This window comes from Varroa jacobsoni, unplaced genomic scaffold (genome assembly GCF_002532875.2).
Source record: "Varroa jacobsoni isolate VJ856 unplaced genomic scaffold, vjacob_1.0 scaffold_391, whole genome shotgun sequence".
Lineage (NCBI taxonomy): Eukaryota > Metazoa > Arthropoda > Arachnida > Mesostigmata > Varroidae > Varroa > Varroa jacobsoni.
The window spans coordinates 125,919-196,466 of record NW_019213293.1 but is presented as its reverse complement, the minus strand read 5'-3'; the positions used below and the strand labels follow the sequence as shown (position 1 = coordinate 196,466).

At 39.2% G+C, this 70,548-nt stretch overlaps 5 protein-coding genes and 3 long non-coding RNA genes across 19 annotated transcripts in view; 4 read left to right on the top strand and 4 right to left on the bottom strand.

The window, feature by feature from the left end:
• The window catches only part of LOC111260013 (equilibrative nucleoside transporter 3), a 9,379-nt gene extending 155 nt beyond the window's left edge, over positions 1–9,224 (top strand). The window contains exons 1-13 of one of the 5 annotated variants that reach the window (XM_022832451.2): positions 1–84; positions 2,250–2,507; positions 3,285–3,366; positions 3,486–3,567; positions 3,743–3,957; positions 4,331–4,407; positions 4,696–4,746; positions 5,315–5,547; positions 5,871–5,966; positions 6,531–6,645; positions 6,940–7,025; positions 7,979–8,184; positions 8,633–9,224. The exon at positions 1–84 is cut by the window's left edge and continues 53 nt beyond it. In XM_022832451.2, the coding sequence (XP_022688186.1) occupies positions 3,335–3,366; positions 3,486–3,567; positions 3,743–3,957; positions 4,331–4,407; positions 4,696–4,746; positions 5,315–5,547; positions 5,871–5,966; positions 6,531–6,645; positions 6,940–7,025; positions 7,979–8,184; positions 8,633–8,744 (1,305 nt within the window). In that variant the 5' untranslated portion in view covers positions 1–84; positions 2,250–2,507; positions 3,285–3,334 and the 3' untranslated portion in view covers positions 8,745–9,224. Of the gene's footprint in view, positions 85–545; positions 724–1,831; positions 2,012–2,249; positions 2,508–3,284; positions 3,367–3,485; positions 3,568–3,742; positions 3,958–4,330; positions 4,408–4,695; positions 4,747–5,314; positions 5,548–5,870; positions 5,967–6,530; positions 6,646–6,939; positions 7,026–7,978; positions 8,185–8,632 lie in introns of those variants that run through there. The other 4 variants (XM_022832453.2, XM_022832452.2, XM_022832455.2 and 1 more) reach the window with 4 other exon arrangements.
• A 1,582-nt stretch (positions 9,225–10,806) lies between these two features.
• Positions 10,807–37,181, top strand: sowah (ankyrin repeat domain family member sosondowah). Of its 3 annotated transcripts, XM_086968112.1 has the most exons (11): positions 13,994–14,649; positions 15,106–15,238; positions 15,747–16,082; positions 16,796–17,215; positions 18,819–19,024; positions 30,661–30,873; positions 31,020–31,277; positions 31,541–31,613; positions 31,976–32,116; positions 35,596–35,800; positions 36,166–37,181. In XM_086968112.1, the coding sequence occupies exons 1-11, from the start codon at positions 14,608–14,610 to the stop codon at positions 36,251–36,253; spliced, it is 2,115 nt and encodes a 704-aa protein (XP_086824238.1). In that variant the 5' UTR covers positions 13,994–14,607; the 3' UTR covers positions 36,254–37,181. The 3 variants fall into 3 exon arrangements, with proteins under 3 accessions (XP_022688182.1, XP_086824237.1, XP_086824238.1); XM_022832447.2 differs by lacking the exons at positions 13,994–14,649; positions 35,596–35,800; positions 36,166–37,181 and adding an exon at positions 10,807–11,722 and having other exon boundaries at positions 31,976–34,578; XM_086968111.1 differs by lacking the exons at positions 35,596–35,800; positions 36,166–37,181 and having other exon boundaries at positions 13,977–14,649; positions 31,976–34,578.
• On the bottom strand, positions 12,029–13,710 carry LOC111260017 (uncharacterized). Its single transcript, XR_002679990.2, has 2 exons — positions 13,455–13,710; positions 12,029–12,507 (listed from the first exon to the last, which is right to left on the bottom strand). It is a non-coding gene; the product is annotated as an uncharacterized LOC111260017 (long non-coding RNA).
• On the bottom strand, positions 18,776–21,140 carry LOC147753554 (uncharacterized). Of its 3 annotated transcripts, none has more exons than XR_015310833.1 (3): positions 20,858–21,140; positions 20,551–20,739; positions 18,776–19,004 (listed from the first exon to the last, which is right to left on the bottom strand). It is a non-coding gene; the product is annotated as an uncharacterized LOC147753554 (long non-coding RNA). The 3 variants fall into 3 exon arrangements; XR_015310835.1 differs by having other exon boundaries at positions 20,551–20,732; XR_015310834.1 differs by lacking the exon at positions 20,551–20,739 and having other exon boundaries at positions 20,799–21,140.
• Positions 23,998–27,929, bottom strand: LOC111260016 (uncharacterized). The gene is made up of 2 exons (XR_002679989.2): positions 26,113–27,929; positions 23,998–25,629 (listed from the first exon to the last, which is right to left on the bottom strand). It is a non-coding gene; the product is annotated as an uncharacterized LOC111260016 (long non-coding RNA).
• cm (AP-3 complex subunit carmine) lies at positions 37,153–43,111 on the bottom strand. Of its 2 annotated transcripts, XM_022832449.2 has the most exons (9): positions 42,981–43,111; positions 41,929–42,113; positions 41,362–41,586; positions 40,890–41,059; positions 40,427–40,647; positions 40,023–40,233; positions 39,688–39,837; positions 39,000–39,068; positions 37,153–37,549 (listed from the first exon to the last, which is right to left on the bottom strand). In XM_022832449.2, exons 1-9 carry the CDS (start codon positions 43,013–43,015, stop codon positions 37,484–37,486), a joined length of 1,332 nt encoding a protein of 443 aa, XP_022688184.1. In that variant the 5' UTR covers positions 43,016–43,111; the 3' UTR covers positions 37,153–37,483. The 2 variants fall into 2 exon arrangements, with proteins under 2 accessions (XP_022688184.1, XP_022688185.1); XM_022832450.2 differs by lacking the exon at positions 39,000–39,068.
• A 562-nt stretch (positions 43,112–43,673) lies between these two features.
• On the top strand, positions 43,674–46,074 carry Pex12 (peroxisomal biogenesis factor 12). The gene is made up of 2 exons (XM_022832456.2): positions 43,674–43,966; positions 44,590–46,074. Exons 1-2 carry the CDS (start codon positions 43,674–43,676, stop codon positions 45,296–45,298), a joined length of 1,002 nt encoding a protein of 333 aa, XP_022688191.1. The 3' UTR covers positions 45,299–46,074.
• Positions 46,075–47,144: 1,070 nt separating this feature from the next.
• On the top strand, positions 47,145–58,116 carry Sec24CD (COPII coat complex component secretory 24CD). 3 transcript variants are annotated; one of them, XM_022832444.2, is made up of 8 exons: positions 47,145–47,564; positions 48,774–48,856; positions 49,146–49,359; positions 49,899–51,383; positions 52,243–53,585; positions 53,862–54,027; positions 54,334–54,591; positions 55,072–58,116. In XM_022832444.2, exons 3-8 carry the CDS (start codon positions 49,159–49,161, stop codon positions 55,363–55,365), a joined length of 3,747 nt encoding a protein of 1,248 aa, XP_022688179.1. In that variant the 5' UTR covers positions 47,145–47,564; positions 48,774–48,856; positions 49,146–49,158; the 3' UTR covers positions 55,366–58,116. The 3 variants fall into 3 exon arrangements, with proteins under 3 accessions (XP_022688179.1, XP_022688181.1, XP_022688180.1); XM_022832445.2 differs by lacking the exon at positions 47,145–47,564 and adding an exon at positions 47,812–47,947; XM_022832446.2 differs by lacking the exon at positions 48,774–48,856.
• Positions 58,117–70,548: the final 12,432 nt, after the last annotated feature.

Below are 70,548 nucleotides of genomic sequence, written 5' to 3'. Positions count from 1 at the left end.
ATACCAGTCTAGCTGCCCATTGTGCCTGGCCAATGACGGGAAGCAGAATTGTCTTAACTCTGCTGGAAAGCATCCTTTTTTACGGTAATCCTTTTACTGCATGACGTATCTGCGAACTTTGCGCGTGACTGTGACATCTATCCACAATATAGTGGCTAGATAGTCGGTGCTAGATAGATAAGGGAGATATGCTTCACTTCGACATAACTTTGCTGTGAACAATACGAAGTGTTTTTAGTGGTCTGCACAATGTTCATCGATAGAACGCTAGTTACAATCGAATGAGTGTTCGATGGCATGGACATCTAGATAACTTTCCTTTAATTCATTCATAATCCGTGGCTTTATTGCTATGTTCACGCCGCCCTGCTTTCTCAAATGATAACAGTAGATTGGAAGTTTGTCAAGCGCTAATCGACTGGGTGCGCATCCAAATGTTTTCTTGAGAGGAAGCATAAATAGAAGAAAATTAACTATATGGCGCGAAACAAGTCCAGTATGGCAATGCTCTGCTAGACAGGCAATCTCAATAATCTCTGTTAGAAGTTGAGAATAACTGCTATTAGATCCACGGTGTCTTAAGCGTGGCTTATCAGTAACAAAGAATCCGTATAACTTCAAGGATTTGATTTTTCAATTGTGAGCGGAACTTGTACTTAGTAAACTTGTCTTTTAATAATGTAAGCTTTAAAAAGATGGAAGGGCATCAATATATCGATGACTGTAAGTGTTGTTTCCTAGTATTTTCTCTTTGTGCGTAGATCTGGCAAGTTTACGGAGTAGGTAACAAGCTTTGTAGAAGATCGCCTGCGGATAAAATCTATATAGCGTAACGAATGTAGACGTGCTACGAGTGAATCACCAAAAAATATTAATTTTGTCATCGTGAGAACTAAATGCGAGAGTCTACTGTGGCGTGCGTTACAAATATCAGGGCACAAAGGACAGTCTATGTTACCGGCCACACTTTTATGATATCGTAATTGTCGGAATGATAAAACGAAGTAATTTCTATGCGTTACTTAACGATTACGTTTTGCATTGAGCTTGACAAGCATAGATACGAGAATGAAGTTCAACCCTGTAGTTTTTCATAATTATTATCTAATGTTGATTACTTAACTGCGACGAATGTCCTCTACTGATAAGACCAGTAGGAAGTATCCTATAGGCGCATACGAGATGCTTTAATTTTAATCAGTAACTGTGTTCTGGATGAGTCAAAAAAAAACTGACCAACTTTTAGACGTCCCCACCCGTTGCGTATTTCATCTACGCTTTTTCTTTGAACAGTTATGCGTTTCTGGCACAATTTATATTGTTTCTAGATTCGTTAGCAGCAGCAGCAGCAGCAGCTTGATTTGCGATCAAACTATCGAACAAAGGAACTGTAGGTTCGACATTATTTTATCGTTGCTTCCCTGCTGGAATGAATATAGCTGACAAATCCGAACGGCGTATCAGATGAAAAAGATGATCGTTCTGACTATAAAGCATTCTTTAGAAAACCGCATGAAGCGGATGACGATGAACTGCTGGCTCCATTGCATAAATATTCCACCCATCTTGATTTGGTAAACTTGAGATTTTCTAAATAGCGCGGTCAACCGCTGTAGTGCTCTGAATCGTCTACATGCGCAGGGAAGATATGCCCGGTAATATCGGTCTCACTTGACCCACTAAAGGTGGCAAAACAAATCGTGTCAACTCATGCATGACATTATTCGTACAATGGAAAAAAGACACGGCGAAGCAATACTGATATCGACATTAATAAAATACCTGTCTTACGTTAGGTTTCAATGGAGCAAAGGCTGCTGAGTTCGAGGTATCCTTCGAAATTGACTCCTCAGAAAACTTTAAAGAAAAAGAAGAAGAGAGAGAAAACAGGAAAAAAAAGAAGGGGGTGCTCTACTATAAGCTTTTGTGGCGCCTCTCGATAAAGACCTCTTTAGTCCACCGAGGAACGCTATAGCCAGTTGTCCGAACAGTAGAGGAAGACCATGAACAAGTAAAAGTTTTGTCTTTTAAAAGTTATCAGCACTCAATTTTAATTGACAAACAAAATAGTTCTCTGATCGGCCCAGTATAAAAAAGAATAATAATTTTTCATCTAACCTCAATTTTGTACAGCCGTAAGTATATGTTGCTTCATCTTCATAGACGTTGTATGAGCGCTTGAGTCGTAATTATGTGTTCAATTTCGTTTTAAATGTCTTTCTAATTTTTCATAATGAAAACTTCGATAGAAGCTGAAGGTGATGGCCAGTCGTACGTTCACCTAATCCCACGCAGTGCTAGAACTGGATCGGATACTCATGAGGTTTTATTATCATTACCGTCCCAATGTAGAGAAAGAAAGAAGCAATGGCACAGCCTACAAGGTCAACAGCGTAGTTCGGCATCCCGTGTTGCTGGATTTAAACTAATATAGCAAATATAGTATTCACTCAGAAAACTTGTCGCCTGTGTCCTAAGATGGATTTATCTGACGCGCCACAAGATCGGTAAGTAATCGACCGGCCAATTTCGATCTTCTGCGGTACAAAAATCACTCCCGTGGGAAAGTAGCTTGGTAGAAACCAACAAAGACTACCTGTTTTTCTTATTCCGCTGCTGAAATGATTGCTTTATGAAAGTGCGTAGACCGTGCAAGCGGATCTCGAGTGGCCGCAGTTATATGGTCTGCTGCTATTAAGCCCGGTGCATACCCCTGAGTTCATTACCCCTGAGCGAGCTCCATACAACGTACCGAACCAATTTACTTGCCCGTTCAAAGGCGACCTTCAGTTCCCGGGCGAAACTTTTAGCTTCGCAGGTAATCGTCGGCCTGAAAACACACGAAGAGCTTTAGATGACGAACTTCGGCATTATTGCGCGGGGCCGGACTAAATTTCTTTGATTACTTAAAAAAGGCGCGACCAACAAATTCAACTAGTAGTTTAATAAAATTAGATTGTTTTTTTTTCACTTGTACTATTAGAAGAGCTAAATCAATTAAAATTAATTCTTTAAAGTAATGACAGATTTCACCGGGTCTCCATGTATATAGACTTATATTTTTGAGAGAGACGTGTTTTTGCCCCAAGGCGACCTTTACAAATTTAGAAGAATCGTCCTTTTCGGCGGATCTTCGAAATAACATTTTTAATGTAGACCGAAATGTTATTGTGTATCCGATCAACTTTTGTTACCTTTTTCGTCTCTAAACGTTTTCTATAAAGAGATATACGATATTTGAATGTTCAAATAAATAAAAATGAAATCGTCGGCTTATTTTTCAGCCACGGTTGGGGTTACGTTCATTGGACATATCTAATGTTAGAAAACTGCAATGCAAGGAGACACACACAATTTTAATTTCAGGTACTAGACGTGTTTCTAACTAAAAACAAATAAAAAAAGAAAAAACAGTATCGAGTTAGCAAACACCCAAGTAAGGCAATATATCAAATCTCACTGGCTGTGACCTATTTAAATTTCAGGTTGAACATTACGTCTAGTGCGATCTTCCTCCTGGGAATCGCCTCGTTACTTCCATGGAATGTCTTCATCACGGCCAACGATGTACCCTAATGAAGCTTAATTAACTCTATATTAATCTATTATAAGTGAAGTTTACAATGTTAAAGGCATCTTGTATAAGACTGACATTCACTCGTCATGTACGTTTTGTTCGAGGACAGAACCAGCTTCGATCGAAAGTTTATGTTGCTTTGAATCTTAAATTTTCAAATTTCAGTACTGGATGTACAAGTTTCGTACGATAAATGACACAACAGGCAGCAGCGTGAACACAACTGTTTCTTCAGAGACGCTCTTGAACAATACATTTCCGGAACAGAACGAGATCCAACGTTTTTTCGGGGCGTACCAGTCAATCACCTCGAATGTCGTTTTTATATTTACGCTGGGACTAAACGCACTCGTAAGCAAAAGAGTGTCCAGTAATGCCCGGTTAGTATGATTAAGCTGTAGCCCACGCCGACAAGCATAAACCCTTCCGGATGAATATTTACATGTCCATTTTAGTTTACTTTAATTTTTCGTATGATTAAATTATAATTGTGCCTAAATAAATTTCTATTGATAAACTAAAGCAGTCTTCTTGAAATGTAATGTGTTAAAAAAAAAAAAAAAAAAAGAGATTTACTCGCGTTTCGTCATTTAATAACGCGTAGGGGTGCTTATTGATTCAATTTAATCAGTGTACGAGCTGATCCGCTTTGAAATATAAAGCGTAGATAGTGCGATTTAAAAATAAAATGTCATTAGAATTGTAAAAGGGTGCCTATTTTATAACAGAGCTGAGTTTATATTTTGTTTCCAGGATTGTATATCCTCTTATAGCTACTATTGCCATGCTAACACTTATCACAATACTAGCCAAGGTCAACACCGATAGCGGTAAGTCTTAGAAAGCCTTGTCTCTATAATTTTTTTCAGCAGAGTGTTATTATGAAAAATATTTTCACTGATATTACCTGATTTTGAAAAGTACCACCTTCCAGCTTTCCTTTAGAGTATGGCCAACGACCTTCGTAGATTAGCCTAGCGTTTTGACAACTAACTCATTCCTGTTTTTCTTGATAGCATTAACTCGTATAGCAAAATACATAATTTTTATAATACAACAATGTGAATGAATCTATCGAACTTGAAACATAACTATCGCTCTGTCGGATTCACTTACAGAACAAGTTGCTTTTTTGCTGGCGACGTTAATTATTGTTGCTTTAGTGAATGGTAAGAATTCGAAACAAGGTAATTTTGTCTCTCTCACTTTTTTTTTTTTCATTTATTTTCTTTTAAATCTTCATCGAAATAGTAGACTGATCACGTTTGGGATATATTGATTAGAAAAATCGATAAGTATAGCCCGGAAGTGGGTTTCGGGACACCGTCTTCTGTCAGTAACTACGCCGTTAATGACGCGCTACGTCTCCAGATCGAGGAGGCAAACAGGAATGGATTTTATAGTCAGACTAAGCCTCTCCAGTTTTCTGTATCATAAATACCTAGTCCTTTGTCGAGTGTTCTCAGCAAGCAGGTCCAACAATATTTAGGGCTCTATTGATTTCCCGGATTTTAGATATGAATTAGTACTATCACTATCACCATTACTACTAGTATTATCATTATTGAAATTCTGACTATTTGAAGCGTTTCACGTAATCAGGGATTTGTTAGAGGCCTAGTATTCATATAACAACAAGTAAGTAACACTGTATCGAAATGGACGATTTACATTTATGCTTTTTGCTCGTTGTTCCGTCGTACTCTTGCGTCTGCTATCTCTACTACTTCATTTCAGCGATGGTTGGCTTTTTAATGGGTGCTTCTATGGGTGTGTGTGGCTATCTTCCCTCCAGATACATTACAGTTTGCTCATTGGGCCAAGCTACAGGTGGTCTTGTGACATGCGCGCTTCAAGTTGGTGTCCTTATTATGGGCCTAGGACACCAGGATACCGCACTCCTATATTTCAGTGCGGCTACCGCAATAATCACTCTTACGTTGGCTGCGTACAAAGCCATGCAGCACACTGTAAGCGTATCCGTAATACATAACACTGTCTCATAGATCATGAAGCGTACGCAGTTGATTTCGGCTCCAAATAACCTATTCTGTTCAATTGTCCGTTCTGAAATGACACTTGTAAGGCTATTAGCGTATCGGAAACCTCTTACGATACGAACACAGTGGTACCATTCACTGATATTCACGGTCAATTAGTAGTCGCTATATCTACCTAAGAAGCACCGAACGATGGATATATATGTGACGATTAGTCAATGGCAATTTATCTATAGTCTTTTGTCTATAGTATTTTCGCATTTAAGCATGCGATGTTCTTGTTATCAATTTAGGATTTCTATCAACACTACCGATGCCTCGTCACCAGCAGTACTTCAGCCTTCGAATCCACGATGGCCGGCGTTCCATACATGGAAATATTCACAAAGGTATATATCTACAGAGGGCGCAAGTGGGCTATCTTCATAATATCAGTATCATCATATAATCAGGCTAATATCAGTAATCTCAGTACATAATTCTCCTTTTTAGTTCACCTATCATTACAGCAAGTTTACAAGAAGTCACCTCGCAACACAGATATGAATGGCAATAATAACACTGATCCCGTAGTGATCTATACCTGAGCTGAAGAACTGTGCAGTAAAGATGCCCCAGTGATATTTCTGTTTGTCATCATTCAAGTCATCTATTGAACGCAATAGTAGAATCTGCATCTTCGACTATTAAACCAAGAACTGTGGCTAACTATAGACATAACTACAGTTTAAAGGGCTGAAAATGTACCCTCCCGTGTTTTCTTGTGTTGCGTGACAGGCACTTCTAAATGTGTTTATAACTGCTTTAGGAAGAATCCTTACTACAAATTTATATGAACAGGCAGAGGAGTAGTGAGGACTCGTGCGTGAAACAGCTGCCTATTATTAAATAAACTAAGCGTATTTTTTTGCTCTGTTTCGTCTGGGTCTGCGATGATACTGCATCTGTCTCAGGGGTGGCCATTTCACGTATCTAGCTTCTTGGTTTATATGGTCACAATTTCGTTTTTTCCGGCGCTCACAGTAAATGCTCTATCGACGCATTACTTACGTGGAGACATACTTACCGGTAAATGGTCTTGTTAAATAAAAACTGCAGATATTCTTCTATGCACCGTAATCATCATGCGCACATAGTGATAAAATCTTTGCCAATGCTCTTCACGTTTAGTTAAATAAAGTTTGACCAAAAAATGTAGCTTGGAAAATTTTTATTAGTAAAAAAATATTATGCTTAATAATATATATTTTTAGTTAATTCTCATTGTTAAATGTAAAATGACTTAGCAGGTCTTTCGTTTAATGGACAGCCGTATGATCTTTTATTTTTAATAAATAAATTATAAGCTATTGTATTTTTCAGATAAGCTTTTCGTTCCATTAGCGTGCTTCACCGTGTTTAACGTCGCTGACTGCGTCGGACGATACATCTTTGGCTTATTTCAATTAGTAAGAGAAAATCTAGTTTGGGAAATATAAGACTGGTTCTAATTTGAAACGTACACGATATATAGCCTCTTTTTGCTTTTCTATAGGCTAGAATTAAAAGCTGTTAATTATCAAAAGAATATTGCCGATTTTCTTAACTAGATGACTTATGTTCTAGCGCTTTGAAGATTCGTATGATTTTTCTATAATTTTATTCATAAGATATATTCTATAATTTTATTACGATGATGACCCAGGCATTACTCAAGCCCATATAAAATTGTCCTTTGTTATCAAGATGCAGCGCTAAAAGACACGACCAAAAAATGATTCTATTCAAAATATTTTTATATAAAAGATTCTCCTTTTAGGAGTCAGTCGATTAGTTATATGAAAAATTGATAGGTTTATTATAAGAGCGACTCGTAAATAGTCATTATATTGCTAAAAAACTAAAAAAAGTTACTGTTAAGTAGCTCTAAACTCTCTGAAAGATGCGGCTATAAAAAAAGCTTAATGTTTAGTTGGTACACAAACGCAAAAGAGAAAAGTATTCGATCATGTTTTTGAAAGTTTCGATCAGAGACGCAACAAAATCGAGCTTAAATTTCTCAGGCTTTGATCACAGATAATGCCGTAGATGATTTTACTGCAATATAGCTCAAATCTTGCGCCATCAGGCCATCATCTGTTGCCCTCCCTGTAAAGCCCTTCTAATAGTGTGAATTTAGTTTCAATAGAATGATGCAAGAATCACTTCTCAGAATTTTTCGCTCCGAATCCACAATGATGGGAACAATCTATGATGTGACAAAAAAAGTGGCAGAGAATCACCGATCTATTTGGTCCTAGTAATATTGTTTTAAAATATAATACATATTTACTTCAACTTTTGCTTTAAAATTGTTAGTACTTTATATATATCTATAGCGACAGTCATCTGACATATATCTACCTTATGATTTCCTTCGCAGAGCTCTCGTCGTACCAAATTGTTGCTTACTCTATGTGTAGCCCGCGCAATACTGATTCCGCTATTTTTAATCTGTAACCTTTCACCCGCCAATCGAGTACACACATCTGTGCTCCTGAACAGTGATGTTGCCTATGTTCTTTTCATGATCATCGCTGGAGCTTCTAACGGTTATTTATGCACCACTGCGTTCGTGCACGCACCGAAGTAAGTTAGAGAATTAGGAAAAACTATTCGTTAGCACGTATCATGCTTGATTCCATTGGTATTTGGTGTAATTATTACTGCTTTAGAAATAATCTATGTCTATTTTTTTTTTTTATTTTTACAATATGAGCGAAAAAGAGTCAACAAGTGATCACAGCGCCTTAACTCATGCAGAGAACATCTCTTCTTTTATCTATTTGTCGTTTACTGTAATCGTCCATGAACCGTAAGATAATCTGCCATAACGTAATCACAGTTACGTATTCGGATAGGCTGAACAATGTTTGCAATGTTTAATTAATAGCACTTTGTAATACGCTAGGGGTCTCTGCCTCAGATCCCGCCGATGAGATAAACAATCAAAAGTTGATATCATATATTGCATGTGTTCAACGTGATTCCTCCACCATACCGTGCCTAAAGCTGTGAAACACTGATTTTATTTCAGGACGGTCGCCATTGAACATCAGGAGGTGGCAGCTGAAATAACATCTTTTCTTTCAGGATTTGGAAGTGCGGTCGGCTCTGTGTTGTCATATGGCGTTCTCCGGTTACTCTGAACTACAGTAGCCTAGATTGCGGCCATAAACAAACTGATCTTTTAGCTCCACTTAGGTATCATCTATTAACTATACAGATATCTTAAAAACTTAAGACCGGTTATCAAAGAGACAAAAATGGCCTTTTTTTTGTCTTTGTTTGTTGGTTTGTTCTCTATCGTGTATAAAATAGCGTTATAGTAATTTGAACAACTTTTAATTTAACACTTGAACCTAGATAAAATCATGTAAAAATTTCTACACGTTTACATCTAATGAACTAATCGTGTAGGAAATGGAACACAGCCGTGTCTAAAAATCGACAAATCATCGAGGTACACATAATACGGTGGTTGTGAATAAATCGTTCCGTATAGATATATTTTTATTCCATTGCTGTTATTAGCTTTGGCTATACAGTATAGCATTGGACGCTTGTAAATTTGCAATACGTAAAGTACACTATAACCAATAAATAAATAACTATCGTATGAAGCTGGATTTTGGCTTTCCTCGTTAATTTACAAAAAAATATTTAACGTTTATCGAAATTAAGGCCCCTAGTAGGAATCCTAGTAGGAATAAAAACAATGCATCGTTGTGTCAGAGTTATCTATGTTAACTCTGTCAAAGGATTTACATGAGATCAGCCGACTTCAAAAAACGTCAATTACGCATCATCGTTGTAGATACCCAATTGCACTTCGATTTCACTACGAGAATACGTGCATACGCTTATATACATAGTAACACAAACATATGCCATGCATGTAATAAGGCTGGCCGACCTATATAAACAGGATTCGGCATTTAAATTGGCACAAGTTTTGCCATACTGTTTGTCGCAACGGGCATACATAGATCCGATATTTCTGATACCGGACGAAAGGCATTACTTTTTACAAGAAAATAAAATAAACTCGTCATGGCGAGCAACAATGCATCCGGGTTCGGTTCTTGGCAGAGATTGGCTATTATCCGAGGTCTACGCATTAGACGAATGTTTACCGAGGTCATAAACATAATGGGTTATTCCAAACTGACAGTATGCCGTGTTGCAATTTTGTCTTGAAGGCGAATTTTTGGCTGAAGCATATGTTCTTAGCGTGGTGTGTACCGATGGAGACTCCACGTCACTACACTTCTTTTTGAAAAGCTAAGACTGCAATGAAAAAGTTTATCTGTATATTCTGCGAACTTTTGTACAACCATGGATAACTGAAGCGTCCTAAAGAAGGCCATGCGTCTTTCAACAATACGGGGCACCGACTCACATAAATTGATTAATATAAGGTTGGCCTGCTCTCAGACGAGCACATGTAGCGGCCAACAACTCAGATTGAATTACTGTGTACGAAGCATTATCGAGCGAACGACTAATAAGCCTGGATATAACGACACCGAATCAGGCACCCGTGCTTGGATTTACAGAGGCAGCATTTGGGACGAGCTTTTGAGCGGTTTAAAACCCAAGTTGAAACCGTAATCGCGGTGAATGGTGGTCACACTTTATAAGAATGATTATCAGGAGTGACATTTAGTTCATGTAAAAAAATATATGTTTTTTCAAATATTGCATTAGAGACGAAGCATAATAAAAGTGTGTAGATGTTTGTTTGATGAATTAAGATAAAACCTAACCTATATAAACATATGGTGGGCTTACATGTATGTCAAATGATCTCCTGTAGTCGAGCTGCCTGTCCGAAAGCCTAAGCAATTTATATAGATAATCATCGTCTTAGGACTTCTCATTATCATCCGTGAAAGGTATGATAAAAGTTATTTACTCAGAGTTCAGCACAGTCCACTGCTAATTGTCAAGTTAATTATGTAACAGAACAGTAGGGTTTTACTCGTTTGATCCGTAGCTATCTTAAACAACAATAATAACTAATAAATATGCAGCAGACTAGTAATTGGAATGCACAACTACTTATCAATGATACAATGTTAAATATTTTATAAGTGACAGGTTCTTTGCCTTGTCACCGCTAAATTCATTTATATCGGCTCAACATGCGGTCCGATCGCCTTTCTTTACCGTGCCATGTTAACAGACAAGATCATTCCACTTGCCGTCATCATCATTTCAAAGACATTCCAGTTTTGCAACAATAATCTACCGTTTGCCGTTTTTAAGCTCCGCACTAATACTCCCCTATTCGTTAGACTGGCAATCTATCTCAATCGAACATCTTATCGAGTGCCTTCAATGACTAACGTGATTTGGCTACGGCAGCTGGTACAACCGAGTGAATCACGTTCATCAACCCCGCTAATTTGCATCATAAAAGAATTCTTGTTCTGCGCGTCGATTGAGACGACCGCAGCGCCTCATGAAGTAGCAGTGGCAGAACATCGAGACAGAAGCAGCAGCAAATGTCCGTTCCTTCGTCAAACAACCGGACGAGCTATTGCTTCTGCTTTCAGGTTGATTGTCGGGCTGGCAGGCACAAGCGGCTATGTTTTGACGTATCGCTTTGACGGTGGATGTAGAGTCAGCCAGTGGTCTAGTGGGGTTCAGTAGGCATCCTATGTTCGAAACCGCCTTGAAGCAGCTCGATGGAGGGAAGCTACTTCTAGTATTCGTGCAATTCTGGACGATGATCAAAATAAATGGTGAATCCAACGAAGAATAAAATGCTTCTTCGACGATGTTCGCATTAAATGATCCGCAGAAAGATGTGTGTGCATTGTTAGATGGAGATTTTTGATGTTTATTTGTTTATTTGTGAACTTTTTGTCGCTTCAATGTGTAACCGATGAGTGAACCGCACTTGTTGAAAAAAGAATGTTACCTTTGTTGGAACTATGGAGTGTGTTATATTCGTCGATGACATGTTAATACTGAAATGATTAGTGAATTAAACAGGTGTGCGTATACAAATGTTCGTGTGACAGATCAGACTTGACCAGTTTGATGCGGTCAGTCCTGATCAGAGAAAGATTGTGTTGCAAGCCAATAACAAGACAACCTCTATCCAGACAAAACAATGGTACGATTTATGAGTGCTCAATATGAATTTAACGCACGCACGATAACTAAAATTAATGGTGTACATCGCAAAGCACTTTTACATAACACAGATAAATCATAAACCGCTTTGTCAATTCAAGAGTACCGTTATCAGTTTTAGGCGGTTTTTATAAATTCTTTAACCTAAATGCAGTTTCAACTTAGATATGCCTCGAGGAAGTCGAATATACGTCAATGGTGGAAAAAGTTATCAGTTGAGATCTCCCACACAGCGGTCTAATACGGAGGAAGATCTCGCTCTCAAGGTCCTCTCTGAGCATCATCATTTCTTTTTTCTTTTTGTTACTGTGAAGCGGAAGATTTAGTACAAAAAAGAAGTTGTCCAAATCAACATATTTAAAGGCGCATTGAACATGACCGGTGTGCTTGAAGTTGACTTAATTCAACAATCCTTCATAATAGTTTGAATCCGAATTACTATACAAAAAAAAAATCAGAGAAATTAATATTCTTCATTGTGGCGTTTATATACACGGGCTTGAGATCTAATAATGCTTGTTCGTTATGACTGAAGCGATAATCATTTTCAGCTCCTATTAACACTATACAAATCGACCAATATGCTAGAATATCACGCAGCTATCAACCAATATCTCACCTTGTGTAGGCACGAACAAATGAAGGGCCGATCTGAAGTAATATAGTCTCACTGTCTTCTCCTTATAGACCGTGAATGCCAGACTTGCGTCGAATTATCGTTGCATTAGATCCGTATTGTTGCCCTTCATTGACAGCTACGTTAAACTATGTCGGACAACGGCCGGTGGCGTCCACGCGTGAAGATGCAGTCAGCCATTAGTGAAAAGAATATCCGTGATGATATTTAGAAAGCTAGTTGTTGTGTTTGCCTAATATTTTTAAAATGACACTGAACTGTTCGATTTCTCTACACGAATGATTAACCGTTGTAGGAAGTAACTTAATTAATTAAACTACTGTGCGTATAAACAGGTTTTTTATGGCGGATTGTTGTAAGCACTTGTTCTGTGATTTCCTTTGCCTCTTTCTACCGCTGTCTTTAAGACTAAACTGTGTTACTGAAGCAGGCTACTGTAATTGTTAACCTTGCTGATGATTTTTCAATTAAAGTAGTCAAAAGTAATATATCTATTACTTGTTCTATAACACACGTTATGCCGCATACTTTGCCGCAAACAGATGATTCGCGGAATACTAACCACCCGTATATACCCGTATATAATTTCACCCGCAAGATTTTGTCATCGAAAATGAGGCAAATACTTTAAGATCGTAATACTACTTTGGCGCCACTGTACTAATCAACATCTAGAGATAAAATTAGCTTGAAAGATTCAGATTATTTTTCAATAGTATAAGTGTTTACGTAGTAGATTAATGTAACGCCATTAAAACGGAATATTGACTTTAGGATACCTGACTTCTTTTCCTAGCTGCGGATCACTAGTAATGCCCTGCGCGGGTTGTCGATTGCTACAACATCACAGGAAAGCCTTTCTTTTTTAAAGGTCAAAATGGGATCGTACGTTTTAAAGCAAATGTTTCGGAACTCCGACTGCAACTACTTTGAAATTAAGAAGAAGATTGAGAATGGTATTGTAGAAATTAGGGTATTATTGGGTATATTAGAAATTAGAGTAAAATAATGCGTGCTGTCAACCATAAGAGGATTTTATATTTGTAGAAAAATTATTTTTAATAAGTACATTTACCTTTTACTCGATTTACCGAACTAGCAAAAATTCTTATGATCGATTTCGCCTCGCTCATGTACAGCTGAAGGCTTCAGAGCCTTAGATAAATGGAAACCTCGAGTAGCTTGACATCTACCACACAGTAATTTTACGACAGTTGCAATAAGATAGTCCGTAATCTAATAAGAATGTAAAGAGCCAGTCAGGAATGCCGTTGCCGTGATTGTTCAGCTGTGGTCTTCACTGTTATCGTAATAACAGTTGTTGTTGTTTCTTTTCAGCCCTATTCAGTGGGTGAGGGAAGGGTATTGAGTAATTATCAGCTCAGACGACTGAAGCAGCCCTTTGGCATCCGTCCAGGCGACGGTAAAAGTTTTTAACTGCTGTCATCTATACGAACAAAAATATGTAAGAAACGAAATAGATTGACGTTGACGGCCAGTTTTCTGAACGCGTCTGAACAAGACAATCAATTCATCTGCAGCAGAGTTATTTTAGTGGTCATTAGCCAGATGCTTTGTATATTGTCACTGATAGTACTCAAAGAGAAGGAGAATTTACATGTAGAGTTTTTATTAAACAATTTATGCTTGAACTTCTTTGCCTAGCTATGGATATTAGCAGCCGTTTAGGTATAGTATCCATTCGTCGTATGGCGTACTCTCTCACACGGAAATGTGGGACAATGGTCCCTGTCCGTCAAGGTCTATGGCCATCTTAAAACTGATTCTGTTTAAAATAACTGATGAAGCTTTTGCCATTTTACGAGAAATCAGACGTGCGTTAAGTTTCCTTGGAATACTTTTTCTTGAGCTCATCTGTTCACGAACACAACGAATTTTAAGAATCATTTCGTGTAGTTCTACATTCCTCCTCTACGTGTACTCTCATATAGATGCTGTATTCGTTGATTTCCGCTCTAAGTAAGAATGGCTACATCTACAAAAACTTCGTAACGTAATATCATCAAAAAACAAAAATTGAACAAGTCATCTGCAGACTGGGACCATCTCCTGTAGCTTAGTTCCTAATTTTATAATATGCATCTTTAAATAGCCAAATCTACGTAGTCCCTTGCCCTTTAATACATTATAAGTGTGACGTCTGCTCGCAGTTCACATCCTGATAATTTAGATTACTTAACGAACACCTGACAAATGTACAGCAAATAATGAGTTTCGCCGCAAGGACAAAAGCATTACAAACAATAACGGTATGAAATCGTCAAATATACCTTTCGTTGCGTATTTGTCACTCATACGCAGATATACTGTATATTTCAAGCATGTTTGAATAGTTTTTATTGTTGTTGTCTAATGTTAAGAAATCGAGAGAAGCATGCTACGCATTTGAACGTTTAGAGATTACATAACTGCATAACTTGAATATGGAGGACATTTGACTACTATTGCGTTCTATCTTAATCACGCTGATTTATTGGTGCAGCGCAGAAAAAGGATATCCAATACCAAATAGGCTAAGTAAACTTTTGAACATACAATATGAACACTTTTTTCCAAATCTAACAACTCATTATGTCAAACATCTTGGTGTTGTTAATATAGAACACTATCAAATTCAATCAGTACGATCCGTATGTGTCCTATACGTACGTATGATCGGTCCGATGATGACTTATGTATTTACGCAATGAATTTCAATATTGCAGGAGGGAGGCGCCCCGCTGATGTTTACAAAGGAGGATATCTTCAACGAGTTAATGGCGTCAAATGGGCGTATGCTCAATTCACAGCTCGTTCTACGATTTGCCCGCTACCTGAAAAATCCGGCTACCAAAGAGGGTATACAATTTACAAGTATATTTCGTGCATGCAAGCAGTGCTCTCAACCAGCCCTGTCTATATAGAGCTAAATTGGACATGTATGAAGCCATTTTAAATTAGTGCCTACAATTACTACCTGATACATAACTGACCTACGTGGATGCCGCTAATGGACTTTTGCTTAGGTATTAAAAGAAAAAATTCAATATAATTTTAAGTTTGCGGACGAAAAACGTAGCTTTTTTTTTTTAATTAAGTTAATAATTAAACAACAACAAATGCATGTGTTGAACTTCTATCAACAAATTAGATTAATGTTTAACAATACTATATTGGCGTTTATTTGAAAGTTTACTGCTACCTCAAACTATGACAACAGCTGTTGTGGGAAAACCCCCTCAACCAAGCAACTCCTAATTCAAAAGTGATAGACTCGGCGTTACTAGTTAACTACTTAACCATATTCTTTGTTTTTGGTGAAAGGAGCCATTTTGAAGCTAAACGGTTTTTTTTTTCTTTGGTATAGAGGCAAAGGCCAAATTCAAGGATTATGTGAATAAACTAGCGACATTGGTGACCGATCCACAAAATGGAGATAAGTTCGTTGTGTTACGACCTGAGTTGAGAGAGCAAGGAAGGAGACAGCCAATGGCAGCGATGATTGGAGGAGATCAGGTACTGCAGCTCAATCAGGGCCATTTTATTCCATTACCACAGTTATCAGGACATCGAATGAGAGGAGCATATCATAATATCCGTTCTGCAGCGGGACCACAATCTGCAATGCCTCAACAGCCTCCCCGGGTGCCCCCTCATACTCAGGCTCAAAACCTACAACAGCAACATCCATCACATAGTAAAGGTAACAGTTTATTTATATAGGAGAGACTCGTCGCAAAGTAAACACCCATTTTTGACATCCTGTTTCCCTCCGAGTAACCATGAAAATATTTAATCGTTTGGAGTTTTGGTCATATTTTGCATCACGGTAGTTTTCCAATTTTTTCCTTGCTTCCGAACATTGTATTTCGAACATGTCCACATTTAGACATGGATGACTGAAAAAATAACTCAGTGATATCCAAACTAACGGGGTAGGGTACGTATATATAATACTTGATATACTGCAGAGACAGTTTAAAATCTGTTAGCTGCATATTAGAGTTTCACGTCCTTTTAAAAATATAATCATGTTTATTATGTTGCGTTTAGCATTTGAGCAACACTATGAATTGTTGAGATAGATTTCAGCGCATCAGCGCCAAAGTGCCAGCAGTGCGTTGAATCATTGAATATCTAAGGGTTCCCACTATATTATTCAAAAATATAAGCTATTTGAGCCTTGTGAAATATCTTTCACCGCAGTCAAAAATAAGCTCTTAATATTAGAATAATGTAACGTTAGAACTATTACATTTCAAGATCTTTAATCAACTTCAAATCAAGGTTTTTAATTAACATATATTCAATTTAAAGTATAAGGTATGATATCGTCATGCATATCGTTTGTGTGAAGTGGTATTGCCGAAGATTAATCTATTGGTCCTATTGTGGCCAACATGTCTTGCCCTGTAGGAAGCGGACACCAAGGGCCTGCGGGACCACCACCTGGGCGTCCAGCACGTGCGCCACCAGCATATCAGCAAGCTGTTTCATCGTCAAAGCTTACACGAACACCAGGTACAATCGGTGCAGGACCACCGTTACCAGTACAGCCTCACCCAAACAACCAAAATATTCCTCCACACCACCCACTTCGAGGCCGGCCGTCTTCATTGAAGCTGGTACATTCAGACCATGGTTCCCTTGGACACATCGACACGCTGGGGTCTTCCTTCGGTGTCGATGGACCAACACCTCCAAAACCGGTTCTCACACCGCCCGGATCATCATGCGGTTTATCATCCGGTCATATGGGACAACATCAGCGGAGGAGTTCAGCTGGTATGATCAACACACAGCTCCTACAGCAATCGGGCATGCTTATTCCCAAAGGTGAGAACGAAAAGCTTAACGAGACGCTACGATAAGATACAGCACAAGCAACAAAAAGATTCAGTTGAAATCAAGAGGTAACAAGAACAGGATTGAAATACCCCCAAGTCCTAGAAATGACGCGATATAAGCGAGAGCGTTGAGTAAACAGCTGAGATGATCGAACACGATGAGACTTGTCAGGCCAACATTTTAAACAGTGGGATGATTTGTGTGCAAATACAATGTTATACAATAACACTCCATGTGCATTCTTCACAATTATTTTGTGTTGTTAGCGTTATGTTAATGATGATAGAAGTGTTCATACTAATTGTTTACAGGTCAGTTAATTGTTTAAAAAAATACTAAGATCTTCTAAAAGCTAGGATTTATAAAACTAAAACCAATACTACTGTTTTTGTCCTGGTGGTCCCGGTGATAGCGTCCTGGTGATTCGAAACGAAGGTTATGTCGTTAACAAAATTGGTTTTAATAATTTTAACAAATGAAGTTTGTGTTTAGCTACTGTAGAGGCTCTTCTGTCCTACCCTACAACATGCTGAGATTTTCTTTCTTTCTATCAGCTTTTGAAGTAAAGAACACTAACATTCCTCATCTAAGTGGTACACATCTTATGAATTTCGCACACCTTCAATAGTTTCCCTATAGAGCTGAATTTTGGAGTGACAAAGATTTCGTAAAATTTGATATAAAATTTAAATTTTTTAACAATAATAATGTGTAACATAGTACTTCTAAATAAAATAGATCTGCGGTGAAACCTAGGCCCTTGAAAGCGTTTGAAAGAGTTATTAAGCATATCAATATGAAAAAAATTTAATACAATTCTGCACATTTTGGGGAAAATCTAATATAATTTCTACTGCACTACGTTGAAACTACACCTGAGGCTCTTTGCAACTTAGGGCCTTATTTTTCAAAGTTCTTAAGTCCTTATGTAGCGTAGGACTAGTTTAGTACTACATTATGAATCTCCAAAATACTCAAATAGTGGTTTTGGCTCGCAGTCTGAAATTAGTTGACTGATTTTTTTTGTGCATGTACATACATCTGTTTTTTGTGGAGTGCAGTTTGATACCTGACCTAATTCTACTATGCTTTCACAAAAAGGTCTTGCCTACGGCACTGAAGCCTTCATCATTCGTTCAGCAAACATCTGAATATGATATTCCGTACCATTGGTTTTTAGCAATCGTACTAGTGCACTTGAATACTTCTTTCCGAGTGTAATTTTCGCCTTTTTTAGAAATTTACAAAACGGTTCTCACCTCAACTTCCTTAAAAAAATTTAGAATTCTTGGCATAGCAGTGATACTATATATAGTTGAAAATGACAACAAAAATCGTGTGTATCAAATTATTAGTTAAGCACCCTTCACTACAGCCCAAGTTCGAGTTATTTTGGAAGAATTCACGCATGATCTAATAATTTTTCTCACTTCCGACCGAAATTACCTCGATACAGGCGTAGAAACATGTACGCCCTTTGATATATATGAGTAAAAATTGAATTTGCAGAGGCTACGATTATCGGTACCGATGAATTGGATAAAGCTGCATGCTACCTTGCTGAGCATTAATATCTGGTTTATTTCTTTAGGTTCTGTGACAGGCGGGCCACCTCCACCGCCTCCACTTCGGAATCTTTCGAAAAGTGTTCCGAGCTTAATCGGAAATGGGGCTCATGTGGGTGACACTGACTTAGATTGCCCGCCTGCTGTGCCTTCCAGAAGCCGGCGTCATTCGACCAAAGGAACCGTTGTTGAGGAGAAAGTCAAGCAGTTTGCTGAAAAAGAGTTCATCAAGGTAGGTAACATGTGTTGACAAGAAATCAACGTTGCAAATATAAAAAAATAATCATTGGTAAGTGCGAATTTAATGAAATTGCGAATTTAATGAAATTGCAACTTGATAGTATCAGAGTAACGCTGTGATCACAGAGCACTCGTATCACACAGATGATATCTACCATCATCGTATCATAATCAGCGGTCGTTTCTGGAAAAAATTCGAAAAGGAAACTACAACATGGAAATAACAAACGCATACAAGAGCAGCTACCTTCGTTTTAATGACAAACTTCGTTTGATCGGTGGCATCTCGACTAAAGGAATGCTGCCAGACTTCAATTAAATGCTAAACGGTTAATATGGCAGGAGATGGGAACTGAAATTGCTTGTAATGAGTAACAAAACTATCCTACGTATCCCATTAGACGTACAATACTATTAACAGTAAACGGTTCCAATATCCCAAGTTATATAGATTTGGGATTATAAAATAAATAATTATAATGTATAATAATCCTTATTGCCTGTACCTAAGAGTTACAGCCAACTAGTTGTCCTAGGATGTAAATATAGTTCAAAGGATTTTCACTGAATTTTACAAGTCGTAAATGTCGAATCTGATGAGTCGCTGTATGTGGCCCATAAGCCTTCCAGCCAGTTTTACCAGTCTGTATAATCATTGGTTATGCTATACTATGAATGTTGCACAAATATATTATCTAACGCGGATTTTTTTATTTGGCCTTGAATATAAGAGATTAACTAAGTGTCGGATATGAAGTACGGTCTTGACTGAGATGTCACTAAGACTGTTCTTTCTTTGAACAATTCTTTTTCCTAGCGTACGAGGGTGCTATACTTAATAGCAATTCCTTTACATACTGTCCATTATTACCAAACAAAACGAACGGCGCAACAGTAAAGGAGACAATTGGTTCACGCCGTACTGTCGCTGGTTTTATCGTGTCGTTGCAACCACTCTCAAAGGTGCAGGCCAATTGCGTCACACGGAAATATGAGAGTTAAGGAGCAAAACAACTCGCATTTCATAAGCTCCGTTTGCACTGGCCAACGACAATAAACACCTAAGGTAGACCTAATGATCCTTAGAACTATTTGATAAGGAATCACTTTTTATCAGATGTGCGTTTTGTGTTTGAATCACAGTTAGGAGGAATCACAGTTAGGTAGTTAGGAGGAATATATATATATATAAAGTCCACCATAAATCGTAAATATTGAATCAATTTAGGTTACAGATTTGATATGTTGGGTCTGTCTATAAATAGACGTTATTGTATCAATCGTGTTAGAACTTAGACATGTAAAGATCTGTATTATAACGCCCGGAACACATTGTCCCATTTAACACACCTAAAGTTAGGATTTTTGTTCGTAGTCTTCTACAGTAGTTATTATAAGGAGAGCACTTGCAAAGTTCCTCGAACGTTTCCAGTTAACATAGGTATGTGCTGCCTACGCACGATGTGCTCTATGGTAGATCAAGTAATTGAAAAAACCTTAAGCAAACGGCCACTGTACCTCACTTGAATCATCAATACTTCGATCTCGTCGACCGTCGGATGGCATTCGACTAGTTTAAGTGTAAATTCCTACTGTCAGTAGAATCAGCCGTTCAAGCCGCAATTGTTGCCAATCAAAGACAATTCGTCCGTGCCTGACGGTGCGCACATCCGGTTCGACAAGCGAACTGTCATACCTCACTATTGTCTAGGGCAAAAACACAACGACAGAAAAATAGACAGACAACGAATGAAAAGCTTCGTTACCTCAGATAAATAGCTCACATCAATTGTAAAAAAATTGCTTCCTGGGGCATCCGGCTGACCTCATGGCCTTGGTAGAGGCCTTGTAATTAGGCTAGTGACAGCTTTCAAAGAAGAATTGCATAGGTCACGAGACGGTTGTCAGCCATTTACTGTTTACTGGTTTGAGCAAGCCTATTGTCCTACTTCACACACGCCGTATCTCAACGCGTCGCCGCTTCTTGCGGTGGTATCCTCTAACCTAAGGTGCGCTCGCGATCGACTGTACCAGTTCGGTCACATTTCGCCGATCATTGTTGTTAATACAGTAGTACTACTATACGATTCGCGGATACTTCTACTGATGGTAATATTGACGTCGACAATAACTGTAGATAGCAATAATATTTGTATTTACCCGCTAAATGACAGCTATCCTTCTGCAACCGTAAGTGTGTCTACCGCCATTTCACGGTCATGATCATTGTTACCACTATTACTATTATCATCGCACCTCTACGATTGCTTCCAATGGCACTTGTGTCAACATTGAATCGGGGCTATGCAGACTGTCAGGTTATCGCCCAGTCTCTCTGTCTTTCTATGGGCGTACCGAAGATACGTATAGTACAATAAGAGTAGAGTTGAACTCTACCTTAACCGGTACTATGACAGTAGCTGCTACAATTAAAATTCGACGCGATCTAACATTAGCTGCTTATGACTGCGAGCAGGTGGCAGCGTTCTTAGTTGTGAGTCACGTAATCGAGCTACCCGAAGGAATAGGTCATGATACATGAATGGATAGAAGGAAACGTATGTTGTGCACATCAAGCGTCGGCGAAGTGACTGATATTTTCAGTGCACTTTATCGTACAGTATACGCTAATGAACCTTTGTGCAGTCATTGGTCGTGAGAAAAAGGTGGAAAACGCAAGGTGTGTCCAACTGTCCGGCTCTTGCAATACCATGTATACATACATATACATGAATATATTGCGATATCGTTTTATGTTAAAGTTTCAATAGGTTTAAGGTCGACTCAGCTATGAATTATTGTGCTTAAGATGAATATGCCAATAAAAATTACCGTCGGCGTGGTGTGTGCATAAATATATTTCCCGTAGCGATATAGAGATCGACCTTGATTGGTCTGACCGCTATCAGCCATGTGGCCACTTGTTTCAAGCTATGTGAACTTTACTCATTTTTAAAGAATTCTTGTAAAACTGCACAAATTTCATTCGGATAATTCGAAATGACATAATTGAGCATGTGCTGTGCATATCTGGAATTTTCTTCTGAAACCTTTTATGAGAAGCTTAGTTGACGCTATTGCACGCGCGCTAAGCACGAAGCAATGCGTTGATTTATCTTCAAGCGAAAAGGAAAGCTCACCCTTCTAAGCTAATTCATAAGTTATATGTAGCTAACTACAGCGACAAGTAAACACATTATGATCGTCGGTACGAGAGTGCACACTGATGGGAACCATCTGAAAAGGTCGACAAAGATAAGTTTCTAGAACACTAGACAATTTAGCTGATTGCATCTAGATCACAGGGCCTAAATCTAATATTCAATCTATCTGTTCTAATCTATCAGGTCATCATCAGGCCCTAAAACAGATTCCCGCAGTTTTCCGCTTGTTGCCATATATTAATTATACATTCCCTTGGTCTTATCTTACAAAGAAGCTTTTTGTAACTATATACCTTTATAATTATAATGACAGTATGGAAGCACCGCCCAAAACAAAGCCAAATCTCCACGCTGTTATTAACGATTGATAAAATATGTTCTTTAGGGAGTGACTGCATATAGGTGAGAAAAAGAAAGGCAAGAAACAAAGAAAAAAAACATTACACACGTAACACATAGATTATATACCGTTGCCACTTATGAACCTATGACGACTATGAAATCGTAATCTAAACTCAGATTACCTATATAACGGTCCATTTTAATTTGCCACAATTTTCTCACTGTTTTCTAGCGTAATCAAGGCGACCACAATTATTCACGATCGCGCTTACAGGGGCCCTAGATGGAGATGACCGCTAAACTTAGTCAAATGACCTACGACAGTCGCCATTGGGGAGGGGGCTGAAAGCGGATAAGCTGGCTCAGAAATCAGTCATGCTGTGATAAAATAAGAGAACACTTGTACTTACAATTGTTTCAATTAAGACGTGCTTGAAAAGTTTAAAGTCTATTATAGAACATTGCCCAAAACTGTATTTTACGCTCTTTTTGGTCCTACGAACACCGTCCTTTCTTTCTTTCCATATAGAGTAATATGTTTGTCGTGCAAACAAGTAGAAGTGCCCGTTCACTGTGACACAATCGCCTGAATCGTTCCTTCGTTGAAGGATGTCATATAGGTCTTTGGAAGTTTTTATTGTTTTTAGCAGTTCTATGACGCGATGCTCGATAATACTGACCCGCTTAATTGAGAATATTCAGTTCACAAGGACCATATATCATATGTCAGCGAACCTACTACCCTTGCGTCAGAAATTAGAGCACGCGAAGTAAAGCTGGAAGTAGCAACAGGGGAAATAGCAGTGAGACCGCTTGGAGTTAGAGTAAGGGTCGAGACCAGTTATAATGAATGAATGAATTCTATATATATAATGGATGTAAGTATGTCGAGGCAGTCTCTAGTGACATATTTTGACAATTATGCAAGTGGCTATGATAACTATGATTGGCGCACGTTCAGTGGACGATATGTAACGGAGGGCTAAATTTAGCAAAACAGTACGCATATATCGATATGGTTAGCACTTAATAGAAAATGTGCTTACTAATAAAACGTACTTTGCTCGCGGTGGAAACTTTACTTTCGTTTGATGGGTTTGTATACAAATACTCAACTACGACAGGATCTGTTCTTCCCTGACGAAAAAAATTACCGAGTTGGGATTAGTCGTAAAGATTAAACAGTATATGAGTAAGATACGATGAACAGCGAAACCTGTTTTGAATAATATTACGCGCTACATTATTATAGAAATAATTATCATGCTCGATGTTAGTCAAGCATGTGGCTCGTGGTGCGTGTATACGCCAAGCTTATTATTTACATACAACTTGTCTATGTTATTGTTTTAAATTTAACGTAAATAGTTATACGAGGGTATATAAGGTTTGCTAAGTAAAATGTTTGCAATGCGAAGTTACAGAAGAAAACCATATAGGTCACTCAACGAGGCATGTATTGCTTCTGAAAACAATTGAATAGGTTGACCGTTTATTTAATTTATCAACTGTCTGAATTTGCTGAAATGTGCAATGTCATGTTGCAGTCCCTGTGTATTATATGTGGCTCCTCGTGTCTCTGTTGTTGTATACTCTTACTGTTTAAATGCTATAACAGAGATTTTCTAAGAATCTCGTGGGCACTCACATGTTAACAATGTCAGTTTTCCTGAAGATATCCTAATTTTCAAATCGTGCCGTGAAAAAAAATACAAGCTAAGCACATAGACTTCAACTGGATCAAATTAACACCAACAAACCCACGGTGCTCCGCGACATTATTGTACGATCTCAATTGCCTTTTTCCAGTTCTGTTACAATGAATGAATCTGCTCAGAATAAGTTTTAAAATGAATGATTCAGACTGTCACCCAATAAAATGCGCGATGAAGCTCTGGTAGGTCATAAAATTATAATGTTTCTGTTGGAGCCATTGTTTTTCGGGAATGGTGACTCAGTCGATCTAAAATTGATAAGAGTACATTACTAGGGTGATAACCGGGCTCTGTAAAGAGAAATTTAGAATCTACTTCGAAGTATTTACCTTATAGGTTAGTTAGCCTTCCAAGTTTCTAACAAGTAAGTAACAACTTGGAAGACCTCCCTGGTCGGAAGTCCTATTCTATGAAAATTACTCGTCAATAAACGGATGAAGCAAAATCAGTTATAATTAAGGTACGTCTAATGTAACCCGGATCGTTGCAAAGTATGGAACACTCTTGCCGATATGAGCAAAATACAAATACGTGTCTGTTGCTTATTGGCTTAACCCCTCAGGGATATATAAAGCGGAAGGTCAGGTCGAGTCAGCCCAACCCATTTAGGAGTGTCTGCTCATCCTGCAATGGATTAACCTTACGGCAAAAAATCATCGAATTGATCATAGACTGACGAGATACGATAGTGATTATGGACTAAATTCGACGCGAGTCTTATCTGTCCATGCATTCTATTTTGATATTTTTTCAATTGAGAAGGCAACTTCTGTCTCGGCATTATCTTGAAACTTCGTTGTTTGATAATTGTTACGATAAACAGGGCCTGCTGTGGTAAAGGACTGTGCGTTGATATTCATCATCGTCGCATTTGCAATACCTTAAAATTCACTTCGGACTAGCCGAAGTCTGTTCAATAGAATTCGTAATTTGTTAATTTATTTTCGTTTGCGTGAAAACAAATTTCTGTGTTCTATCAACGGTTAGAAATGTTATCGGTTAAGGCTTTCATGTTTGTCTTGTTTATTCGTTTTGACACTACATTACAACTAAGCGTTTATAAGCAGGAACAACAGCTAAAAACAATTACTAATGTATTCGTACAATTAGAATCGTCTGTGTGCTTGGATAGTGCATTTTTTACTGGGTGATCCTCCTCCTATCGTAATTTTCTTTTTTAATTCGAAAGAAATACTCGCATCTGCCGATTAGGAGTCTGTACTTTTTTTTGTCATTGAAAATTCCAGTTTAGGTGACCGGCACGGCTAGAAAGAGGATTAGGGCATCAGGTGAATGGCAACAAATATATCCGTTTTCGCTATGGAGGTTGTGTTATCGTGTGGCTTCCCACTGGCGTGCCATCACCTCGACGTAAACTGAAAAAAGGAAGCACCGCTGTCAGCCGAATTGGAAGTCTTTAGATTTTCCCTTATTATAGTTATTGCCGAACGATCCTTATTCATATTTGCATCTTTGAAGTCTAGGTGTTTCTATTATCGCCTCATTCTGCATATAGTAAGACTGATGTCTTCTATGGTACTATATTTCTGTGTTTGTGCAAAGCCGCTTAAGTTTTCTTTACTGGCGAAGCCTCTAGCTGTTACCGGAGTCTTCTACGAGTGAATTCCACAATCATTTATTTGCATCGTCTAAAGCCCACGTGAACATCGGTACAGCCGTCAACATCGATCTGTTTACTAATCACGAATAAGACCTTTTATACAGAAGTAATATACTGTCTTGGCTAGATGACCTGAAATAGCTGAATGTTCAAACTTTCTGCTATCATGTATGTTAAACTGCTTATGCTACTGGAACCGCCAACTCTGGCGACATCAACTCTGCAAAATGTTTCTGACCTTTCGCTACCCAGCGTGCGGATATCGATATCGCCAACTCGACCGGAATCAGATTTACACAAGTGGTGGTAATGGATCCAACAATGAGATTTCCATCCAACTTCTACTGCTACTACTGCTGCTGCCTAGTCACTCTAACAGCTTCCGCAGTTCCAGTATCAGCTGTTCTAAATGATCGCCCAATCGGCGTGCAAAGGCGGGTCTCCGTGTCTTTAATGTGGACATAGTGTGAGATGAAGTGTAGTCAGCCACACGGTGTCAATTGTGTCGGATCCAGTGCAACACACGAATAGGCTTTAAACAAACATTCTCTCCAGAATACTTCGTTCGGTCGGTCGGTTGATGTGACGGCAGCATGACTCTGCATGGATAGTATATTAGATGGAGAGACTAGAAGGAAAAGTGCCGTTCAATATCTAATATGATATCCGGAGCAGAATTTTAGTTCAGGTGCATGAGAGATAATGGTTAATGGATAGACTGAGTTGACCTCTGGGCCAACTCCAACCGGAACGAACTTGGAAGAAAACAACGGGCAGATGGCATTGGATTTATGATTTTGACACTGAAAAGAAGCGACTCCTCCACGCACCTAGTGATAAGATTGATCAAGTAACGACGTAGCTTTCGAGCAGCATTGGAACAAAGTTGGAATCGTAATTCCTTTGACAGACAGCATTTGCTAAAGTGAATACACGATGCAAACTATAAATAGTATACCAAATAGGTCATTATGCAACGTTGAGTGGAACTACTGGAACTGTATTTCACTAACGAGAAAGAGCGTTAATTTGGCAGTGCTCGGCGGAGTTACGCTACAACAGGGGATCCTCTCCTGAAATATGGCCAACTATTGATTACATCAGTGTACTGGACAGTAAGTATCAATTCTTGGCCATTCACTAATAGAACTTGTAATTTGGTTTGATCTCTGCAAGTTCAGAACGTATGAGTGGTGAGCACAATGGCATAATGGTTGAAAGAAAATTGTAACTGATGTCTGGAGCTTGTAGGTTTTAGTGCTACCAGTAGCAGATGCGTTGCACGGTGTTAATACGCTACATGGGAATGAGGTACCTGCGATATCTATTGACAATAAAAAAAAATTAATTAAAATGAGCGCGCATCTTGGCATTTTGTGAATTTGCCTTGGATCCATGAGCAATAATTGCAAAGCACTACGTCAGGCGTCAATTAAATTACCGGACTGGTGTGTTTCATGTAAACCAGAGTTGTAACCATCAACCGCAGGTGTCTAAACGGGAAGAACAAAGGTCTAGGAATAAAATTACTTCGTTTTATGGGATTGCAAATTTGTAATCTCACCATATTTACAATCCTCAGTCAACGTGTGTTCGTTGCAACTGTATTCCTTTATTCGACTCAGTAAACGGCCTCTTAAAAGTAGTCAAAGTGGCAAAAAAGACGAGGTTTACGATCTTTTTTATTATGTCAGTGTAAACTATTTTACTACCAGTGCGATGAAATAATTCTCATCCAAGGACTACAAACTCCGTTTGCTACAATTTAAGATTTTGTCAAGATACAAGTGAATAAGAAACTTGTGAAACTAGCAACAGAAACAACCAACAGCTTCCTCCATAAGCAAAATCTATGCAAAAAGTGCAAAGGTACATATAAGGTAGATTTCAATTTATCCCAGAAAGCAAGAGTTCGAACAACCATTCGATTATGACTGTCTTTATACAAGTGCTTGTAATATTTAGTATATGTTTATGAACATGCTGGATCGCATCGTATAAGTGTCTTATACGACAATCTTTCGTGGTCGTATGACTATGTTTTCGTGGTTTGACAATCACGCCCGCACTACCGCAAATACAAATATACGAAATTTCAAAACAATAACAAAGTTTGATAGGCCCATTTTAAGCTTGAATGTGAAGTGTACCACGGTATCAAGCAATACCCAGTAGTGACCGATTCAGATATTACATTTTCAAGACACGCAGGCTCCTTCCCGCTCACCCTTAGGTAATGACGCATTGTACATGTAATTAATTTGGTTAAATGGTGCAGGCATAGATAAACAGTACAAACCAATGGGCACTATTACGAGATACAACTTTGTTTGGGTTAAGGTAACGTAAAATACTGATATTTACTGTTGTTAGTACACCTAGATGTCTATGTCATTCAACAGTACTCAAATCAACGGTGTTCAGATGATAGCCGACCAGAGTTCAAATGGTGGCTGAACAGCCCGTCTTAAATTGATCTGGAATTCTTAGAAATATCTGTTTATATTGTGACGAGTGCGACTCTCTTTGATTGATCAAATTTTCTACAGTTGCGGTTCTGAATATACCTAAAACTGTACATGGCCTAAGTATATGTACACGCTTACTAAGCAAAGTAAAGGAGACCATAGCTTTTCCTTGGTGTGATACACGTGCTAATAGTAGTATCAGAAGCAAGCGTACGATTGTTTTTATCGGCCTCCTTATAAACTGTGTTGATTGTGAGGAACGTTGTGGTTGTGTGTCCTGTCCTGCGCTGCCCTATGCCGCAGGCCAGTTGATGTCACCGAATGTCCTATAGCTCGAATAGTAGCCACGTGTTTTTACAGTATCCACAGTGCATGAAGGCGCCGCTTATGCCATCGGTGGTTTATGCTGGTGTGCCTTTCTGTCCGTATGGCAGCGTTCGTTTCCGTCTACCATGCGCCTACTGAGTATCAGTTTTGTTGAATGGGTAAATGGTTTAGAAACGTCCCGATTAGTTAAAATAGAGTCGGCCAAACCTTTTGCTGTCATTTTTTGGAGAGAACCCTGTTGACGTTATGAAGTGATACACTAGTACCGTCATGATATGCTGCACGTAGCGGAGCAAGCAACAAGCGTCGTTGTTGCATATATCGTCGAGTAGAATAATTCTAATTGGCGCTCTAGTAAGCGCATTGATTCTTCCAGTGAGGTAAAAATAGCTAAGGAGAACGGCGCCATTGTTCCGCCTGTTAAAGCCAAGCAATGATTTTTTCAACTCGTCCCAGTAAATTCTTCTGGTTACCTAAACACGTCTATTGCCTACCCTCAGGCGCCTTCTCGTTTCATTTTAACTTCGCTCCTACTAATCTAATCCACTTGATCTTATTCACTTTAGTTCGGCCCAGACAGAAGGTGTTGATCGAATATAATTTGATTTAGTAACAGTACGTTTAAGCGTCTCATTTTTATTATTAATTTCAGCTAAAATTGAATGCACGTGTCGTAAGGCCGTTATCGTGATAGTGCCGATGTGAAATTGATTTTCCTGCGATCTGTATCATACTGTTATGCAATGACTCTGCAAACACAAGTCGTTTGATTGAAAGTTTAAGAGCGACTCCGCCATTTGTTTGAATTCAAACAGCTATTGCATATTTATACCATAGGTACCTATCACAAAAGGGTACATGTGTGTATTTTCATCCGCTTATTCGAATTATTGATGGAAATCGTAAAACAATACTCTAACGTTGCCCAAACAAAAACTGACTGTGCGTGGCGTACGAAACAAGTTTATGGTCAGCAATAGATTTTCAGGTGCTGCATGGCTTGTGTTGACAAAACACGTTGATCTGGACTACAAGCATGAGTTATATGAACAGAATTGTATACTAACAATGATAAACTCAACAATAAGTGAACCCCCTAACGTCACTTTCTCTAAAAATTAAGGAATGATTTTGCCTTTTTGGGAATTTCCAAGGAAGCATTTTTTTTTGTTAAATAACGATAGATAGAATAAACATGGAGAAAAAAATTGAGGGAGCTTAAATGTGTGCCGATAAAAGAATAGAGCTCCGAAGATACCACTAGATGTGTAATATAAATTAGGTTTATATATATATATATAGATATAGGCTACTAGCGTAATCACAGGTCGTAGCAGAGAGCATCAGACAGTGGCAAGCCGACTCGTTCAGAACGTCAAGTTTTGTTCCTTTCCTCTTAAGAATAGACTCAGTCTGCGAAGTTCACGCTTTTGTATGCTCTGTCGATGAAGACCCGTGCCAGTAAGCGCGTGCATTCAGCAAGTTCTTTCTTAGTCGAAAAGGCATTGGCGTACTTTAAAAACGTATCTACACATTCACCCATAATCTAAAGAGTTTTGTTGTGCTCTGCAGACACACGTTAATAGAGCAAATGACATACATGGGAAAACAGGATATATAGTAGAACGTTTAACCGCGTAAGGAACCGATAGCCGTTAGAATCCTATACAGAAATCAATTATCCTCGTGCCACGTGAGGTCTGGCAATAATAATGTTTTAACTGCGATATTTGATCTGGGCGATTAATATTTAACACATCTATAATTTTTAGCCCTAAAAATTCCTAGAAATTACTAAACGTATTATTTTCACGATTTTTGGTAATATAACTAATGATGGTCGTAATTTTGTATATCACTTACATATATTTAATTAGTTAATGTAACAAATCACATCCTTTTCGTCCTCTTTGATAAAAATAACTAAAAGAAACGTTTATGAAGATTTTAATAATCCTCACTACTTGGTCGCGATCTATCTATCTATCCAGGATGAGATTCGTCCTACTCTAGTGGAGAAAACGTCAGTCGCCGTAAGTCCAGGAACGGTGAAAGAGAAAGTTCAGATGCTCAAGATGACCTCCGAAGGAAATTTAACTGCTCCAGCACCCCAACCTCATCAAATGCTACTCCGGTCGGCTCAAATGCAAAAAGATGCTGGAAGTGGCGCAAGTGGGTCAAGGAGAGCTCTGAGCTCACGAAACGTAAGTCTCATTTGGCCTACAATGTCCAGAAAGGATTAGCACGCGTAAGACATTCCTGATACCGCTACCTAGTTCATAGAGTAAGCTATTTTCTAATATGATAATAACCACTGTATCTAACATCAGTCTTTACAAACATCGAACAGTCGAATCACGATGCCGACGACAAATGCTCGGTATCCACCCTGGATCCTCTACGGCGCGAGTTCTGCCGAAAGGCAATGACATGTGACTACCAAGCGATGCAGAAAATGCTCCAGGAAGATTCTTCACTTGCAAGAGCCATTGACTACGTACTTGGTTATAATGCACTTCACTGGGCAGCTAAGTATGGCAATTGTGATATTGTTAAACTCATTGCAGGGACCTACAACGTTGATCCTAACATCCGAACACGCGGGGCTGTGAGTACCGACTTCAATAATAAATAGTAACGGACCGTAATAGGCAGGAAAAGAAAATCGTTACTCCATGGGTGTTCTGATCTTTACCTTAAATAATAATACATCCCCCAGTTTGAAAATTATGAAGGAAAAGCACTACAAGTAATCCTGTTGTGAACTATTTTCTATGAACCGTGTAATCACTCATTCGGAAATGATCCGTTGCTCAGTCAGTAGGAAACTGCTATGCAGTATGGTACATCATGATATTCGTTTGTATTTAGGGGCAAACACCACTGCACATAGCCTACATGTTCAACCAAAAGGCGATCATCGATCTACTGATTATGACATACGGTAAGCATACACTTTTTCGGAGTAAATAATGGATAGATTCGGTAGTATTTCTTCAAATTCAAGTTTTAAAGAAATGTAAGTCTCTGCCGTAAACTAATAGCTATTTTTACAACGTCGGTATACAGCCGCATAATGCAGCTTGCCAAGTGATCTAAAAATTTTCATGGATTTCTATGATGCCGCCATTAAGGCGTAGCTCTCATCGATTAAGAATGCTATCAAACCTTCTAAGTATTGAGAACGTATAAGAAAACAAAGCTCAACTGGTAATCATTTATATTCTTATGCTCCAGCTTTGAGTGACTTGAAATCTATAAACAAAATGTTAGGAGAGCTAACATTGTAGGACTATCTATTTTCAGGCGCTCAAAAAGATATTCGCGACTTCAGTGGTCGGCGACCGGATTTCTATGGCAATCAGAAAAACGTCGAAACTCTTCGATCGAAAATTTACCACACTGAGAAGGACAAGGGCAAGGAGGATCGGGCTAAGGAGATTTCAAGTAAGCGTCACCACAGGTGGCCGATATGGCCTAACAAGGACGATCATAATGCAGTAGCACAAAACCAGATGACGAAGAATCGCTTGTTGACCCGTCAAATATATGACACCGGTGCAATTACTGGCAAGGTCAAATCACACCGTAATTTATTCGACCGGCTCCGGAATGCACAAGATGATATTTGTGGAGGAGACAAGTGGGGGCAATTTGGCTCAAGATGGCGAAAATGGCAAGAGCTACGTAGCATCTCGTTAATCGAAAGCAACAAACTAGAAAATTTCAAGAATAAACATCACAGACAACAACGAAAGCAGCCGAATCAGCAGATGTACAAGCGAGACCAGCAACGAGCAATAGAACTTGACGATTCGATTAGAACAGATCAAAGTTCTCTTTCTTCCTTTGTGGAAACGAGCAGTATTGAACAGCATGAAGACGCCGAAGTCACAAGTTACTTTTCGGAAATGGTGGAGCGCTCCAGTAGTTCCCCCGAGTTTTTCACTAGTAACAGTAACATCTCCATTTGAAGCTCCAAAGTGTTTCTATTGTTATTAGTTTACAATATTTATAAATACCCTCGGACTTCGGACATAAAGTACGTAGGTAAATAGATGATGACAACCAACTTCATAACTACATACGTAAAAATATCGTTGCTGCATTAGAGATTTTAGTAGTGGCCTCTTTTTTTAAATACGTTCCTCGTGCCTACCGTTACGTGAACCAGACTGCACTATATTATGCTCAGTAGCTGTCAGCAAACGACAAATTCTTAATATTGATAATGAACATAGTTAGTGCAATCTAACTGAAGACAAATGCTTAGCAATACTCGGGCATTATTTTCTTTCGGCTATCTTCAACTGCACGTGCATGCTTTCGATAGTATGAATGAATCCAGCAATAGAGCACAAATCGTGGACAGAAGTTCATTGTCCTTACGTTTGCAGCACCAAATTAGGACTCGGTTACGTAGTCCTTATTCAGTTTGTAAACATAAGAAGCCAACTCAGCGCATAACTCCTTTACCTTTACTGATTTTATCCTTTGTTACAAAAAGTTAGAAGTTTTAATGGGACTTAAAACTTTATTGTGAGATGTACCACGCCTGATGGAATCGGCCAAGAGCATCTGAGGGTCTATACTCTTACCTATCCCCTAAATGCATATAGTGTATTATACAATTAGATCGACACAACTCTTGTTAGATAACTAATGTCTGCCACATGCCAGTTTTTATATATAACGTAAGAGATCCGTCCATCGCTATCACGTATTGTGCGTCCACGTGGCATGCGCACGTCATTCGTGCGGCTGCACCCATAATTTGCGTGTTATAACGGCGTAACCTTTTAGCTGTGCGGTCTTCTGGCCGGCCATCGCTTCTGCGCATGCGCTTTGTCGCTAAAACTTCTTAGCGGCTTCGCCGCCATCGCATTTATGTCCATCACTGTACAACGAACATCGCCTCGACCCGTCTGGCGTCAAGCCTTTAGTGTTCAGATCTGGCGATTTCTTGCAGTATATGGCCGTTTGCTCCCCTTACGGTATTTGTTTGGCCTTCGCATTTCGTCAAGCTCTTTTTCTTAGACAATAGACCTTCCCAGCCAAACAGCTCTTCCGTCCTTTATTTCAGCTAAAGTCCAACACCGTTACCAATACTAGAGGTTACAACAGAAGAGGCTTGTCTATGTTAAAAATCTGACCAACGGTTTCCGCGCTACTAACCTTGTCCTCCATACTCTACAATTGAGCATAAATTGGTTGGATGAGCACCTGACCAGAAACCGAGGCCAAGCGGTTTGGTTGTTTCTACAGGTTTAGTCGGACGTGGTCAATGACAGTTAAACTAGTGATCATCATAAGGGGTATACTATTAGGGCAACCACTCAAACAGCTTGTGATTTGTCTAGATAATTTCTGTGTATTCGTAAAGAATTCTATCTGCAAGATCCTATCAGTCAAGTAGATTTTTTCCAGCTTCTTACTGAGAAACTAGCAGTGCTACTGTTGTACAAGAATATGGGGCTTCTTAAACTTAAATAGTAGGTCGAATGTAGAGAATACAAGCTGCTTTTGTGTTTACGGCTAGAAGACTGAACGTTCATATATTGTTGAAGCTCTGGATATCACCTCACTAGACCGACTCTCTTGAGTCTGTCTAACAGTCGATCTGTTCAGACATTTTTAAGCCGATTCCATATGCTCCACAAGCTATAAGCCCTGAGCGGTGGGTGTAGGCTAGCAAGGAGAAATATTTTGCCCAGTTTTCGTGGGGTTAGTCTTTTTTTGACTGTTAACTAATATATATATATATATATATATATATATATATATATATGTACACATATATATACGGTTTGACGGTTATTTGAGAATTGAATTAATCTCTTTTGTTAGTCTAATAAACGACCTTGTTTATGTTGTTCAATAAACGAATAAACACGATATTCAACTATGGATGTTTAACTTTGTTTTGCTATCGATAGACGCAAAAAGAACTTGATTGTTACCGTAATTAACGCGCAATAGAACAGAAAGCTCATGTTGGCACAGCAGCGCTTCTTGTTACATTCAGCTATTATGTTCGTAGTAAATGAGCGATCATCCATGAGAAGCTAGATCTAAAGATCACAACGTCAAGGATACCTTTAACAAAATGAAAGCAGAAATGAGGTGCATTTACTCATAATGTCTATAAGATCTATACATATGGAATCAATGAATTTTTGATCCTAAATATTTTATTCTCAATATATCGCCTCACTAACTGTCACATAAAACTGACCACGCTATTGTCGCTACCGCGGACGACGTGCTAGAAACGGTACCAGCAACCAACCATAATTAATTTCGTGCTGCTCCATGGAGAGCAATCGAAGCAAACTAAAAATATAATTCCAAGGCACCTTTCCTTACGGTCAATTCATCATTTCGCGAAATCACGCTACTCTGACTTGGTCACGTAACTACCTCTAGCTGTTATCGTCAGGGTATTTCATGTTGATGAATATTACGATGGTAGTCACCCGACGATAGTTTCCTTTGTACATCATGCAGTTTCAACCGATAACGCAACGATAACTTACCATATTTTTAACTATAATAGAAATTGTTAAGTATTTTTAGTAATTTCGTAGTGTTATACTGGTAAGTGTGCACTAACATTTTTTTTTCTATTTTTCACTTACCTACATTTTTAGCTATTTATCAATCGAAGTATGTTTTGGTGTAGAATTACGTGTCCTTTAAAGTATCCGATGCAGTAGTCTCTAGATTTGTCTCTAAAAACGGAGTCCCTGCGTCTCTCTGTGACCTCATTACGTCATGTACGCAATACTTCGTCATGTACACATTTAACGTGTCATTTTCTTTGTTCGTATTTTGTCTGCCTTGATTTGTATGGCTTTGTGTTCAACTTCGCGCCCGTTTGCCTTCGTATAAAAATTGCCACCAATGCTTGACATCTCTGTGGACAGAGCCCGAACCGAAACCATTCGCTAAGCGCTATGGCTCGTTCAATGTCAACATCAAGAAAACTTTGCATCATTTAAACCTGAAAAACTGGGAAGGTCTCGGTGGACTTGAGGAGGATCGAGAGTCGCACAACAGCCTGCCACCATTACATCGCTCTAGTAGGAAATTGCCAAAAAGAGCAAAAAGGACGGCATCACTTTTTTCCTCGTACGTTATATTCTAAGTTAGCAAAAAAAACTGTTTTAGAATGCACAGAATTATTAATTTAAAAAAAAAAAACATTCAACAACATTTTAGAAGAACGGACTGGGATGGCTTCATGCTGTGGCATAAGCATGTCAAGCGTGCTTAGGGAACAAATTTCCACGAAACACTTCCTTAAAAATAGAGAAAGTAATGATCGAACAAGAAACGACAGGGATACCAACTAGCCCCGACACTGACGAATACATGGTCTAACATCTGATTCACACATGTTCGCGAATAGCTTCTGCACACAGCGTCGTTGGGTTCTGTATAAATATATCTAATACCTTTCGTTTATATATACTATATTACCTCTTTCTTTTCAGTGTAACCGGTCGGTCGAGTTCAGTGCACACGGTAGCCGAAGGAAAACAAGATTCCGATTCAGATAGCGCGTACGGCTTCAATCCGTAACCGTTTTAGGAAGATTGTACCACGATTTATGGTGGTGGGCTTGCCAAAAAAGAGCGTGACAACAACAAGCCGTTCAAACTCGAGCTAATTAATCAGACTGTATTTATGACAGCATAGAGTCAGCTCATCGGTGCCCGACCAGATCGTTTGTAAGCTAAGATTATTATATATATTGTACATGACAAAGAACCTCCATTTTTCCAAATAGATTTTTAATATAAGATAAACTCCGCACATTATTTCGCAAGCGATAATTCCGCATCATTGCTCAAATTCGGCTACATGTCGGACTGCAAACGCTGTGCGGGGAAGTAGTATCATACTTACGCAACTAGAAGTGGCGATACCCACCAGTGCCAGCTAACGGATGCAATACTTTGGCTGCTATTTCGACTTCAATTATACAGTTTTATCTTGAATTCAGATTTTTAAGCGATGGACAACCAACTTAATTCATGACGTCCACGGTGTAGGTATAGAGCTTACTATGGATATGTGTACATAGGAATAGTATCTATTTACATGCAAGTAGATCAGTGGTACCGATATATATATATATATATATATATATATATATATATATATATATATTAGTTGGCCAAGCACAATTGTACAAAACTATTTACAGATATAGTTGTATTTAGAAAACATTGCACCAAACACCGCAAGTGTATAAATGGCTGATTCGGCTGGCGTGGAGTCAAAGATATCGAGCTCGATCACTGTTTGGTGGCTCTGTAACATTTATCAAATCCGTCCGCTACTTGTGATATTTGTGTTCTGTAAATAAGTAAATAAGATCTACATCTGAGCGCCCGTCAACAGTCCACGGGGTATATATGTATATATATATATATATATATATATATATATATATATGGAAAATAAATAGACAAAGGTCAAAGTCTTTGTACACTAACAAAGCTCAGTTGATATTGCCGTCTTTATTTTATATATGTCGTCTTGTCGCTTGGCGATATACACATAAGCACCAAAAGGCATTTTCCTAACTTACTTCACTATTTGGAACAGTCATACATTTATGCGTATTATTATACAACTACCCAACCACTTATAACTGTCTGTTACATTTTCCTAACAAGTCAACTTTTATCTACGTTTTCATTAATCTACCTAATCACTTTGTCACAAGATTTGCGTCCTCATTTTATATCTGTAATTTCTTCTGCCAGGCATCTGTGCGCGTGTTATGACAATAGCAGGTAATAATTATGTTCGCACTTGGAATTTCCCTCCTTTGGTGATGTACTTAACTCCTTTAAATGGCTTGTAGCTCTGCAACAAATACACAATAAAATAATCACACATAATTGAGAATTTTTTAGAATTTTTGGGAAAAAAAGAGAAAGGTAACTCCATATTGCAAAATTACTGTCCCAAGCGATTGCAAAACCCACAGCTGATAGATAGAATAATGGACACAACATATGTTCATACTTCAATAATTTAGTTGTCGCTAAAACCCGAACAATAGGTACTAATAGTTACTAAGGTTAGTTGCTAACCGAAATTTGTGTTAAATGAAATGCATACGGTTTGATAAATTCGAAAGGATATATGTTAATGAAGTAATTATCATCTATCTACATTATGGCCTTTTTTTCTGAAGTCTGACACTGAAGTCTTAGAAAATTTATCTTATTAAAAAACTATACCATTCCAGCATATTCATGCTGCGTAGCAAGGTAAAATTTCTGCTAGCATACTGTTAGCATGGAAATATCTATTGCAGCTACGTCACACTACGTGTTTACGTAGCTCTGTTACATTCATGTAACCCATGCTATTCCTAGCATACAGAGACATTACGATCATTATTATCCTACCGGGGAAAAGATAAACCGAGTCGACTTTAGTTGCAGCAGTTTCTAGCAGCTAAAGGCGAGACACACCTCTGCAAGGAAAAGTCGAAACTTCTTCTCCACAAGTTTGAATACCGCGAGCTCACGATTTCTATTCGGCAAAATGGTAAGTCATGTAACTGAACTTCTCGCATATTTTTTAGTTACCCTTCCGACTTTAATAGAAGACAACATTTCACTCCACTGCCCAAGCGAGCACCGGGTCAAAATTAGTCCTTCTAATTAAAAGAAAATATATCTTACTGGACGGTCTCGATCATTTTCCATGGCACAGATTTTCCAACTTACATCAAAATTAGTTGGACGCCAAAAGTGTATCTACCGTCAGCTCTTATTACTTCGCATGTGTTGCCTTGTGTGCTGTGTTTGTTGGATCTCAGTGTTTCTGCACATGTCCATCACCAACATGCAACGAACGATGATGACCTGTGAGTTCCACCTGTATTGCTACCGCTGAGATGTATAAATTCATGCGATGTGTTCAAGGTGCATTATATTGCCGTGCAAGGATTAGAGCAGTTTCCCGTATGATGTATGCAGCGTTTTAGCAACGTGAATGCACTAGCTGGAGATACTGATGAGAGAAAGCGCAAATTATTAATAATAGAATATACATTAAAAGAATAAGCAGTTATGAATAAGCTGTTGTTATTGCTACTGAAGTAACCTATTGACTTGAACAACTATTGCGATTTAGGTTAGACTCCAGGAGGAGACGCCACGTAGGTTGGCCATCACGTGCCAGGAAGAACAGCCAGCTACTTTCGCGCAAGCGGTCGCAGCAAGAGACGATGAGAGAGAAAAGCACAATGTTGCGCTAGCTCTGCTTGTTATATTATTAGTGTGCTTGTTCCTTAGCGTACCGGACTTGGGGCCACGCGTCTGTGGAGAATTCCCGATTCGTACTCGCTCAGGCAGTTCGCTCCTTGGTACTAAAAAGTGCACCGTTGACGAGAAATAGATTGATATTCCTTTATATCAGATTTTGTACCTGCCAAATGCAGTTTTTTTTTGCACTTTTTCTATTCAATTTACAATTAAGCGCTATTTCCGACGAGAAGCTGATGCCAGCTTTAATGTACATCGTTCTACGGATACAGAGTAAAATGGCCAGTGTTTAATTAAGCGCCGTCCGTTGGCATTACTGTTAAACGAAAATTTTAATTGGACAAAAATTACGAATTTATCTAGTGTTCATACGTAAATAGTAAAAGAATTGTGTCCGCACATTAAGGAAGATCCTCTCAGTATTTTACTGTATTGAGTGACGTAGTTGGGAAAAAATGCAGTTACGTATCTGTGCTAGCAACAAATAACGGAAATGTAGAAATACGTAAAGATCTAGAGAAATGAACCTTAGTAGATTAAAAACATGGAAGAAGATTTCGGAAGACCGATTGCTTACATAATTCGAATATACTGTGAAACGACCAATAGGGTGTTTCCAATTAGAGTGAAGTCAGTTTAAAGTTTGCAGAAACAAACGGAGGCAGTAAAGGTAAACAAAGACGAGTAATGTTTTTGGTAAGCAAGCTTTCGTGTCGTACTTACCTCTCCATACATATCTAATCGATTCACCTTAACGCCAGAAACGGCAAGGCTTTGGATGTTGAATTGTAGGGAAATTACAGGTTGAGTTTCTGGTGGGGGACAACCAGAAACCATGGAAATCGTACCGCGGATGTTTGGCACGCGGCCAACCTGAAAAGGTTGCAGAATTACAGTTTCGCTAAATACAAGTTTCGTTTCCACAAGAATACAGTAAACAAAGAAAAGTACACACTGACTAGAATTCACGAACGATTTTGCTCTCGTATAGGTAAATTTACCATCTAATAACCGTCACATTTGGGAAAAAGAGTACAAACGGTATTTAGCTTAGACACCTCAATCTTTCCGATGTTCCACACTAGCAATTTACTCGTAGGTTCAAATGAGTATTTTCCCTGACTGGCAGTTAGTGATAAATTCAGGACACTCTTTGGCATCGACATCTCGAGTACCACTTCGTCGATTGTTTTTCCCATAGTTGATTTGGGGCTCACGGTCACATCAAGCCGACCTCCTCCCCCGGCTTCACGGAACGATATTTGGTGCCTGCAATACAGCACACAATTTAAAAATACATAAAATACACACGCGACGTCGAGATACATGAAGTGCCAGTCGTGGTCACATAATATCGATACACAAACGACTAATTGTTGCAAAGATAAATATACTAGCTATCTAAGTTAATTTTTGCTTACCATGATTGACATACTGGCTATCTAAGTTGATACTTGCTTACCGTACATAGATTGGTATTGCGACATGATTCTGATTTTGATTGCCTATGTGGTAGGTCATCAAGCGAAAATTTCCATCAGGCGGGACAAACGAAAGAACCTTTTCAGACTCCCAACGACGAAATCGAACGCAAGGATGGAACGAGACATCGTCGAATAAGCGAGGATTGACGAAGTTCAACGTAAGATCTGGCATTCCCGAAAGTTTCATGCAGCAATCGATCTAATCAAATAACGCACATATAATCCACAGGAAAAATGATAGGTATACATTAAGTAATGTTAATAGTGTATATGTGGTGTTCTTTGCACCATGCTTTTTTATAAATTAAAAGAGAAACAACTCTAGGTACGTTTAATATTAGGTTACCCATGAAGGTTATCGTCAAAGATAACAAGTAAATTATAGAAAAATACGTCCAAAATACCTTCCATATCTTAAGCTTTCGATTATCATAATATTACCCTTCCTTGAATTTCAGCGGAGACAATTGCACCCGTTTTATCTATAATAGCATCCACCTCTTCGATGACATCAAAATACGCCTCATTGTTTGTGTATTTTACTCCCGCGCGGCGCCACGGTACACATGAAAGCTGACCAGTTGGGAGCGTCGATGAGACATTGCTCCGACCTGAAAAGCGATAAGAGAAGTTTACACGCTTCAATATCAATTGCTTTCAAGAACCACGGAAGTTTATAGGAAATAAAACAATATCGGCAAAAATAGTTTACGAAATGATTCACAAATAGCTTCTATTGGTCCCTATAACAACGACCGAGACTTTTTCTTCATATAGACGAACACACATCTAGAAATCAAAACGAGTACAAAATTAAGTAGGTACGAAACGGTAGAACGAAAACGTGATTATCTTTTAGTTATTCCAAAAAGCCTCAAAGCACTAGAACCGATACAAAAATCTTGTTACGAACCTGTTACTGTATTGGCAATCGTCCGAAGTAGATTTGGAGGCTTGATCAGCTCTTTGAGAATGTTAAGTTCTGTGGCGAGAGGAAATCCATTGTCGAGCATCTCGTCGAGCAATTCATATACAACGACAACATGCTCCTTTAATACGGCTTCACCGCAGTCCCCAAAATAATCTGTGAAGGTATCGACAACTCGATGGAGAAACTCAATCACGAACAGTGGCGGCACTGCAAATAAATTAATGTCTCACAATACAATACAATACAATACAAATATATATACCTTGAACATTTTCTAAAACGTGTTCGAAGATGAACTTCTGCCGTTGTAATGTCGAAAAAGGTTGTATTTAAAATACGAACAAGTAAATTCAAAAATTTAAACGCATAATTACACAATGGCTTTACCTTCTTTAAAAAAAATGTCGTTCGAAGATAAAATGTTTTTAGTCTCTCGGGAAAAATAGGAGAGCATCGCGAATGTTTAGCGTGGTATAGTCAGAGCGCTTTCAGAAACGAAATGAAAAGGTGGATGAAAATATGCAGATAAAGATGTGTAAACACGATTACCTTCTGACATAGTGACTGCAAGGAAGAAAAGTTTGTTTCGAAACACGGAGATGAGATAATGATGTGGTGTGGCAATAACAGGCGGAATGTCCTGAAGATTAGATACTTTTGCCTGGGCATCGAAAAAATAGTCGCACACTGAACGTGCGATAACAGATTTCCAATGTTTTTCGAGTAGTATATCCCTGCAAAGACAAAAGTAAATTTGGCCTATTAAGTTTGCTGCTGGTTAGGGAATGCATAGAGTGAACTATAAACGCTTAACTCGACTTCTCGAACAACAAGTTATTATTAATGGTTTTATCTGCTCAGATCTATGAGGATGCCGTGATGCGTAATAATCGAGTAATACGATTTTCCGTTGCTGGTGTTCGACGCCACCTTGATCTCTTCACCTGGTCATCAGCTGGTAAATTGGGTTTTAGGTCATCTTAAATCGTTATTCACTGATTTACTACACATTTGAGAAAAAGCAACCACAATCCAGATAACTCAGGGTTACACTGATGTTTCACTCCGCTGAAAATCACTCGTGATTTATCATAAGCAGTCGAAATAAATCCACCTCGTCTAAAGTTACCTGTGTTAAAGCTCGTGTAATTATACTAATTACTTATATAATGTGGCGTCAATACGAAGTGCTCAGGCTTCTCACAGCTCGACATAGTCGTCGGGTTCCAATTCTATGCTATTAACTTCAGTTTCATAAATAAGCTTTCATTTCAAAATATCCTTAAGCTATTTTAAGATTTGTATAAAAGTTTTGTGGACCATTTTATATTTTAATCTTTAATATATATATATATATATATATATATATATATATATATATATATATATATATAACTTTTTAATTCGACGAAACAAACCAGCAAAAAATAAGCACTACTCCACTCTAATGCGTCTAGATGTAGGTGAGAAGTTTTTCGCAAATTCTATAGCAGATAGAACAGATAGAACACATATGATTATATTCCGAAAGGTGTTTGCGTTGCACTGCACAGGTAAAATGCTCTATTTTTTTGCACGTATGATTGTACTAAGGTACTTACCCAGAGGGATTAATGATAAATAAACTATGTATCATTTTGATACATTCATGAGTGGTAGAGTTCAGATCCTATGTCACTATGCTATTTAAATGGTTCTCCTCACAGATGATAGTCACTTCGCACATTAACACACGCAGAGACGCATCACAACCTATTGAAAGCGTTACCTGACTAAAGCTGTCGTGCGTTGATGACTAGATGTGCATTTAGTGGAAGCGTATGCTCCGCTATGAAGTGAACCGGACCCGATATAATGAACGCTAGCATCGTCAATCTAATCTACACTACAGTGCTAAACATGAAAAGATATTGTATTCAATTCAATTGCCTAAAGCATATATTATTGCGGATATGAAAATAGCATCTCTATCAATTTGTGTTTACAACTAGTCCAAAAATCGAATCTCGGTTCATGTCTGTTTTAGCGGTGGCCCCGTGTTGGGTTTGGGCAAGTAAACGGGGTAGACACTCAAACTTCAGTTGGCACTGTTCCATCATCCGGCTGCTGTGCGTGTTGTCCTGGAATGGGGCTAGCTCTAAGTCCAAAGGATACGATGACAAGATCCTTGACACGGTAAAAGACAACAAACGCAAGTCTTGTAACGCTCAACGACTGCGCTATTGACAGTCCAGGCAGCCTCGTACTCTCGACCCCGTATTTAAAAACCGTTTCGGTCTGCGGGTCCAGCATAGATGTCTAGTCAATACGGAGCTCATCTATCGCATGGCGCGGCTACCCGCCCATCAATATTTGCGGTGCTTGCCCAAGAAAATCTATCGTTAGGTTTACGGACAGCTGTGAGATACGTGGCGCACTTTAGCGCGCAAAGTTGGCCATCAAGATGGGGCTTCCTTTACAAGTATGCAGATGAAGTCACTTTGGCGATGGATATTTTCATGCAGTATCATCACCTCAAAAAGTATAATGCATCATTCGCCGAACATTTCTATGGACTGGCCAGAGAGGGCAAGATTAAACTATTCAGGTATCTGTTTGCATATAGACGTATAGAAGGAACTTGAGCAATTTTGATTGATGGCTTTTAATGTACTGATATTAAGGTAGCAAATACTGCAATATCAACGTAGTTGAGAATATTAAAAGGTTCTACACATTCTGAGGTTCATCGTTTTACCTTGTCTTGAAATCACAAGCCATCTTATAATTTTTTCATGAAGTCGCACATGGGCAGATTGCTCTTCTGCCAATAATATTTCCAAATAAATTTCCTGTATGTTTGTTCCCGAGACAAAACACTTTTACAAGGCAAAGCAATCCAACATTATCCGTAGCTACCATGATAGACTAGAACACAAAGTTCAATTGCTGTGATAATTCTTTGGCCAAGAAATTCCTTCAGCTGATACATATACAACACTTTAAGTAGATCCACAATTGTTGAGTGTATGCATGGGTGCAATCACGATTTTATTAGTAGGACCTCTTCTTAGGTTTGCTCTATTTACAGAGTATTTATTTTTGAGAAACGCTTGCGATGTAAGATAGTCTAAGTTGATTCAGCTCAGAATTCGCCTGTGAACTTCATGATCATTAGTTCTGTTTTGTATTCACACCGAACTGTCGTCTTTGGATTTTGTTCATTAACAGGTGTCTGCTTCTTCTATCGATGCTTCCATATCTACGCTCGAAACTGGATCAGCTCTACCAAGATTGGAAGCTTGAAGCAGCTGATCAAGTCCAAAATGGCCACCAGCGCCTTCGTAGCTTTTATCTTCGCGTCTATCCCTATGTGCATTTTGTTCTTGAGGGTTCTTACTTTGCCTCGTCGTTGTTGTTTGCTGTAGGCAAAAGTAATTATCATTCGCTACCTTCATTTCTGAGCGGCACTCCGCTGGAATACTTTAGCCGAGAACGACATCTACAGCGAGCTTCTCTGTTATCTATAAAAAGCGTGGCTTGGTATCTAGCGCCTTTTATGATCACTGGACGCGTACTGGCCCGTGCAGCAGACCATGCAACTACAGCATTGATGACAGGCGCTTTCTTGTTGCAGTTCCTTGAATGGTGGTATCAGAAAAACGATCTTAGTCCGTTACACAGGGGAACAGCTGTACCGCCCTCGCCCACTTTGGAGCAACTCGCTGAACGAGATGGTTGCTCTGGATTTGGTGGGCGACCACTTCCCAGGGGCATATGCCCTCTATGCAAGGAGCCCGTCATCAATGAGACAGTTCTTGCGACAAGCGGGTTAGCCTTTTGTTACTCATGTATCTTTAAGCATCTTCTCGAACACAACTCATGCCCGGTTACTGGCTATCCTTCCAGTGTAGAGGCGCTCATTCAGGTGTATCAGTAGGCCGGTGTTGAGTAGGCGCATCGATAGATCGACCTTAACAAAATATAACTCTCCCATGCTATTTCACACAAAGGAACTGAACCTGCACAATAATGGCAGCAGCCTTTGGTAGTTACTGAGAAAAAAAACTAGGACCAGTTATGTAGAATGTACCAAATACAAAATGTGATAACTTCTACGAACGCTCATTGGCTAACAGGCCTGATACTAACATAATCTGATATACCCTTATATAGTGTGAGATGGTTGCCGTCCTGTACCGGTAGCAATTTCTATTATAATTTCGATATTTTATTATTGCAGTAACCCCATATCTCAACTTGAATGGATGACAAAGGTGTGATTAATAACATAAGTCCCTAGAAATCAACAGTTACAATGCTACTTGTGATGATACGGCCCAGCGCAAGCTGCGCGTCGTACTCCAATACGTGGATTATGCGTTCATTCTGTTTATCACTATGATTGAATGTCGCCTTGTCTATATGACAAAGCAAAACTGTTCGCTCCGTTTGTTCGTTAAAAAACGCGAACGCACACTGCAAATAAAAGTAGTGATAGTGCTGGTGACGTGAATGATAATAAAATGTAATATAATTCGCATATATTTGTTCATAAACAGAGTAAGGTAACTATTACGAATTAGAGCACTCGCGATGAAAGATAATGTACTGTGGAAGCAGTCGTTAGTAGCGCCTTGCATCGGAGGCCTGCAATGGTGATACCAAATCGACTGAGCTAGATAATAAAAGACTGCGTAATCATCGACGTAATAACGTTGCCTTCATTTAGCAACGAGTGTTAAATATAAAACCTCGACTTTAAATATAACACTAATCAGTAACATGCGCATAGGCACACTGTATTGTTAGCGGCGATTATCATGGCCACGATGTAGCTATTCAAGGTCAGAGTACAACTCAATTAGACAAAGTGTGTATCCGTTCAGATTTTTTTGGCTCTTCTAATTATTATTATTCTTGCAGCACTCCAGCCATTATCGAACACCTGGTATATGAAGTCATCTTTATATACCAAGTGTTTATACCAGATACGGTTTACTGGTTAGTATACTTAGTTTAAAGATCATGCCCTTTCAAAAAGAAATTATTGCTTTATACTGCTCGCAAAAGATTAGACTCCTGTTTCAAAAAAATTTCAACTCTTTAGCAGTACAATGCACTAAGGATGTACTTATTGGTGCTATTGCAAATAGGTAAGTAAACAGGCTGATAAGTTTGTCACAAAAGTGCTATTAAAAGGATACATCTATAGAATTATATAATAACAAATATAAAATGTTAGCATACTAATACTATAATTCAATACATAAAAACGCACTAGTGGTCAATATTCAATATATGAAGACTAAAAACAATGGCACATACACTTTGTTTTGTTATTATTACACCTTCATGATTTTCAAAGTTAGCCTGACCGGTCATAAATTGCTCTAATATCTAATCTAATAATTATCATCATAGTAATTCTATAGTATTGACTGCAGAATCATTTAGCTTTACACATTGTCCCAGCCTGAAGACTTCATTTTTACTGTATTTTCAGTTCATATTTCAACATGCTCCTTAATACTATGCATGCTTGGCGGACTACTGACTATTGTCAAATGATAATAAAAAAGAACAACACTGATTTTCTATATATATATATATATATATATAGAATTTTATTTTTTGAGTAAATTTTAGACAAATAATAAAAAGAATAATAAAGCATCAATGTTGTACTTTACCATTCCGTTTTATAGCTTCCCTTTCTATCCACATAAGTTTCTTATTACCATTTTGCAATAGTCACACGTACATAGTATATGGCCGTTCCTTTATCTCATATGTATCATTGATAGAGTAGCAATTATTGCTACACTCTTATTTGAACATGGCAGTGGCTAAAATATAAAGTATTTAATAAATTATTGCAATGCCTGGCATCCTCGATTATGTCACCTCCCGCGCAACACGAAAGAGATCACCGCCAGTTTCCAAGAACAGACCACTCGCTCCATGCACTGTCACAATATGAATCTACTATTTCGTCTAGTACTTGATTTCGCGCGGTTAGAAATTTTAAAAATTACCGCCTGGTGAGCTGGCGTCTCGTCTGCTCCGATGAGAATTTGTTATTGATCTGTTGCTTCTTAGGGGTTACGTGGCATGTGGTGAAATTAAGCATTTTCTATAAAAATAGACACCTGGAATTAACTGGAACACGTACCGAAGTTCGTCAAGCTCACCCGCAACGTCCTGTAAGTGTAGCCTTCGCTCTGCGAACGTCGCCAGATTGATAGGATATAACACTCGTCAGCGCTGATGGTTACCATATGATCGGTCGTTGAATGTGTCGTCAGTTCAACAGACAGGCGCCCCCTGTTCGTTGTCACCGAGCAGTGCTCTTAATAGATTCAGTTCAGAGTCCGTTCGATTTGCGTCGAACGCGATATCATTTACAGGCTGTATCGAATGCACTATTGAGCGACTATAAATACAAAAATTTAGCGAATTTCGAATCAAGTTAGAGCAAGCTTTCGGAGGCGTTTCGGTAGTAATCCACATATTCGTATTTGTGTTTAATGGTTCGGATCTGTGTTCTTCTACGGACAGTTGTTATGAACAAATGCTTCCTTATTCTGTCAGTACCAATTTCATTCTCCGATTGTTGACCCACTTCCTAGCTGACTAATTATTGAAATTTCTGAGATATGATATAAAAGTGAAATTTAAAGGTAAATCTGTATAGCACACAGGCTCCTAAATGTGCGAGGTTGTACGACGATTAATAGGTCACAGTTGTTGCCATGCGCTCTTATGAAAAAGTGAACCTTTTAGCTTTCATGGAGTGTCGCTGAAGTGCCCTTATAACTGGGATAATTTTCCTGGTGGTCTCACATCGGTACTCGAATATTGTCTACGCGTGAATGTGTCGCTCGTTATTTTTAACCTATTGCCATAATACCCAGCTGTTGCAGAATGAACCTCATGTACAGTCAGTGTCGCGTTCTTACCATGTGTAAATTTTGCGCTATTCAGATATGAGGATCCTTAATTTCCTGTTTGTCGAGTAGCTATCGGTCCATGTTAATTATTAAACCTTTGTCGTAATCTGATAATGATAGTACTATTAATGGTTGGTGACATTTTATTGAATATGTTCATCTATGAGACCGTATACCTGTTGTATTTCGGTAGTAACGGCCTCTAACTTGCCTATTGCGCTTACCATGTCTGAAGTCTTCCATCTGCTCAAACTTTTAGTGTAAAAAATCTTCCAAAGGTATACAACTACGTGATATTCTCAACTGCGAAAACAGCGATATAAAGAGGTTTCCTCAAATTCGGCCTAATTGGCGTTGCTAGGCCTTGACATCTGTTTAGGTCTAATCCTGTCAGTAGCCTACAGGTAGTAGAACTGTGCGGCTCAGTCAATGACTACCAACTGGCGTGTTTTACTTCATTAGGTTCCCGTTCACATGTGTGACTCGTAAAAGATCGTTCAAGGAACTTGCACATCGTTGTACATCTGTACAAAATTTTTGCAGAGGTAGGTTAAACATGACTTTTGGCCCAGATAACCTGTCCGAATCGTGACTGTAATTACTTAGTCTCCTTAGGATTGGCACGAGCTTTTACAATATAATTATCGCTGGTTTAAAATATTAATCGCTACTGATGTTGTTTTATTAAAAAGGTTGATATTATGCGGAGTGGTGCTCAAGGGTGCGTGAATACCACGACCTAGAATGGACCGATGACTATGGCATCTACTAATTGTTTAAAATGTATTCGGATCTATTACTGAATGATTGTATAACTATTTGTTTTAACTGCAGGCGGCCGTGAAAGATGCAGTCAGCTCCTCCAGCTGTTCCGGGCTACGGAGGTGCGGGAGGTTACCCACTGAACAACAACTATGGAGCTCCAATGCCGCCGCAACAGCAACAACAACAACAACAGCAGCAGCAGCAAGGTCCTTCTTCGAAGCAGGTTTTTTCACCGTCTCAAGGCCAGGGCGACCAACTTGCTTCACATATGGGCAATTTGCAGGTGACTAGTAAACACAATTTGCGCTATCTAATCTGTTTCATTTATATAAACATTAGTTTACACAGTTTAGTTGGTCTCATTTTTTTATTGCGTCAGCAGCTTTTTCCATAATGACACAAACGCAAAGTTCTTCCATGTGTGAGCGCCATCTTACATTTACCATCAGATAATACAAATATACTGAAAGTGATCTATGAGGTAGGAAATTATGGAAAATTTGAGAAGTTTACTTAAGCATGGTATAGGATAAGGTTTGAATGTTACTCAATGGAAATGGGACACGTGAAAACACTTCTGAGTTTAAAAACACTCTCCGTCGTGATAATATATGTATATATATATACACAGCTACTTCGAGAATCAATAAAACAAGCCAATACGATCCGATATACGGCGATATGATACTTCGCTCAAATGTACGCGTGTTTTCGTCATTGTGAACTAAACAGATAATACTGTCAGCAAATTAGGTGCTATTTTATCCTATTATTATAAAGATTACCTCGTGCTTTAATTTTGTGCATATTTGGAGTTAACAGATTGGCGGAGGGCCACCTCTAGGCGCACCACAGATAAACGGACTCAGTCATGGACTCTTGAAGCCGCTTCAGCCTTATCCTAATGGCCACCCGGGGTATCCTCCACAAGCATCATCCGAGCAGCAATATGGTCCAGCCCCCGGTCAACATGGATTACCCCCCATTGATAAGCCTGGTCCATCTAATGGCATATCGCAAAATGGGCCGTCTATAGAATCTTATCAGATGGGTCCTACCCCTATAAGCGGTATGCCTCCATCAACGGGAGCACATCACCCAGGCGGGCCTTCTCAAATGGGGTCACCACAGCCAGGCAGACCTGTTATGGGCGCACCTCAAGTTGGGGCTCCTCCTATCGGTCCACATCAACAAAGTGGTGGTTCTACGGGTTTACTCCAAGGAGGGGTGCCTCCGATGGGCATACCGCAAGTTGGGGTTTCACCAATGGGTCCGCCGCAATGTGGACCGCCGCCAGTAGGTCCTCCTCGTTCAAACGGACCTCCACGGATTGGTTTGCCTCAGTCAAGTGGACCTTCTCAGATGGGTCTTCCTTCAGTGGGAGGTCTGACTAGCGGACCGCCATCAATGGGTGCTACTCCTTCGGGTCCACCGATGGAAAGTCCAGCTGGCCCTCACTTTAGAAATGCGGCTCTGTCCGGTCCGCCAACTTCAGATGAAGGCCCTTCATCAGGTAAAAGCCCAAATGGACCTTCTGGAAGTATGCCTTTAAATGCATCCTCTATGGGTGCACACAGTGGACCGGAGAGCATCCCTCCAAGACCGCCGATGCAACAAGGCCCTCCAAATCCGATGATACCACCAATGACTGGTCACCCTCAAGGGTTGCCTCAGGGTCCACCAACCCAAAACGGGGTTCAGAATAGGCCCAATACTGCCGTTCAACCACCTTCGCTAGGGGGTTATCACAGCACACAACACCAACAGGGCTACAACATGAGCTCACCTATTTCACCACCCGGACGGATTCACCCACCGAATCAGCCTCCCCAGATTGGTCAGGGTTTTGTACAAGCCCCACCGTCTATGTATGGGCAGCTCAATGGGCAATATCCTTCACAGGCAATACAGCAACAGCCGTATCCAGGGCCACCCCAGCAATCCGCTGGATATCCAGGCCCGCCGCCCGGCAATTATCCCCAAGGCAGTTACCCCGGTACTCAGCAGAGACCTGGAATGCAAAGTCCTCAACAGCAGCGCAAGCTCGATCCTGAACAGATGCCGAGTCCTGTACAAGTTATCCAAGATGACCGGAAGAACAATGCAGGGCCTTTCGGAACATCAAAATTAGGCCAGTTGCCACCGCTTGTCACTACAGACGTCGAGGTGCAGGATGAAGGCAATGCGGCTCCCAACTACATACGTTCAACCGTCTACAATGTGCCATGCAGTCCAGACATTACTAAACAGACCCAGGTGCCTCTAGCACTTGCGATCACGCCCTTCGCTAGACACCCTAGAACCGATGTAAGTAGAACTGTAACGACGTTGTAGAATTTATCTTCTCTGTTTTTGGTGTTGTGTTACTTATAGTAGATTGTTTGAAATATAGTGGCGGTTTTTGTGTACTCTTTGCTTTTTTAATTTCTATACGCTGATAGTAAAATGTTACATGGGGTTGCTCGCTTCTTGCTTCAAAAGACAGTTGCCATAGTCTTGTTCAGACCACAAAATTTCACCTTAATTTTAGATAAATATGTCGAATGAAAAAGAAGTGTATTTTTAATGTAGATTTCTTGCTTCTATCGAAGGTTTGCGAAAGCAACCCAGTAAATTTATTCCGCTGTCAAAATTTCAATTACTATACGTGGGCGCATCCGCTTCTTTTGAAATTGGTTAAAATCGAATTCTAAAAGCCACACTAAGTACATTGCTTAGGTCGTGAATGCCAGGTCTGAATGTAGCAATCCATTTTTGGGTAATATTCTTAGCTATAGTCTTCGTCACACGCGGGAAACATGTCTTGGGTTGTTGCGGTGGCTTTGTGACCTTGGCGCAAGACCGATGACAAGTGACACAAATGATGTTTTTGCCACCGGACAAACCCATATTTAGTCAAACTTCAAGCTAAAATTTGTTGACCAAGAAAATTGACAGTAACAAAGAGGGAGGAAAGGAAGACCAAAGGAGAACTTCCTAACGGTGCGTAAGAATTTATGGTCGGTAAATGAAGAATTAGATAAGAAGGGTAATAAGAAATCGACATTACCTACCCTATACATATATCTGTCAAAAACGAGTAGTACATGAAACTGCTTCACGCGATGATAAAAAGTTTACGCGAAGCAATGCGCTAATTGTTTCAAATTGTTTTCTACCGTTTTAGGGCGCCCTACCGGTTTCGATGTTTAATGATGAAATCGTACGTTGTAACCGCTGTAAGGCGTACATGTGTCCTTTTATGCAATTTATGGATGGGGGACGGCGGTTCCAGTGCGTCTTCTGCAAGGGTACAACCGAAGTGCCCCAGGGCTATTTTAACCATCTCGATCATATGGGTCAGCGCGTTGATAAATGGCAACGCGCCGAGCTTTGTCTCGGCTCGTACGAGATTCTTGCGACAAAGGAGTATTGCAAGAACAATGTGTTCCCGAAACCACCGGCGTTCATTTTCGTTCTCGATGTCAGCTATAATGCTGTCAAGTGCGGCATGGTGCAGCTTTTCTGTCACAATATCAAAGAGATCCTTCAAAATCTACCTACTGAGGAGGGTAACCAGGATGAGTCGAACATTCGCGTCGGATTTATCACTTACTCGTCGCAAGTACATTTCTACAATATCGACAAGCGGCTATCACAACCGCAGATGATGGTAGTACCTGACGTGGCCGATATGTTCGTGCCCTTCCTTGAGGGCTGTCTTGTTAAACCTAGTGAGGCAATGCACGTTATTGAGAGTCTCGGCCAAGAGATTCCGCGCATGTTTGCCGACACGCGTGAAACTGAGACCATTCTTGGGCCGGCAATCCAAGCAGGCTTAGAAGCTCTGAAGGCAGCCGAATGTACTGGTAAGCTGTTCGTCTTCCATACGACATTACCAACGGCGGAAGCTCCTGGCAAGTTAAAGAATCGCGATGACCGCAAAATGCTAGGAACAGAAAAGGAAAGGATTGTTCTTACGCCAGCCTGTGCATACTATCAGGAGCTAGCAACGCAATGCGTAGCGGCCGGATGTTCAATCGATCTCTTTCTTGCTAATAATTCATTCGTGGACTTAGCGTCTATCGGCCAGGTGACCAAAAGCACTGGTGGCCAAGTGTACAAATACACATACTTCCAGAGCGAAGTCGATGGCGAGCGATTTTTGTCTGATCTACGGCGGAACCTTTCGAAGCCGATTGCGTTTGATGCTGTCATGCGTGTCCGCACATCGACGGGTATTCGTCCCACAGATTTCTTCGGTAACATCTTTATGCAGAATACGACGGACGTCGAACTAGCCTCGATTGACTGCGACAAATGTGTCACGGTTGAGCTAAAATATGATGATAAACTCCCGGAAAATGAGTGCGCTTACATACAGGTAGCTTTGCTCTACACATCGGTGGGGGGCCAACGAAAGCTTCGATTGCACAACCTTTGTCTGCAAACGACACAGCAAATGGCCGACATGTTCCGCAACTGTGAACTCGATACCATCATCAATCTCTTTTCTAAGCAGGCACTCAGGTAATTCTATTGTTTTGCTAATATCTTTATTGTTTATACATTGTCCCATAACCTTTTCTGAATTGCATTTGGTGAGGGTTCCGCGTTCATTTATGATAAAATACCTAGCTGTGAGTGTTATTTACGTTATACTTCCAGTAGGATTTCACATCTCCTATAGTTATTGTTATTAGGTGTTACTTTGTTAATTCTTTTTTTTTGTGATAAGAAACTAGCCATTTACTAAATCTGATTAATGTAGCTCGGTTTCTCTGCTCTGATCGGTTTGATGTGTAGGCAATTACTCGAATCGTCTCCGAAAAGTGTTCGGGAGGCCGTGACTTTACGAGCAGCTACAATGTTAGCAAGTTATCGTAAGAATTGCGCTACTGCGTCTTCTAGTGGACAACTAATTCTGCCCGAGTGCATGAAACTTTTGCCCCTCTATGTCAACTGTATGATGGTATGCTCTATTTTTTGTTATTCCTTTATTAATATCGTTATAGCCATTGGGTATTGCTGCTTACAGAACCGCTAGACGTATCCTCCACACTTACGAGGATGTTACTCAATATATGTATGTATGAAAAAACCTCGTTCACTTTTCTATATTATAGGGAAAAGGCTGGACCGTATGTTGTCTCTAGAGAGCGCAACTGCTGCCTTCTAGGCGTTCTAGGCTTTGTTAATCAGGCAGCATGACGTTAACGATTTCCGCATACTGGAATATTTTGCCTTACTGACGTTACTGGTATTCGTATTATTTCAGAAATGCGACGCTTTGTCCGGAGGTCCAGAACTAACGGTGGACGATCGTTCATTTGGCATGATTTCGTTGAACTCGATGGATGTAAGGGCGTCGCAGGTGTACCTGTATCCACAGCTTTTACCCGTCCACGACCTGGACTTTTCCGATGACGACAATACTATTCCGATTGCGATGCGGGCCTCTGTCGACAAACTGAACGAGCACGGAGCATATATTCTAGAAAATGGCGTACACATGTTCCTCTATGTCGGCGCACAGGTCAGTAGCATTATCGATGTACGTATGACAGCATAAATTACTAAATCGAACTGTTTGTGTTGGCCTTTTATGGAGCCTTTAGTAGCTGGCATTTGTTTTTGTCTAGCCAGATAAAGTTGTATCGTGTAACGTTCTCTTTCTCTCTCTCTCTCTCTCGCTCTATATATATATATATATATATATATATATATATAGAGCGAGATCAGAGAGAGAGAGAGAGACAGAGAGATCGCGTAGATGGTTTGTCGCCATGTTATTGATTAAAAAGCAAGGGTCTTCCAACAGACCTTTACGTTACCTGAAAACTTTTTTGTGGACGTGAATAGTGTTGGAGTTCAAACATCTTACGTTCTTTTGGTTAACTATTTTGGATTGTTATCTTTTCTGTACGCAGCTAATGTGGGTTCCTTTTTACTAGCACATCTATCTATCTGCTATACTTGAGTCTGAACCTTTTTGTTCGTATTATGTTACCCACAGGTAGATTCTACGTGGTGTGAAGGCGTCTTTGGTGTTAAAACCACCGCGGCTATCGATCTGGAACGAGGACTTCCGCGTTTCAACTCGCCAGCGTCGCTTCGATTGTATCGACTTATCGACAAACTTCGAGCTGACCGACCACGTTTTATGGGTCTCTATCTAGTTCGACAGGGAGATAAGCGTGAACTCGTACTCCGGCAATTCCTTGTTGAAGATCGAATGAGCGACGTACAACTGTCCTACGTGGATTACCTTTGTCAGCTGCACCGAGACATCCGAGGGTTGATCGGTTAAGCTCTGTGTTAGGTCTGCTTGTGAGTTTACAAAATGCAACCATATTTCAATAAAATTTCTAGAAAGCGCTCACAGAAGTCGTAAACGCTGTGCAATGAAGATACACGACCTATGCGTGTTATCCATACGGACGTACTCTATATATGCGTAGGCCGTGCAACAATAATAATGTATCAATATTGAGCAGAAAAATCATCACATGAGGCCTTCTAGAGACAAGCCATCAATGAAGTAAAGGTCAGTAATTGAGAAGGATGCAAGGGCTGACGATGTTATCAATACTAACATGAAGAGCTTTTGTTTCTGAAGGGTTTAGATGCAATCGGGAAGCCAGTTGATGCGATGATTCTAATAGAGAAAAAGAGACGCAGTAAACAAGCTATGAATCTGTCGGTGTATTATTATGTGATCACGGTATCGAGTTGTATCAGATGGTGTAGAAACAAAGCAAGTGAGGTAATAAAGTGGCATAATTTGGCAGGAGCCGAGGGAAGCCTCTTGACGTGCCCCGTTGACACGTAGAAGCGAATGCTTTGATCTATATAATAGGTTTAAATATGCGACTGTTGTTTATACAGATGTATTGGGAAGAAATCTATAAGAATAATAATGATATAGAGCAATGATGTTTAGTTAAGTAACTAAGAGAAATTTTTTGACGAATGTGCATTCGGATGTAATGACTAGTGATTAGAGAATGGACGCAACAGGGATCTAAGGAACACAGAGCGTGCAACGAATCAGCTGGTGCAAACAGCTGGCCGAGAATAAAAATAAAATGTGGAAAGTGACTGGCGCTCAAGCTAGTTCTTTGTTATGGATACCGGTGCATTCATGACCTGTGTGAAGTTTTTTGTGAGATGGTCAGAAAACCCTAGGCGCCACCGTATAGTTAAGATGAGATGCTTTTTGGTTAACACCCGTAATAGTTTTTAATGCACGAAATTTCCGTTTTTCATATCGATCCATATAAATAAAAACAGAGCGTATATGTTTAAGCCTATTACGTGTGCATACGATTCAAATTCAGTTAAGTCGATAACAATAGTAGTATTAGCAAAATTAAGGTTGTTATGTAAGCGTAGCAATTAGACGGCAAAACTGATATCGTAGCGTTAGTGTTGTTGTCAAGTGTCTCCGACAACCTGCTGATGTTTGCATGGTGGCATTTGAACGGGGATAGGCGAATGAGGCAGATTTTCAGAATTTCGAAAGAACAGATCAGTAAGCAGTGATGTAACCAGACGACCAGGTGGACGTGGACCGCGGCAGGATAATAACCCATTGCTAGGAGCCAAATGTCTCTTAGGAGAACAAAGGCAATGGCCCAGCTAAATACCAGTTCGAATGTTTAACAGAAAATTTTTATTAAAGAATTTTAAATTTCTATTACAATACCTGTATTATTCGTCTTTTGATATAATGATGGTGAAGACAAAAAGAAATGAACCTAATATACTTGCTATCGATATATTGTATATTAGTATGAATAGAACATTTACTGATTTATTAAGTAAAGGTATACACACTCATTATAACGCTCGAGATGAGGAAATTATTCGCGGACGATGACTTTGACAGTATAACATTCTTACTATGGAATGGAATAAAATGTAATTGCTGCTATTTGATTGAATGTGTATTTCTCAAATGACTGACCCAACATCTCGAAAATTAAAGCTGAAAGGTAAATGGAGGACACAGAAAAAAACGAGCAAAAATCGTGGCCGTGCTGGATAAAATATCAGTTGCCAATACAATCTGTTTAATGGTACTGACAGACATAAAGTAATAACGAAAATGGTTTGCTGAGTTTTTTACACGTTATTTCTGTATCGAACTGTTGTTTTCGTTTAATACACCCAAGTTTCGAACTTTGCTCAGTGACAGAGAAAACTCTCGTAAATGGTTAGCGCAGTCAATACGTCCTTTACCTACATTATACTTTGATAACCAACAGAGTTCATTAATCAGTGTCCAACTAAGGGTTACTTTTATTATCCAAAACATTCTAGTGGTTGCTGCGTAATCGCGTAGTACGCGGCCGTAGAAAGGTGACATAATTAATTTTACGATAGTTAGGCGATAAGACACTTTTGCATTCTTTTTATCTTACACTTTTTTTTTTATAATTTCCTGTCAGTAGTTACAAGGAATGACACAGAAATAAATTTAATGTCATGTGGGTTGGTGGATTATCTTCGCGATGCACGGTTTGGTGTATTTGAGAACGATGGTACAGCTACAGAGCTTGGGTTGAAAGAGATTATGAAATTGTTAGTTTCACATTGCCCGAAGCGAACGTATAACAAAAATATAAATGATTATCATGAAGTTGAACATTAAGATGAAATAGGTGATCAAATAGCCAGTGGCTAGATGGCCGGCGGGGCCCCATCGCAACGTCGTGGAGCCCTTAAAGAGGCGGTTAAAAAATATAGCTCCAACTAGCATCGGCTATAACTAAGAAATGCGATAAGACACGACGTTAGAATACGTCAGCGAAATTGAAACAGCCTATTGGAAATCACGGGGAGAATGGGATACTAGAAAGTGAGAATTGAAAACAAGTAGCAAGAGGAACAGGAAGTGCTTCTGTACTAGCAAACGCAGTCGACAGTCGGATACATACATCCAGCCCACAGATACGCTGTCCAAATGCCATTTTAAAACAATCGTTATGCAATGCTTGTTAGGGTACCGTGAACAACCTAAAGAACGATAAAAAAAGAGCGTATGTATCCTTATGTACTCAGGACGGTGTCTTCATTTTCTACTTCACTGATTGCAAATGTGTCAAAGGTAGGATGCAAAATTATAATTGCGCAAAAACTGTGTTTTTAGGTGTTTGTTTCTTGCGTCAATCAAGGCGGTAGTTAAAGCATTGAGAGGCAAATAGCGCGTTAATGATTTCAAAAAAAACTTTTGTTAGTTAAGGGCGACCATAACTGTTACGGCATTTTTTCGGCCTTTGGAACAACACGTCTTATATGTGCATCCCAAATTTTTAAGAATCGAGGGTCTGTAGTATGCGCTGTTGGAGAACCGACGACAATTAATTTCGTCAGAAAGATCGTTTGGGAAGAAATATATAATTTTAAGACGCGATATTGAAAATTCAGTGAAATCACGATGCGAGTGTTAGGTGAACAAGATTTCGTTTTGCGACATAGCCTTCATTTCGTTTATAGCAAAAAATCTGAACCGCTGAATCTAGCGAGAACGATCAATCTATTAAAGCATCTAAGACGTTAAAATCTAATAATGAATGGTATGACTATGGAAAATTGACAGCTCGACAACTAAATGGCGTAATTAAATCAGGCTAGTATAGTTTATATAGAAATAATGCAGCTTTAATTAGTCCCGTGCACTATATTAGGTGTCGTAGAAGAAGGATCTTAGTTTAAATATTTATAAAGTGGAAGCTTTTTTTCGCCGTTGTACCACTGCAAGTGACAGCTTATTTGAAAGAATAATGCTATTTGCGGTATAAGTAACTAGCAGCGACTAAAATAATAATGATTACGATAACTGCCGTTTCGAAACATCGCAGTTATTATTAAATGTATTAGTCGAGTAGGCACCAGCGACCTGTCCGAATAGCGCAGTGTGGCGTCGGTGTAGAGGAAAAGCTACTAAATCAAAAATGCGTCTTTTTCGGCAGGATGCTTGATTTTGAAAATTCATTGAAATTATTTTGATTTGTGGCGGCAGCGAAGGACTGAAAGCACATGTTATTCAATTATACATTATACTCGCTGGTTTATTGCCCAGTGGGTTTCAACCATTTTCAAGTTTTTAGTCAGACACATAAAATATAGAAGTTGCAGCGGAGCAAAAACGAGAAAACATCATCGTTATGTCTGACGAGTGGACTCACCTAAAAAGTGCGCTCATTTTTGAAGATCATTGAATAAGATATTATCGGTTCAAACGCGGTCTATATCCACAACAACATAAAAACCAAGAAATTGTTTTTATTACGTTCAGTCAGTTTTAGGTTCTAGTATAAATATGTAGGAATATGTCGTTTGCTTCAAGAATGCTGGTTAGTAAAAAAAACGTTGATGATGTTTTTCAGAAAGGTTTGAATAATAGAATTTACTGCCCGACCGAACACTACTAGGGTTAAACCCACCTAAGGTAGGCCAAATAAGGGGCTCGAACCTGACGGTGTGACTTCACTCTGTCGAGATGATTATCCACTAATCTCAGTTAAGCACATCCTTGTTTTTCAGCAGTTCCTCGGTAAGCTGGTGTGACGTATAAGGCCTCTTAGTTCATTTGCTAGAAAGGCTGTGATGCTGACTGATATGTGCTTACCTTTGGTGTGGCCCAGTGCAGAGCACACCGACAGTATGTGAGGTATGTCTTCTTCTGCCCCGTTTAAACAGAGAACACATATTTCCAAAGGGGCTTTCCTTATTCTTAATGGACATGAAACTGGCCGCATCCGCCTAAGATTTGTGACGCCAAAAAGGAGAGCTTGGGCACCGGTATTTCTAGGCATATCTTAATGTCGAAAATGAAGTCTCTGAGCCTAGGTATTGGAGAGTGTGCTTGTATAACTGCCAATTTTCGTTGATGTTTTTTGATTAAATCATCCTTTATATCTTCTAGGGGATCTTTCTATGCCTTCTAACTTTCTTAAAGCTCCAGATCCCACAGCAATGGTCCCGGTAAAAGCAGGGCCACGTTCCTGCTGAACATTGTGTGTACCTAAGATGCTTACACCTCTAAGCTTCGTTCAAACTCCCCTATTAGTCTTTTATATTGATTTTTAGAAGCTACAGGTTTGCTTCACATCGGAATTCCAAAAAGAGTAAGAAACCCAGCAACCGCCATACAGAGCCTTCTCTCTCCTTCACGCAGTCCGTGTATGTCAGAAAAGCTGTGCTTTGACCTCTATCGTTTTTGGTGGACGTGTCCCTCTTCTAATTCATTTTTATAGAGAGCGCGATCGAATCTTGAGTGAAAAAGAGTTTAGAGATAACTTCGTTTTTCCTTCTATGGTAAATCTGCATAGGTATTATTTTTTGGTCATTTTACCTTGAATCATCTTACATGGACGTTCTCAAAAATCATTCTAAATTTTAAGTAAGAACTCTTTCAATAATTATGTTCACCTCATTTTGAATTTCCTTTTTTAGAATTTTGTTATTTAATGTATTATTACCAGCCAGAATGTCTGTGTGCTATTCTTTGTGTATATTATTGTTGACTCTTATGTTCGGCATTGATGTCGCTCCGCCACTTTCTGAGCTTAACCAATTTAGTTCCTCTGGAATAAGAAGTATGTGCTTTACAGACTCTCTTCAGCAAGGCGCTAAGGGTAATACAGCATGCTCTGGTCGATCGTGTTGATTTATTTATCTTTGGATGTCGTTAATTGTGTTATCTTTTCCCTGGTAAGATAGTCTACTAATATGAGAGACGCTCAAACTGTGAGCGTTAGCAATGGGTTAAATTATATACAGTGCTGATCATTAAGGTATTTCCCGCAGTCAAATACTCTCCGTTCCGCAAAATGTTCTGCATTTTTTGAGGGGCACATCGTTGAGTGTAGGCATCGATTCCATGTTCAGCGCGAGCATGTCATGGGTTGCTATCCGTACTTCCACGATAGTATCTAAACTCTCCGACTTCAGCGGAAGGCACTTCAGGTGATTATATCAGCATTAAAGTTTGGCAATAACAATCTGTATTGTTTCCGCCGGTATGTCTTGTAGATTCTGTTAGGTTATCCGCGGAGTTTTTAGACTTTTCAAACGTGCTGTGAAGGTTGCTGTACTTCAGTAGAAACGACAGATGCCATTGTACCCCATCAAAGTGAAGCCCTTGCTTTTAACGTCTTTTTTTCTACTTGTCTTTGTATGCCCTTTATATAGACCGTATGTTCTATGTTAGATAAGACGTTGTCGTTATTTAAAACTAGTCTTTTATCTGGTTCGCTTAAAAACAGAGGTTTAGCACTTTTCTTCGTACTCATTTCTTTGAGAAGTATATGAGCGCCTCTGGTGCGCTGGCTGCTTTACAGATTTTTTAATCTTTATTATAACTTAGTTTTCAGTCTCTTGGGTTCTGCATGGTTAATAGAAGCGCATGTAATTCTGTAGGTGTTTTGTACTTTCTAAGCTTTGTTCTCCATGGCACCAAAGCCTGTCTAAAGGCTGTCAAAATTTGACGTTTCCAAAGGATGATTATGTCAAGGCATATTGCTTAGGCGTAGCGTCGGGTTCTTTTTCAAACTACTGAATAGTTCGGACGACAATTTTGCTAACTTATATGGCCATTTCTCCTTAAGGTCCGAGATCCATTTTTTTTTTCGATGTTTTATCGCAGGCTGTTTGTGCCGTCTCCCTTGCGGGTCAGAATAATACGAGGGGGAGGGGCATTTCCTAAAAATGTCTTTATCCCTCCATGAGGTAAATTTCTAGATCTCTAAGAGCCAGCTCTTTTCAGCTTTCGCCATTAGAGTTTGAAAAGTTTATTTGTTGTTTTTTTCCGTTCCTGTAAATGTGTTTGGACAAGAAAATCTATCCTACCTACCTTATCTGCACCTGTTTTAAGTGCCTGCTGATATTTCCAGCCAGTTCTTTTAGTTTAGGAATCCATTTTCTAATTTCTTTTGTTACATTTCGTTTCTGTCGCTGTAAAAGATATAGGATTACGAGTCCTCTAAATGCCATTAGAAAACTGGGCTTCGATGGCTGGTAGCTGTGCCGCTTATATCCGTTTCGGAATTCTCGCGTCAGTTTGTCAGAAACTTACTTAGGTTTGTTTAAGTTGTTCTGTGGGGGCTTTGCGCCCTTATCAAGTGTTTGCAAAATGCGGAACATGCTTTAAAAAAGGTTTTTTTTTAAAAGATTGACCGTTTTTGGATTGTAGATCTACACCATTTACAGCTACCTGTAGTATATCGGTAGTAACTTATACGGTAGATATTATTTCAGACGACCGGTTCCCTGTACGAAACGAAGTGTGTCTATGCTTGCATGCGAACCAAGACCACTGCGTGTACTTGATTTACCAGGAAAACACGTTACCCAGTGCGCTTTCACGGGGTTACTTGCTCGAAGTTCTCTTGAGATCCTGCGGCAGCGAGTTCGTTGTTCGTTTATTATGTTCTATGAAGTTTTTATAAACATTCCGGGAAGTTGTGTGAGCATGTATTTATCTCACTAAAGTTGACGGTATTGTCAATGTAACTGGCTTCAGACCTTCCTGACACCAATGTCGTATAGCAATAGCAGTCATTCCAAATGGAAAATGTGTATTTAGCCTTTTGCACTGTAAAATGTTATTATTAAATATCATGGTAAATATTGGCCAAAATAAATGAATAATTTGGCTAGGGTCATTTTTAAAACTTGGATAACTCTAAGTTAATGAGCTACGCATAAATTACCAAATTTCTTCTCTTCCGCGGTTAGCTTGTCTCATAAAATGATGCTACTAGGTTCTTGTTTTATTTATTTATTATTGTTTTTGAAAAATACATTTACTGTGGCTGCAGACTGTATCAACGCGAGTACACGGTTTGAAAGCCTTCTTTTCTGTATAAATCTGTCAGGGTTACTATCTGGGGCAAATGGAATTTTGATGTCGAGTTTGAATTTCTTGAGTGAGTATTTCAGATAGCAAAGAGGTTCAGGCCCGGCTTTGGAAGAAAAAACTATGGGACAAGTAGTAAATTAGCCTAACAAATGAACTTTGAATAGATAGCGATGATTAAGTAAATTAACTTACATCTCTTGAGTTGTCTGATAATCATCGTCCCTCAAGAGTGCTTTAAGAGGTACAAGTGGAGCTCGCGTTGGCAAAAAGAAATAGAAAATTAGCTATTTTGGACAGCCCCTTCACCTAAATGGATTCTATCTTATACAGTAAAAAGATCGCGTTTATACTCTTTTATGTTACTTCCGATTTGATAAAGGCCTTAAAAAATAGATGCTTGTTTTATCAACACTTGGACGGGATACTATAATTGACAATCATCCTGTCAGGGCTATGGTTTGAAAGGTTTGATGTGAAGGAAAAAAACAGCAATAATTTAATTGAATAATTTATCCATCTTGAAATAGCTCTTATTGTCTAAGGTCTGGTAGTATCCAAACGTTTGATATACGTACCTTTATTAGAACTCGGCATAATAAACCTAATATGCTGTACTATGAGAGGTAACGAATTCTGGATCAAGAGTGCTGGAACGACTGGATGGAGACGCTTAGGACATTCTGGCTCAGCAGGAACCGTGATAGGGGAAACAAACTCCAGGTTTTTCATGGTCTAAATGATAATAAATTGCAAACAGCATCCGGCTGAAAAGTACGGTAAGAAATAATATATGTGGACAAACTAGGCCGAATTTCTATTCGATGGCGAGTTTATATAAATATGTAGTGAAGACAAGTGCATTGAACGGTAAACGAAAACTGCATATAACTTGGAGTTTGGAGTGCAAATTATATCTCCAGCTTTCATTTCAATTTCAAATATGTATTTGAAGGGCGGACATTGTGGAGCAAATTTAAAAGCGCTCCTCTTTACTGCTACTTCTATCGTGAAGTACCTGTAAGAAATTGCATTGACCAGCTCAAACGAGCGACTCCCTACAAGAAGTTCGCGCGCAAACTTTGTTCACACATTTGATTTGGCATCAACTGCAATCCCTCTGTTAATCAAATCATTCAAAAGGAAATCGCACAAGAAAGGTTTGCCCACGTCTCTTTTACCTTTACCCTATGGTTGTTGGAAAAATCACTTATACAAAAAATAACACGAATGGCTTGTGTCCATCCTCTATATCAGGGCTTTTGAACATTTGCGACCACGAAGAAACCTACCATCGACTAAACAGACTGCAAAGTTACGGCGTGACACTGACCGGTTTGTTACTGGTGTCAGTTAATGGACCAACACAGTCATGCATTTTAAGCAGGTTGAAGTATAGGAAAACATACAATAGGTCGTTGCAGAGCAGGTAATCAATCGCAATCCTCTAGTTCGACTTAACGGACGTTAACTTTATGGCAGCGACTGAATTTAACTGGAGTCGATTTAGGTAAAACCGGTATGATTTTTGATCTACCCATTCCAACATGTATTTATTGCTGCAAAGGTACTGCCGGCGCGGTGTTAGGCATGACTCTGTCGGCTTGTGCTTCATCTATAAACAAACAAAACTCTCAAACGCTGTCCCTGACTTGATTAAAATACACAGAACAACCGTGGATCGCTCCTATTCAGGAGTGGTCTAGAGGCTCTGCTGATAGTTGTTCAATGCAAAAATTGGCTAGGAACAATGCGAATATCAGTGACTGTCATAAGAAATAACGTACTACACAGCCGATTCGCTTTCACTTAGTTAACGTTTTTCAACTGTGTATTGTTTTGCTTGGATCGAAGCAATCACCCGTTCTATTGCATTTGTTCTACCGTTTTTCGCTAGTTTCTGAAATCCACTAGCATCGCTAATGAAGTGCATCAGACACAATTCGATACAAATAGGCGCAGAGCGTTCTTGATCAATGTCAACAAAGGTGGCCTACCTGTCCTTGTGATACGGATCGACTAGCTCGCCTTTACGGCTAGTGAAGTAAGCAATCACCGAGTCCGAATCGAAATCGCTTGCGCTTTTCTGCAAATCTCTCATTACCTTATAGATATCCTCCTATGAAACTTAGAGATAGTAGTCACAAAATGCTATTCAATCCAATTTTATCATGAAAGCCATACATGAAATACACAAAAAGATATAGTGAATTTGAATCTCTGACATGCTCCTTAGAATCTTTCCTCTTACGATGAAGTTTGCTGCTTTTTTTCTTTAGTTAGTTGTAAAATCCTGTTTCTAATTATCATGTATGCTAGATATTAGAATCGGTCGCTCTGAGAAACCGTAATAGTTCGTATAGAATATTGTTTCCTATGCTTGAAAATGAACCAAAAAAATCGAAGCAATTAATCTAGCCCATCAGTTCCATCAGTTAAGTTGCAGTTAATCGCAGCATTTATTGTTGCGAACAATAAACAATTTGCTGTATACTGAACGTCAGAGGCCGTACGTTCCTTGCAGCGCACCGTCATTGCTTCAAAGTATCGAGGCAAACTTAAATACCAAAATGTATATCTCTTTATTTAACAGTTATCTCTGGGTTCCAGCACATATACCTATGTACACTGATGTGAGATTTCAATAGATTTGCTAAATTGTTTTTTCTTTTCTTACTTAGTGGAAAAAAAAAGCATTTTTAAAATGCTTTTTTGTTCCACTAAGTGGTACTTCAAGAACTTAAGTAACAGGGGAAAAAGCAAACTAGTGATAATATGGATATTTAGATGGGGGTATTTAGATATTTACATACTACGGTAGATTAGCTTCAACAACACTCAACTCGAAGGCTAACGGGACCCGCTTTGTTAGGTGATCGCTTTACAGTTTCAAATGGAAGCATGTCGTTAAACCTGCGAGGTAAGATAGACCCGGGTCACATGATAACACCTCTATTAGGAACTAATTGAAGTCTTCGGTGGGGTTGTATTTAACGTTGGCTAGCGTGCCGCCATAGAACGTATGTATAGATTCGAAAAAGCATGTCTGCATTTTGTCAGGTCTAATATCGCGTTGACAAGTGTCGGCGAAGCCACGTCTAATTCTGTAAAGCACGGTATAATTCACGTGGCTAGGAGTGTGTAGAGGGGGTTCTAGAATTTTGAGCACGCTACCAATATGAATTTAGCAGTGGAATGTGACCGATATTGATCGTATATTTACTATCAAGCTACTTAGCTATACGATGCATAGTTTTCATCGAGAGAACTTCTTGTCATAAGAAAATATTTATCGCTTGGAGAATAAATGCGATGTATGCAATTATATTATTTAGCTAAAATTATTAACAAATCGCCTTTGTATGCATGGTTATTCCATGCACACGTAGGTGTTTGTACACATGGGTATTAAGGAGTATGCTGCAACCGACGTTTCTCTTAAAACTGGATATGCCATATGGACGATAACCGATGAAGCATGTAAGAACATCCAACACGCATTGGCCGTTCATTTACGACGTACTATCGTAGCATCAGCATTCGATATAAACGTACATCAGAATGACTCGATAACTTAGTCCGGTACTGTGAGGAACTTGTGTCACTACAATGTAACGTAGTTTGAACCTTCGGGTCCTTTGTGCCAGCCCATGAAGATGACGTTTAATTATAACAGTAACAACAATAATCAGCTGAAGATTCATGATAGGGAACAGGTTCGAAACATTACCGTTTAATGCTGAAGGTCAACTGATAGAGACAACTCTAAATGAACCCACTCAAAAGCTACGTTAGACCAGTTTCATTAGAACGCGCAAATCATATAAATGTATTTCCATAATTTTTGCACGCGGATTAAGATGTAATACCCAAATTAACTGTACACTCTTATACAAAGCATTAGCTTTGCGAATTCGGTATAAAACCAATCGCAGCTGCTATTAGCATTCATTGATACAGAAGGCGTTGACCGAAAAACGCGGCTATCAGTTATTGATTCATCTTTCAGCTCAAAATATAGCATTTCTCGTCCTACTTAATGGATAAGTCAGTAATAAGGTTGAAGTTTTGGAAAAAGTTTGATTAAGACGCTAACCTTTTCCGGGTTAGACTTTTGAAAAAGGGTCTGTCCTATTTGTAGCATAGGTCCTCTGGAGATTCACCCTAAGGTCAGCCTGCGTTATGAATAAACCCGAAAACGATCATCGCAATACATTCGCCCGAGCTAAATGGGTCGTGGATTTAGCTCGTCCTAACAACGGCGCGACATTTGTCTCTTGTTTTCGGACTTTACTTAATACAAGACAAAAACCATTTTATTTAAATAAAAACAAAATACCTATATAGAATTTAATACGTATTAAAATCTACATACTGCGGCATATTTTATCCCTTAGGATGGGACTAATGGCATACGATAACGTTTGTGCCATTAAAACAGATCAGAGATGAGCTAAGTTAGACGTTCATCAAAGTCTTTCAATTAACTTTACTCCACTGCGTTGTCTATATGTAATTTATTCGCGAAAAATCTGCGTACTAATTTCGTTTGACCAAGGCCAGCTAAACATTATAATGACCAGCCTTGAAAGTGGTTTGAATAACTTAGCATATCAGCTTCCAGTTGGTGCTTCCGTCAAATAAGCGAAATCAATTATACGCTTATGTATTTCACATCCAGAAACCTTGTTTCGTTGATCCTTTCTCACTACTCGTATTATTATTATCATATCTTCGAAATGAATAAGAGATTGCCCCACCAGATTAGATTGACCGCAAATAACCAAAAATATCATTATACATATATCATGTGCTCGAGAGTAGGTGCCTCGTTGTTGTAGCGGCTAACTGTAAAAGCGTAAAACTCACAGTGCTACAAAGCACGGTTTTCGAGCGAAGATGAGATTAAGAAGAAGCATTAAAGAGTCATCCGCTCTTCTGCCGATTGCGTTTCTTAGTGCACTCCTATTTTCTCAAAGGCAATTGTACTAATCATAACCGATCTTCCTGTTTTTCACGATGAAGCATAGCGTGTACAATCGCCTCGGCAACGCTAGCAAAAGCACCTGCGTAGGGGAAAACGTACGACGGAAGGCCTGAACTTCGACGATGTCAGCACTTAGTCAATCGAGCTGGCTGAATCAAATTATGGCGACCTTTTACAGGCTAACAGACAATTAAGTGAATCATTTTAGAAGTCGAGAGATATACTAATATAAAATTAGGGTTCCAATAGGGACCTGAAGGAGCCACTGCAACCTTCGGTAAGCAGATGAATATTTTGCATATATTTGAAAACTACGTATTTCTGGCTTCTCGAACAAGAACTATTCACAGCGGCGCCTGGCACGTATCTTTCGTTAGGGATTTAGACGTGCACGATACTGAGCGGCTTTATATAGCGCGATCTCTAAACGAACGTTTTACAAAGGCAGGCTTACGGGTTGAACACCCTGAGTTGTGCGCTTTATTTTTAGTGATCAAAGCCAGAGAAAATGATAGCACATGCTCCTGCTCAACAGTGTCCAATTGCGAACAAAGGTAATGCTGCTGACGGTACTTTAACTAACCCAAAAATGGTACGCAGACATAGTTAATGCACCCTTTACGATCGTTTACGGTTGCCCTTTTATTTGAAATGGATCGTTTTGAGGAATAACTAGCTAAGGCGATTAGGGAACTTGGTTGAAGAATTAATGCTCATTCATTAGTAGATTCATCTGTGACCTTAAAACCTAAGCGCGTCCTATCTATTTTATGCATTAACGTGAGTGCGCTAAATTTCGAGCTAGAGCTTCATTCATTCATCGTTGATAGAGGCATCTTGTTCGAATTTTCCCCGACGTTGCTGGCTATTGACCAGTTGAAACGTACCAGTAACTAGTCAGCATAATGAGAAATGACTAATTATAATTTTATTAATAACAGAATTACGTTTATAAACTAAACTAGTTAAATTTATGAGCAGTCATACATAGTTAGCTACTCATCGTGACGCTAAAGTTGCTGTTCTTGCCGCTTCAAAACAAAAGAAGTTATTCAAGGCGTCTGCGTTTTGCTGATTGAGATGCTTTGCAACGGTGAAACAAAGTATTTTGGGTTATACTTCGAAGCATTTGCCATGAAAAATCTAGCTATGTTATAGGCTGATTAGTCATTTGAAGTCACTAATTATTTTGAAGAAGTAAAATTGCAGGTAAAATTAAACAAAATTTTTGACTTCGATTGCAGGATCTTTCATAACCTAATCTACTTGGTAACTTCAATGACTTTTGTTCTTTTTGTGTAATCTATATTGTCACTTGTAGATGAACGTTGTATATGAAAGGTAATAGATACCGATCATTTGTATCTGATCCAGAATCAAACAGCTGCTGTGGTATTTTTTTTTTGGAGATATAAACGCAAACACGCACACACGAGAAATCAACCCAAGTCAAGTTGTCGAGCCTCCTTATTCCACAATAGGCCTGTAGGGTTGATCAAGTGAAACCTATATCGTTAAATGAAGTAGGACCCTTGATTTTCTGTCTAATAAACAACACCTGAAATTGATTTTCAACCGATTAATCTATATACTTAATAACAAATATGACGCGTATGTCACTCGGAGTTGTACTTACAACTGTTCGGCCAATGAGCCCAGACACATAGAAGCGGGGCAGCATTTCGGGGCTGTTTCGGCGGAAGCGCTAAGCGCATCGCTGCAGGAAGTTGTCAAACGTACCGTTTCCCATATATTTGATTTTAGCTGCACGCAGGTAAGGTTTTACGGACTCATTTAAATGGAGATATATTTATAGCATAGGTCGATATGAGTGCTTATGTTGGTGCTCCAATCTTTTTCCTATGCATCGTAATCGTGAGCCATAAACAATGACAGCAAAGACATATATGTATTTTCAGCGGGAGGTTAAATTCTTTATGTTACAAGATGACTTATAAACAATGCTTTTTCCCAATGTTGACATAAAGGATACTAAGAAGACAAATCATGCTTGCCAGGTTTTGGCTCGGTTTACGATCCTTGTAGATAGTAAATACCGAAGTAGGCCATCCAAGCGACGAGATAGTCATCAAAATGACTATCGTTACGGCACGAATAAGAGTATCACGAAAATATTTCGATAGACAATTACGTGTCTTTAATTAATAAGGCGATTGTCGTTCCTTGAGTATTTCCTTATTCTATAGAAGACCTGAATTTACTTATGTGCGTAGGCGACTATAAAAGTAATTTTGGCACAACCGCTCAACACAGGGCGCCCGCTGGAAGTTTTTCTAGGCAAGCAAATTACCTTTTAGCGATTATCACCAGAGTATCGTTGTTTTCAAAACAACATCCGTTTGGTTCTTCATCCGCGCGAATAGCATTAACTTAATTAGCAAAAAACGCTCCGGCAACTAATTGTCTACGTTAGCGATGATAAAGCTGTAAAGGACGCCAAACGGTAAGGTGCATGCTTAAGACGTACCTCGTAGATGATTTTTCCTTCTAACTATGCTCTGTTTTTAAATAAAGAGGTTCAACTTTTTTGGTCTTAACAGATGGTACTTACAGCCTCCTTTTTATTATTCAGTAGTTATTATGATCGCATCATCATGGGCGTTGTTGGTCATCATCAT

Coding starts and splice junctions, on each gene's coding strand:
- sowah (XM_086968111.1), top strand. CDS start 14,608: ATGAGTTTCGCCGCAAGGACAAAAGCATTACAAACAATAACG. Junction 15,239..15,746: donor AAATCCGGCTACCAAAGAGG/GTATACAATTTA, acceptor TCTTTGGTATAG/AGGCAAAGGCCAAATTCAAG. Junction 31,614..31,975: donor TCTACTGATTATGACATACG/GTAAGCATACAC, acceptor ATCTATTTTCAG/GCGCTCAAAAAGATATTCGC.
- cm (XM_022832449.2), bottom strand. CDS start 43,015: ATGATACATAGTTTATTTATCATTAATCCCTCTGG. Junction 40,234..40,426: donor GCAATACCAATCTATGTACG/GTAAGCAAGTAT, acceptor GCTGTATTGCAG/GCACCAAATATCGTTCCGTG. Junction 39,838..40,022: donor GGAACATCGGAAAGATTGAG/GTGTCTAAGCTA, acceptor CAACCTTTTCAG/GTTGGCCGCGTGCCAAACAT.
- Pex12 (XM_022832456.2), top strand. CDS start 43,674: ATGTCTAGTCAATACGGAGCTCATCTATCGCATGGCGCGGCTACCCGC. Junction 43,967..44,589: donor GGCAAGATTAAACTATTCAG/GTATCTGTTTGC, acceptor GTTCATTAACAG/GTGTCTGCTTCTTCTATCGA.
- Sec24CD (XM_022832446.2), top strand. CDS start 49,159: ATGCAGTCAGCTCCTCCAGCTGTTCCGGGCTACGGAGGTGCGGGAGGT. Junction 51,384..52,242: donor CTAGACACCCTAGAACCGAT/GTAAGTAGAACT, acceptor CTACCGTTTTAG/GGCGCCCTACCGGTTTCGAT. Junction 54,592..55,071: donor TCCTCTATGTCGGCGCACAG/GTCAGTAGCATT, acceptor TGTTACCCACAG/GTAGATTCTACGTGGTGTGA.